Source organism: Chenopodium quinoa, unplaced genomic scaffold (assembly GCF_001683475.1).
Source record: "Chenopodium quinoa cultivar QQ74 unplaced genomic scaffold, ASM168347v1, whole genome shotgun sequence".
NCBI classification, from domain to species: domain Eukaryota; kingdom Viridiplantae; phylum Streptophyta; class Magnoliopsida; order Caryophyllales; family Amaranthaceae; genus Chenopodium; species Chenopodium quinoa.
This window is the reverse complement of record NW_018743510.1, coordinates 4,800,597-4,857,810: the sequence shown is the minus strand read 5'-3', so window position 1 is coordinate 4,857,810 and position 57,214 is coordinate 4,800,597. Positions and strand designations below refer to the sequence as shown.

At 35.7% G+C, this 57,214-nt stretch overlaps 1 protein-coding gene and 1 long non-coding RNA gene across 2 annotated transcripts; both read right to left on the bottom strand.

Moving 5' to 3' along the window:
- Positions 1–17,512: 17,512 nt before the first annotated feature.
- LOC110739777 lies at positions 17,513–19,813 on the bottom strand. Its single transcript, XR_002514913.1, has 2 exons — positions 19,681–19,813; positions 17,513–18,110 (listed from the first exon to the last, which is right to left on the bottom strand). It is a non-coding gene; the product is annotated as an uncharacterized LOC110739777 (long non-coding RNA).
- Positions 19,814–49,514: 29,701 nt separating this feature from the next.
- LOC110739776 (cytochrome P450 CYP72A219-like) lies at positions 49,515–52,408 on the bottom strand. The gene is made up of 5 exons (XM_021920248.1): positions 51,995–52,408; positions 51,397–51,617; positions 50,840–51,084; positions 50,249–50,624; positions 49,515–50,143 (listed from the first exon to the last, which is right to left on the bottom strand). Exons 1-5 carry the CDS (start codon positions 52,266–52,268, stop codon positions 49,715–49,717), a joined length of 1,545 nt encoding a protein of 514 aa, XP_021775940.1. The 5' UTR covers positions 52,269–52,408; the 3' UTR covers positions 49,515–49,714.
- Between the last annotated feature and the right edge of the window lie 4,806 nt (positions 52,409–57,214).

The following is a 57,214-nucleotide window of genomic DNA, read 5'->3' as shown; positions in this document are numbered from 1 at the left end:
TGTTCCACCTATTGAAGCGCTTGTTCAGCTTAATGTCTGAACTCTCAATGATGAGGAAGGTGCTCCGCCAGTCCTTCCACTTGTTTGCTTTACCTCTCGTCATGAGGTAGCCCCTATGGCTTGTCAATTGATACCAGCCGGTACCGCCTGTCTTAGGGGTCCGGCTGAGATAGTTCATATGGGCGAAAGCCTCGAAGCTCGGCTCCACCCCGTGCAGTTCTCACCCGGCCACATAGCCGAGTACGTTGACCCAGGAGTTTGGGGCTAACTGCCATAACCCCAACTCATACCCATCCAAAATCCGCTGAACAGCCGGATGTAATGGGAAGCGCAGCCCTGCCTTGATGGCCGCCTCGTAGCAGCCAAAGCAGGCGCTATCATAACTGGAACCAGCCGGCCAGACGACTGTGTCTTCTGGATTCGGCACAAACACTAGAAAGTCGGGGCCCATGGTGTGGTTTGCATTAAAGCTCTCCACTTTCTCTTGCATGGCTGTGATCCGGCCCCGAGGTACCGTGCAATAATAGGGGGTGTTTAGCTCTCGGTGAGAGGCGGATGGCTCCGCCCAATTGTCCCCCTTCTCAACTGCGTGAGAAAGTCTCGCCTCTTGCAGGCGGCTGTTTTTCTCTTCTGTGTCCAAAGAAGCATGGCCAGAAGAGCTTGACTCGGAATCGTCCTCTGACGAGTCCGAAGAGGACGACTCCTCCCCTCTTTGAAAAGGAGCAGAATTGTTAACTGTTAAATGGGAAGGGGTCACTATGACTCCTCCCTCAGAATTGCCGGCTTTCAGGCCGCCTTGTTTCACTTCCACATCTGGCGCCTGGTCAGATGTTTCACTAAGCGGCACCCTGTGGGAGGAGCCGTCGGAATTTGAGATCCTAGCAGTCTTTTTCGTTCTGGCCATCCTGCTCTGCGTAGACACAAATACAGTCGGACTTTGTATAAAGGGCAAAGATGGGTCCGGAAAAAGGGCAGACGACACTCCTAGTCCTAGATTCAGCCGTCCCCGGTGACCGGCTGATCACTAACCTAGGTCGTGTCGTGTGCTTCCGTGGTGCCATTTCAAAAAAAATAAAAAGAAAATTAAGAGTAAGAGGACCGACAGTTACCTGAACGAGTGATGATTGATGAAGTGCTGAAAATCCTGTGCAGTCGGCTTGTCAGAACAGGCGGTAGGCAGAAAAGGTCCAAAATGTCAGAGCAAGTTCAGGGGTCCGAATGTTCTCAAAAAGTTCTCAAAGTGTGAAAATGACTCAAGACAATCCTCCCTTATATAGGCGAAGTGAGAAGGCGAAGGGTCACTTTCAGAATTCAAAATTTGGGCGGGAAAATCTCTCGTCCTTTCGCCGACTGACACCTGTAGAAGGTCGCCGCCTGTTACAGTGCGACACCTGTCACAGGTAACACGTGACCAATCACGTGCCACCTGTGAGGGGCAAATGATTAGGGGATTTTGCTCCAACCAATCGGAATGCGCCACGTGGGCCAATCAGGTCCTGCCAAGTGTCCCCAGTTGGAACTGTCAGGGCTTGCCACGTGGCACGCGCTTATTCGTCCACCTTGGACCTATTATGTCATGACATGTGGCATACTCCATGCCTAATGGAGAAACCGGCCACCCAAGCCCAACTTCCGAGGGAAGCCCAATCGGCCCTAGGTTAACCTAAACCTAGGATGGGCACGTTTCCCAAGGTTATAAATACCTCCCTTAATCCTCATTAAGGGGAAGAACGGAAAAAACACATTAATTACACACAGTAATAACCGGCTGATCTCGCTAACAAAGCAGATTACCTACATTAAACACTCTCACCTAGAGACACCCAATCACTTTAATTTCCGCATTAATTACTCCTTAATCAAGTACTAACTTGACCGTTGGAGGCGGAGCTCCCACCACCAGGCGGTTCCAGTCTCGGAATTGTAACTCTCCCGCGGGACATCAGAAAACCCCGAAACAATGGTCTTTATATATTAGCCAAAAATAGAAAAAGAAACAACATTTTGGACCTCCAAAATAGGAAAACAAGAAATATAATATGGGACGGAGGGAGTGACTAATTTATCAACAATTTAATGTACTATCGTCCATATCATTACATTTGATTGAGCTGTGATAATACTTTGTTCTAGAATTAGACATGTGATAAAGTTGTTCAAAGACAATATTTATTTTACAATCTATCATATATGATATACAGTAAATTCTTAGTGACAACGTTGCCAAATTTATAATCCTTCCATTTTTTAAGTGCATCGGTTTTACCAACACTAAATTTTAGGATGGTGAATTGAAAAAAGTAAAATTTTGTATAGGTGGAATTCGTTTGGAGATAAAAAAATTTAAATAGAAATTAGTGGGCGATGGTTATTAAAAAATTAATGGACGTGAGAGGAGCATAATAATAATAATAATAATAATAATAAATAAATAAATAAATAAATAAACAAATAAAAAAGGTGAGGGAATATAATTAAAAATATGTATGAAAAAAAAGATGTCCAAAAAAAAAAGGAAGTAATGCATTTACATGAATTGTATGTATAAAATTTGCGCATCATTTTTGTTGATTGTATAAAAAATGATGCACAAATAGGAAAATGATGCACAAACGTTTAATTACTTCCTTTTAATGATGCACAAATATTTACACATAATAGGAAAATGATGCACAAATATTGTACAAACGTTTAATGATGCACAAATATTTACGCATAATAGGAAAATGATGCACAAACGTTTTAGAAAATGATGCACAAATATTTTTGTTGATTGTATGTATAAGAAATAGGATGACCTAATAGGAAATCATAATACAGTATATAAATATTCTTTTAAAAGATTTTGGCCAGAATAGTCACGAAGTATAAAATAATATTAGAATAACATTTTAGTTGACATTGTAAGTATAGAAGAAACAAAAATAGAAAATACATATTATCTAAATATTCTATAAAATGATTTTGGCATGAAAATAGGATGGATTTTTGGAGGGAAAAAAACAGCACCGAAAAGTGACACGTGTCATTTTTGGTGTCTGTTTTAGTATTATGTTATTGATTGATATCAATAATAATTGATTATAAAACATTTAAAAAAACGCAATTTTAATGATTATAGGGTTTTATATAAGAAGAAACTTTATGTTAATTATAACTCGTGCAATGTACTTATATACCCCATATGTCTCTGCTATTTTGTTGGCATGTTTTGATCGGCACATACAATGTTTTATAGCATATTTGATTTGACCGACAAATTTTTATACAAATTTAATTGACTTATTTTTTGAGACGATTAATAATCAAGGTTTTTTATTTTTATTTTATATTTATATTAATTGAATTGTAGTGTTATTATTATAAATAAATCAAAAATATAAATAATAAAGCTAAAGTGTCGATCCTAGTTGGAGCAAAAAAAAAACTTTCAAAGAAAAAAATACGATGTAAAATGGTACGGAATACGGGAGCAGTACATTATTCTAATATATTACCTTATACGTAGTATATGTTTGTTTATTATAGAAAATACCTATTATAAATTATATGAAAGATATGTTAAAATATTTTCGTTGGATGCATGCATATAGAATATACTTCGTATTTAGTTGCCAATTGAAAGTTAAATATTACAGGATATATAAATTAATATTCATGAAGATTTGTAATTAAAAAAAAAAAAGGAAAGTAAAAGTGGCGGGAAAATTTTTAATCAGAACATGATAAATATCATGTTTGATTCGCTTTTGATATTACAAATTTTAAATCCCGTGCAATGCACAGTTGTTAATAAATTTTATAAAGAGTTATTGTATTGAATTTTATGAAAAATTATACTCATAATACTAATTGAAAAATAAATATAACTTTAATTTTATGCTTAGCTATACCAATGTCAAGATATACGTTATTATTGATACGACTTTTATGTGTAGAAAATAAAGTGTATATATGTGTGTTAACAAAATGATTTTATTTTTAATTGAATTAAACATTATTGCAAAAGTAACAAAATTGGAAGAAAAAAAGTTAATAGTATTATCGAAAACTAAGATAATATAGAGCAGTATTATTTAATAATATTTACCTAAAATACATTCATTTTTCTAAAAAAAGAAATACCTAATATAAAATACTACGTATATGTAAAAATATATTAATAGGGTTTATATGGAGAATGATTATTGTTAAGATTTTTAATTGGAAGAAAGATATTTTGGATTATTATAAAATGATTTTGATAGGACGTCGTCAACCTATCAAGAAATAAGACCTAACTCGATCCTACTAAACTAGTAGCAAGGGCAAGAAAGGGTCGAACCCATGAGAGGCGTTGAATCAACCACCAAATGTTATTGTTTAAACAAGCTAGATTAAGTCGGGGGTTTTAAGTTGGTATTACGTCACACTATTCTAGTTCAAATCAGCTAATTCTAAGAGGTGATTAACAATATTAAGAAGGCCTAGGGCATGGGTTACACCACTCAACTTCATCACGGACCACAAATAGCATGCATAGAAATGGTGATTTAGGGGATAAATTAGGGGAAGTTATCAAATGCACCCAACTACTCTCTCAAGCTAGAGGGATTACTTGACATCAAAACCATAACCTACTCTCGTGATTATGGGCAAGAAACAAGTGTTAAAACATCCTCACGATAACATGCAAATTCCCTTGACTAGAAATTCCTATTCTCATGGCAAATCAAGTCAATCAAGCATAAGGGAGCTTCCTCAAGTTCATCTCTCGATCCTTCGTTGAGGAAGCTAGATAAATAATTCAAGCAATGGCCAATTACAAGAATTAACAATGAAACCTCTTAAACTCAACTAATTAACACCCCACAATTAACAAATTAGTACATGCAACAAGTGTTGGTGATTACATTGAGGGTTCACCCAAACCCTAGAAATTAGACTACTCACAATCCATGGAAGTTAAAGCAATTAAAGATTTCAAGGAATTCATGAACAAATTAAAACTAAGAATTAAGTAGAATCTAACAATTAAACATGCAAAGAACAACCAAACAATTAATAAAAAGCAAGAATTAAAGATAGAAGAGAGAAAGAAAGAGTAAGAAAAATTACTAGAAACTTCAATAATTGACTAACAATGGTGGAACTTGTCTTGTACAATGATTGGATTGAAAACCTTCAAAACAAGAACTAAAATCTATGCTAATTTGAGGATTTTTGTGTTTCAAACTAAGAGGAGTATGAAAATCTGGAAAAAAATTGGGAACCCCTCTAAAATGGTCCAAAGGGGCTATTTATACTACCCCCTAAAATAAGAGGACGGAGAAAACAAGAAACGGGTAAACTGTAGGTCTGCACGGACGTGCTGAAGTTGGCACGTCCGTGCAGACCAAGGCAGAAACTCAGTTTAAGACGACCTGCTGCAGCACGGGCGTGCACCTTTGGCACGTCCGTGCTGCCTCATCTGCACGGACGTGCAATATTTGGCACGTCCGTGCTGCCTCATAATCACGGAAGCACGTCCGTGCTGCATCATCTGCACGGACGTGCAATATTTGGCACGTCCGTGCAGGCCTTGGCAGAAAGATGGGTTCAGGTCTGCACTCTTGCACGGACGTGCAACATCTTGCACGGCCGTGCAGGGTCTTCTGGGCCCTTTTCTTCGTGTTTTCTTCTACGATGCTCTTGTACTTGGATTATTTCCATCATTTCCTTGCTTCTAACCTCGGTTTGGTAACCATGGGCTTCATTTGGTCGTCTTTGGACCTAAAATCTCAACAAAAACACTAACAACCCGTGAAGCATAGGATACACAAAAATTGCATAATAATAGGGTAAAAGTGAACCAAAACACAAATTTGTTCAGGTAAACTAGGTTCAAATACGCCCTAAAACCGCATAAAATAGCAAGTTATCAGATTTCCTTAAAGAATCTGCCTAAAAACGGAAAGTAAAATGGGCGTGAAAATTTTTAAGATGAAGATGACATGTATCATTTCTGGTTTCGCTTTTAGGATATAATTATTGATTTATTAAATTATGGAGAATACTAAAGAAACATCATCATTAGAACTACAATTACTTAAACAAAACAAAACAAAAAACAAAAAAAACAAAAAAAAATACTTTTCATGTATTAGATGGGTGAATATGCCTTTTTTGTTTTAATATCTTGCGTACATGTCTACATGATAATCTTTAATAGCTTTATTTATTTAGTTTGGCCTTGTTTGATAAAATAATTTATTTTCACGTTATTATATAGTAATTCTTATGTTTTATAATTTTGAACAAGCACACACGCTAATGCATAAGTTTGACCATTAACATACTCCATATGAAATTTTATGTTAGTAAAAATAATAAAAAAAAAGTTGATATCATAAAAAAATATTTTAATATTAATTTAACATCATTTTGCGTGTTTTTTTTATTATTTTTTTATAACATTAATGTAGGGTTAAAGTTTATAGATGAATAATACAAAATGTCAAACTGTGTCAATTATTTTAAATGAATGTAATATAATTTAACAAATATAAATATATATATTGTGAGAAACACCCACCTGGAGTAGATTGCAAGATTTTATATTCATTTCTTGATAGTCTCAAAACACTTTTTAATATATTAGTAGCTTTTAGGCTTGCCAGTGCCCTCATAGGATCTCCCCCTTGGTGGAAAACCGTTCATAATTTTTATTATCACTTAATAATATTTTAATGTAAAAAGATAACATTAGAAATCGCACAAGATCAAATATTGTTTAAACTTTTTTATATTTTTCTAACTTTACGTGAGTGACATAGGGTAAATATGTAGAAGGAGAGTGTCATGTAGCACCTAAACTTATTTAGAAATGCTTTTTAATGTATTAGTATAAGTTATAATTACATACTTTCTATAAGGCTAATAATAATTTATGATAAGGTTCTATTACATTAAAAATGAGTTGAGCATAAGACAAGGATGTAACGTCTCATATATTTCAACTCTACGAACCTCATAACACTACAAGAAAAAGGGTCATTTACGACGAGATTTCCTGTTGTAAAAGAGCCCAATTTGGTCGCGAAAGGGCTTTTATGTCGAAAAACGCTTATGGTCTCGGTCGTCGCTATAGGTTTGGTCGCGAAAAACTTGACGACGAGTTTGGATGACTCGTTGTAATTAGGTTTTTGCGACAATGTACAAATATTGTCGCCATTGTGTATAAACGACCAGATTTCTTGTCGCAATTCTTATTTTCAACAATTTAATGGTACTTTTCTACGACGAATAAATTTATAAATACAACCAAATTTCACGTAGTTATTTTTTATCAGTCACAAGATCAATATGTGGTTTTTTTTTTGTTTTTTTTGTTATTACAATTTAAATGTCCACTTTTATTTTTTCAATTTAATTTTTCAAAACATATAATTTTTTCATCAAAGATGACAAAAGTATTAATCTATCTAGAGTAGAGGATTCAATGAATGTGTTGAGCATTGTTGGGCCTTCAAAAGTTGTTTTCATTGTGATCTACAACAACTTGCATTTTTCCAAAAACACAAGGAGTATTATTAATCTACACCAAAAATTAGAAAGGGAGCTAAATCAACTCAAAACACCCACTACAATCAAAATTAAATACTACTCCGTATATTACTATGTATTAAAACGAAATCAATTAATCACCACACAAAGAGGAGGCAATGTACAATTGAGTCGTTAATGGAGTATTGGAGTAGCTTGCTCAAATACTGAAATACCACCTTATGTCAGCACATCTTAAAAGTTTGTTTTATTTGCCCATTCTTTTTTCAATTTTAATTGTTAATTATTCACCCAAATTTAATTAAGTTACAAAAAAAAAATCTAAAACACCAAATAAAAAACAATTATAATTTAGATTAGCCATAGTCAGACACACGAATAATAGGTATGTGCTCTTTTATTTATCTTAAACACCAACATATGTACAAGTGTTGTTTGTACCAAACTTCAATCCAAATTCCATACAAATATGAGTATTCAACAATTACACAGTAATATTCAAGCATGAGTATGAACTAAAACTGAAGTAATAGTTTATTAAACTTGTAATTTCATTACCAATTCAATTTACAGTAAATCAATTAAATAAATAGATACCAGAAAAAAATAGACCACCACTCGACCATTGTGAACAAGTTAAAAAGCAAACAAATCGAAAATTAAGCAAATCAGCAAGCTTCTGAAGAAAAAAAATTAATAACTCAAATTTCTCATATATCAAATATAAATATTGGAAAGAAGATTGAGATTTGAGAAGAGAACTTACATTGATACTAACCACAGGCCACGACACCATCAACGTGAACCCAACAACGAACTCGGCGAGGACGGTGGTAAGCGATAGTCGACATATGCGAACACCTTACACCACCACCTCCACTGGTGCGAAGCCGCTGATTAGATCTACAGGAGGACGGAGAAGCCAAGAGGAGGAAGGAAAAACCTCGAAAGGGAAGGACTGGTGTAGCCGTTTGAGAGGAGAGAGATAGCAGATCTAGCTAGCTAGGTTTTTAATTGATAAGCAATAGATGTGGATAGAGGGATTTTATCATTTTCCCTCTTTTAGTTTCAAGTGAAAAATGATTTCAGTAAAAACCTAATAGTAAAAATTGAGTGTAAGTTAGACTAGAATGGATTTAAACAAAACAATTTGATCAAACGAACAAAGTAGTAAACCAAACTATAACGATAGATTGGGTATATATATGAACGTCTCATCTACTCTCATAAGTGTTACCATAAAATTTTGAACTCCAACACAAATAACATCTTAAGCCCCTTAAATGGCAATACTAGATTACAATTGAAGCCAGAAATAATGACATGCTAATAGTTGGAAGCTGATGTTTACTTTGGATCATGACCGAATTACAATTTACAGTTAGTAGCCTCTTTACCTTCCATGAAATCTAATAAATGTTCCTCTTTCTTGATCAACCCTTTTATTTCCTCGATTTGATAGTTAAAATTTGAATAAGATGACCCACCTTCACTGATGCTCTTCTTTGCTAAGATCGATGTTTTACTCATTGACCCTTGTAGCTCATCCTTCTTCCTTTCCATAAGATCATTGATCATATTCTTTACTATAGTTCGATCACATGTATCCTTCATATCTAGGCCAATCCTCGAGACTTCACTTACAAATCAGTTATTCACTTGTTGATCAGCAAAGTAAGGCCAGCGAAGCATTGGTACCCCAGCTACAATGCTCTCTAGTGTCGAGTTCCATCCACTATGTGTCAAGAATCCACCAATGGCTCGATGAGCCAAAACTTCCTCCTGTGGTGCCCAACCTACCATGTATCCCCTTTGTTTGATCCCCTCTAAGATATCATCATGGATTAGACTATCTTGGTCACATTTTGTTATGAGATTGGGACTTACAAACCAAAGGAATTAAAGTACTTCTTACTCTGGACTAGCCCAACCCAAAGTTCTATCAACTGATCCTTTGTGAGCATAGTTAAGCTATCAAAACTTACATAGATAACAGATTTTTCTGGCTTTTGGTTAAACCACGATATGTGTTTAGAGTAATAATATTCCACCATGTGGTCCAATCCTACGGTGACACGTGGCCTAATAAAAAGGTTACACGTGTCCCAATAGGAGGATGACACACGACAACATAGGAGCACATGAATCAAAGAGAAGGCTTCCTTACATCATGAGGCCAATTCCCGAGAAAAGCGCCAAAATGGCGCCCCCTAAGGATACATGTCCTTGCCTAATTGCGTCGCCAATCAGTGCCCACCATTCTAGGTCATCAAACCCTAGAGGGCACTATTTCCCACCCCTATAAATATCCCAATCATTAATGATGGGAGGAGTGGATTGAGACATATCATTCAAGGCATATTAAATTGGTCTAAGTTCTCTCTACTTTCTCTCTCTAAAACTCTTTGTTTTCCGGTTACTAACTTGACCGTTGGAGGCGAATATTCCGTCACCAGAATATTTTTTATTTAGTAGGTGTTTGCGGCCGTCCAAGCATATTCTAGACCTGTATCCCGAGGGATTCCAAAAAACCCTGAAACATTTTGCGGCATTTTGGGGATACACGTCTGAAATGGCTAAAGATGGTCAAACACCCAGTCCTGGTGCGGACGGACACGTAGAGAATATTGAGGTCACTATCAACAACAATGATCCTCTGACCGCTTCATTTCACCCGGTAGAGGAAACCCCAGTAACGGCCGGCTCCTTGCAGGCAACTCTAGCAAAGTTCCGGAAGGAACTTGAGGGCAGGATAGCGTCTTCTTTTAGGCAGCCGCCCAGAAAAGAAGGAGAAGGCACCAAAAAGAAACCCTATGGCAAAGTGGCAAATACTGAGCATGTGGGAGCTAGCTACCCGTTCAGGAGATAGCCGAGGTCACCCAGGGTGCCTTGGACTAACTTGTCGAAGCTCATTGAGAAAACAAAGTCGACTGAGGGGTAAACCAAGCAACCTCTTAGGCAGCCAAATGAGTCGTGCCAACGCTTTGAGGATGCTAGGAATTATCTTAGGCAGAAACGGTAAGAGCAAGTTGTCCAGTCCTACTATTTAGACATGGCTACCACTCCCACCATGCTAGATGACTTGTCATACCATACCCCCTCTAAGCATACTAGCTCAGCCAGGACAAATAAAAGTCAAACCATCACACTCAAACGACAATTCCTCTACCTCACTCAGCTCAGTTTTAAATTCCTCATAACTATGGTGCAGTCCTGCCGCCTACTCCCTCGATGTACGGACAGTACGAATACTATGGCAAGCCGTACGACCAGGTATCACATCTGGTTGGACAAGCCATCCAACCTCAGCATATTGATTGACAATTGCACTTGTTGACTCTAGGTGACAAGTCGCCTCTGTTTTCTCAAGAAATTCTTAACTCTCCCTATCCAGCTAAAGTGAAAAGTGTACTTATGGGTGCCTGCGATGGCATGGGCAAACCTAAAGAGCATATCTCCTCGTACAGGAGCTTGATGTACTTGCAACATGTGGATGATGCCACTTGGTGAAAATGCTTACCGGCCACTCTCAAGGGTGTGGCCCAAGACTGGTTTAACAGTCTGCCGGCCGGGTGTATAAATTGCTTTACTACTCTAAGCTTGCTATTCATTGGAAACTTCTCCTACAATATACCGCCTCGGAAGAGTAGTCTAAACTTGGAAACTATTGTCCAAGGAAAGAAAGGGGTTGTGTTCATATGTCCAAACATTTAACATGGAGAAGGCGCAAATTTAGAATTTTCCTAATGAGTTGTCCTACTCGGAGTTCCTTCGAGGATTAAGGCACAATGGGTTTATGTTTAATTTGATCAGGAAAAAGATTCGGACATATGTAGGCATACTGCGGGAAGCTGAGTCATACATTGAAGTATCTGATTTCTGTTAGCTTGCAAAAGCTGAAGAGCCGGCCAAGGGGGCCAAGAAAAACCTCCTTCTCATCAAGACTTGACTAGCAAAAAGAAAGAAGCAAACAGGAAAAGAAAAGAGATTTGGGTGGCTGACCCTCAGCCATCCAAATCTAAGAAAGCCAAGACACACGAACCACAATATAAATTCAACAAAGATTGCTACTTTATCTTGATTGAAATCAAGGACAAGTTCAAGTTTGAGAAGCCCTAGCCTTTGAGGGGGCTAGCCCAGTACAGAAACAAGAACAAGTATTTCCATTACGACAATGATTTGGGGCATGATACGAATGATTGCAATAATCTAAAACGGTTGTTGGATAAGTTGGCCGAGAAGGGCATGCTCAACTCGTATTCATTGAAGTCTAAGTTCCTCTACTCCCGGACGGACAATAAGTCTGAGAAGAAGAAAAAAAATGAAAAAAGATGATGAGGACGGGAATAGCACATACTCAGGGTTTGTGGCCGTCATATTAAGCGACTTCGCTGCAGGTGGCCCAACCATGAGGGGAATCAAAGAGGATACTGGAAAAGATAGGAAAGTGATGCACACCAATGATGTTTAAGTTGAACCCTTTCCTGAGGTTACGGCCTATGAGGCGGACAAGGGCAAATTCAAAGCCCCCCATGATGATCCTATGGTGTTCATTATTAAGGTAGCCAGCTTGAAGGTTGGACGAGTGCTGATAGAAACGGGCAGCTCGTCCGACATAATTAGCCTAGCTTATCTAAAGAACTTGCAATTTCCAGATGATGCCTTGAAAGATATCTCCCACCCGTTGGTAGGGTTTGGAGGAAGTATTATTCACTTAGTAGGCCAGATAGATCTGCCCGTCCGAGTTAGTACCAAACGAGAAGGAAGAGACATGGTTGTGCGATTCTTGGTTGTTAAAGATCTGACTGATTACAATGTCATCATCGGGCCGACCGGCTCTAAACCCAGCACAGGCTGTAATTGTCCCACATTTAATGCATATGAAGTTTGTGCGGTCGGACGGAAAGGTAGGCTCCATTCATTGAGACCAAGTGATGGCAAAAGACTACAGCCAGTTGGTCGTGAAACCCACGTCACTCGGACATGGATAGGTGTCCGAGAAAAACTTAAAAAATGGGTCACTCCAAACAGCGGGTCGAGAAAAAAATGCTAGTCTATTAAGAAGAAGCTGACTTAGCAACTAATGACCGTCGGCCAGCTAGAAGAGTTGAGGTCGCAGCCGGCTGGCAATCATATGGACATTGTGTTGGACCTGGACCGGCTTGGTCGGACAGTCAAGGTTAGCAATATGGCAGTCGGCCTGCTTGGTGATGAATTTGTAATTTTCTTGAGATAATTCAAAGATGTATTTGCTTTTAAAGTTCATGAGATGCCGAGTATAAACCCAGATTTGGACGTACACAAGCTAGCGATTACCCCTGTAGTTAAGCATATCCGGTAGAAGAAAAGAAATCATGGCGAATAAAGGACTCAGGAGGACGAGGCCGAGACCGAGGTGGAAAAATTGCTAGACGTCGGCTTCTTTCGGAAATGCTATTACCCTAATTGAGTGGCCAATGTAGTTCTAGTCAAGAAGCCGACTGAAACTTGCCGAATGTGTTTTGATTACACTGATCTCAACATGGCATGTCAAAAATAAGTTTTCCTTTTCCTAAAATTGACTGCTTAGTTGATTCAATATCCGGGCATGCCTTAATAAGCTTTGTGGGAAAACGATCAAGGTAAAACAACATTTGTGACCGAACAGGTGTTGTACTGTTATAATGTCATCCCGTTAGGCTTGGAAAATTCCCCAACCACTTTTTTTAGCGACTTGTGCATGCGGTCTTCAGAGATCAGATCAGGTAGAACATGGAGGCTTACATTAATATTATGATTGTTAAGTCAAAGAAGCCGGCCAACCATTTGAGTGATCTCCGAGAAACATTTACCAACCATGCGGCATAAGATGATGTTAAAATCCAAGGAAATATCTCTTTGGTGTTGAGTCCAACAAATTTCTCAGATTTCTAATTGACCAGCGCGTCATTAAAGGTAACCCTAAGAAGATTCAAGCGGTCTTAGACATGAAATTGCCCAGAACTGTAAAAGATTTCCAGAGGCTGACGGACCGTTTAGCTACTCTCGGACGGTTTCTATCAAGATCAGGGGACAAGTGTCGCTATTTTTTCCAAACATTCAAGAAGAAAGCTATGTTCGAGTGTAGTGAGGAAGCCAAAGTAGCCTTTACTCAGCTGAAAAATCATTTGCACACTCTCCCTCGGCTTGTCAGTCCACTCAAAGATGAAAAGCGGTACATGTATCTTGCAATTTCTAATCACTCCTTAAGCGTCATCCTACTTGTTGAAAGGGACAACCACTAGATCCCTTTGTATTTCATTAGCCATGTGTTACACAATGCCGAACTGAGGTATCCACCCATTGAAAAGTTCGTCTTGGCACTATTTTTGGCGTCAAAGAAGCTAAGAACATACTTTCTTGCTCATTAAATTAATAGTCTACATGGACCAACAATTGAAGAACCCGTTCACAACTCTTGAAGCAAGTGGCCGAATGCTCAAATGGGTCTTAGAAATGAGAGGGTTTTATATATCATTTGAAACCAGAAAAGCAATAAAGGGTCAAGACTTTGCAGATTTCTTGGCAGAAATGACACGGTCGGATGAGCACCCGGCAGGGGATCAGGTCTAGAACGTGCTTGTGGATGAAAGTGCAACAACGACCGGCTGTGGTGCTGGTATCATCTGTCTATCTTCAAAGGGGGATAAGTTTGAATATGCATTGAGATTTCAGTTTCAAGCCTCCAACAACAATGTTGAGTATGAAGCTCTCCTAGCCGACCTTAGAATGTGTAAGGCGGTAGGAACAACTAAGGTTGATGTGTGTTCAGACTCCCAGTTGATAGTCAGCCAAGTGAATGGTGACTATGAAGCTAGGGAGCCGAAAATGATGAAATATCTTCATATGGTTAAGGAAGAGGTCAAGGGCTTAGAGTAGTTCACGTTGCAACAAGTCCCCGATCTGAAACAATCAAGCTCTACGTGGATGGACGAAATTATCTCCTACCTCAAAGAGGGAATTCTTCCGGATGACCTAAAGAAAAGTTGGAAGATGAAGAAGAAGACATCATGGTTTGAAATGAAGGGGGAAGACTTTTTCAAAAAATCATTTGTCAAGCCATATATAGTGTATTACGCCCGAGTGGGGGCATGATGTTCTAGATGATCTCCACCACGGACATTGCGGATCGCATATTGGCGGACGAACCGTAGCTGAAAAAGGAGTCCACCTTGGGTATTTTTGTGCGACCATGAATTCGGACGCCATGTAAATGGTGAAAAAATGTGACAAATTCCAGAGATTTGAAACCCTCATACACCGTCCGGTAAACAGCCTATCGGCCATAAGTATTCCTCTTCCCTTTGCCAAATGGGGTGTGGACATCTTAAGGCCTTATACTCCAGCATCAAGGCAACGACGGTTGTGTTGGTGGCAGTTGACTACTTCACCAAGTGGGTAGAAGCAGAGAAAGTCCGAAGCATTAAATGAAAAGATGTGTCCTCCTTCATTTGGAAGAACAAATCACTCACTTTGGTGTTCCATAATCTATGGTGTTCGATAATGGGCCATAGTTTAAAACATACCATCTCAAAGATTGACTCATTGACCAGGAGCATAGCACACTACTTTGCTTCAGTCAGTCGGCCAAAAGCCAACAGTCAGGTGGAGACCTGCAACAAGCAGATCTCCAATGGCATCAAGCAAAAGTTTGAAAAAAGCAGGGGGCCTATGGGCGGACGAGTTGGTTAATGTATTATGGTACATTCGAACAACAGTGAAGCGCTCCACAAGAGAAACCCATTCTTTCTCGTCTTTGGAATGTATAAGCCAACTCTACGAGTTATGCTATATGATGAATCGGCCAATTGGGAGGCCATGAAGACTGCCTTAAACTTCCTTCCAGAAGCTAGGGGCAATGCGGCGCTTAGATATGAATATATTGTCTAAGGATGACAGGAGCGTATTACCGAAAAGTGTCTAAGCGGCCGCTTAAGATGGGGGACCTAGTGTTGAGAAAAATAGAAGCAGTGGTTTGAGCAAAAGAAGACGGCAAGCTAACCCCTAATTGTGAAGGGCCCTTCCGTATCAGCAAAGAAGTACGAGATGGCACTTATCGTCTCAAAGCCTTAGACGACCGTCCAATTCCTTATACGTGGAATAAGGACAACCTCAAAGAATATTATGTATGAAGTTTTTTGTACTTAGCCAAAAAGTTGTAAATACAACTAGGTGTAGTGACTGATCCATGTAATTAAAGCCCTACGGCCAAAACTACGTAATTTTGACAAAGTTAATTAAATGTCATACATTGTTATCGATTTCTTTATATATAATTTATTGCAAATTTATGATTAAATGAACAGTTATGTTTGAGAAACAAAAGCCGAACAAAAATGCAGCCTGAAACAAAAATTATGGTTACTCACAACATAACAACTCAGCTCCAGAATGGGGCAAGGATAAAAGGCCAGGAGAAAAGCCCAACAGGTGTCTCCAAGCTAAGCAACTCGACCTAAAAATAGGGCATGATTATTAGGGTATTTGGCCTCCATGGCCGACTCCTAATTTCTAAAGACCCTAATCCCTAAATTCATCTGGCCACATAATTAGACGGACGAATGAACTACAGGCAATCTAAAATTGCCAAAGGCACTTTAGCCTAAGGGAAGGGCACGCCTAAGCCAGTCCAAGGGTAATCATTATTATGACACTAGTAGAAAAAAGCAATTGCCAAGTGGTTCAAAACCCTTGTAGGGAATTTTTCCTTGCCCTACATGTGGGTCATGTTTTTAGGCAAGTCGGCGATCTGAGGAAAAGAAGATAGAGAAAGATAGGCGCCAAAAAGTTTTAGGAACTTGTAAACTGTTCACGATTGTGAAGGATACACCCCATTCACAGTCTTAGAGATTGCTAACTTTATAGTGGTGTGTAGCCATGACTGGATATTTGGGGATGATGGTACGAACTTGACTTTCAAAGAGGTTAAACCCGCCCTTGAATAGGCCTCTACTTAATCCTTATTATTATTCATGCGTGCTTTTTGATCATACATACATCAAATTAATCATGAACCTATTTAATCTATGTTGGTTGATTAATAATTCACAATCACTAGTAGAAAAATATGAATCAGCACCGGCTCATAACCCCCTTTTCGCACCAGTTTTGAACCGGTCTAGAATTGAGGGGTGCGAAACATGTAAAACAATCACACCGGTTCAAAACCGCTGGCATTGCCTACTTTTTGCAGGTTCACCGTGTTACTTTAGAAGAATACACAAGAGGGGGGTGAATTTTAGTGTGGGAGGAATTAGACAACTTTTTGCGGAAATGTAAAAACTAAGCTAAAGGAACTCAAAGTCACACAAAGAGATTTTAGCGTGGAAAACTTCTTGGACCTAACAAGAAGAAAAACCACGACCACTTGGGATTTTAGGAAAGATTCTTTACTAGAATAGGGCAATTAACCTATTACAAGCTAAAGACTTTATCTCCAAGTTCCTCAACGAACTTAGAGTTCCCAGCAGTATGTCCCTCAACTTACTGCTCTTCTCTTTTCTTTCTCTTCTCACTCTTTCTCTAATGACTTCTCTAGAGTTCACTCAAACTCCCAATCCCCAATTACAACTCTTAGAAAGAAATACTCTAATGAAAGAAAATAAGAAAGTTATCAACTAAAGTAGAATGCGACTCTTGACTTTTTTTAGAAAACTAAGAAGATAGAAAATATGATTGAGCGAGGGTGAAGTTTTCCAGAAAAACAACTTCGATATTTATAGAAAAACATGGCTTGAATACAACGCCATACCTTCCTTCACTTGCGCCACTACTGCTGCATATCAGCGCCACTATTCTCCACCACTTCCAGTGCTTCAATCATATCCTAACACTCAAGGCTTGTTGAACCACTTAGAAGCAGTTTCTTCGTTTAGTGGAGAAGACTTAATCAACATCAATTACGCAGGTTTAGGAAGTTCGTTGCATAATTCTTTTGAAAGATAATTTTCCGAAAATAAGAAGAAATTCATTTAAACAATAAATTAGAAAAAGATATTTTTCATAACAAACTTTCCTATAATTAAGCAATCTTTAAATTCTATCTTTTGGCAAAATATTATGTGTAGTCTACTAAGTATCCAACTTCAAATTATTTTCACTTACATAAAACCTAAAATGAAAATACTTTAGATTGTATCTATTCTCTTAAGAAGCCTCTGCTTTGAGTCTTCATTCTCTTGCTTCTACTCCGAAGCTTCTGTTTCTGTCAAGGAACAGTGCAACCAGTCTTTTGCTTTTTGAGCTCCAGTTCCTTTGTCTCGAATAACTTTGAAACTTGAATCTCCTAACTACACAACTTATAAAGACATTAGTCTAATCATAATTTGTCTTGTGTTATCATAAAACATCAAGGGCAACAATATTCCCTCTTTTTGATGATGACAAACTAGGCACACTGTTAAAAGCAAAATAAAACAAAAGACTGCTGTACTATAAACTACTGTAAGAATAATAAGAAGACAAAGAAAAAGATTTTCATTTTATACCTGACTGAGAACCAGAGAGACACAAAACTTGAGAAGAGATGGATGATTAAGTGTTAAGTAGTTTTCCTTTGTACTTTCCCCCTTTTGTCATTATCAAAAACACAATGTATATATCAAATTATCTCAAACACAACACCATAACATGGTTTAATGATAAGGCAGAGAGCATATAAATAGTCATAGCAAGCAAACGCAAAAGATAACAAAAAAAACATATTCATCCAAAACCAATGTAAAAACATCGACCAAAAGTGTACCAAATCCACATGTTCAAACAAAAGAAAGCAAGTAATCCCTGTTTTAGTTACAGACCCAAAACAAAAGTGTTTTAAACTAAGAAAAATAAATAGAAACATCATCATCATCATAGGGTGGTAGGGTAAGGAACAGGTTCAGGCCTCGTTTCTTCAAGAGCAAGCTCATCCAGCCTCTTCTCAATATGCTCTACCGCCTGTCTGCCAGCTTCGTCTCTAGCCCGAGCAACTTGGAGCAGCAGAGCTCGAGCATCAGAAGCACACCCAGAATCAGACTGCTCTAGAGCATCCAACCTGCTGGTATTTGACTCGAGCTTAGAAACAACCTTTCCCAACTCCTCCTTCAGTTCCTTGAACTTTATCGCCAATGCCTCATTAAGCTTCACTGGTGAACTTAAAGCTGCAAATCCCATACCTTCAAGAACATACTTAGATGGGGACTCTAGTGGTGTAGGAACTGTCACCTTTTCCATTTCAGGATCACCCAAGTCTATATGAACAGGTTCCACTTCCTTTGGGTTCTTTTTGGGAGATAGCCTCAAACTTTTCCTCTTCCTTCCCCCCTGTTTCATGTACCCCAGTTTCCTGCACATCCTTTACCTTTTCTTACTTCTCCCTCTCTCTCTTTTTCTTTTTCTTTTCTTCTTCCTCCTGCCTTTCCTTAACATCAACTTTTTCTTCCCCTGTTCCCCCTCAGTTAAGGGCTTTCCATTTCTTCCTCTTTTACAGGTATCTCCTCCAAACACCCATAAACCACATGCAATCCTCGATTTTCAAAATATACTCTTTGCACAAATTCATTATTTTTGAGAGGCAAGGGTTCATATTTTGAGAGATCCCAAAGTCTTCAAAGACAGTGGTGAGGAGGTTTCCATACCCAATTTTCCAGCCTCTGGGAAGGCAATGGTCAAGGTGTTTGATCATAATGTAAGGAAAATTGATGGGAAATTTGTGTTCAAGGAAATACATAAAGATACTGTCAAGATTGTTGGCTTAATCCCTTTTCTGGGTTGGAGGAACAACATCATTATGCACAATTTCGAAGAGTAATTTTTGGAGAGGGGTGAAGTTGTTGTGATTGACATAGGTAAGCTTAGGATTTCCTTGGTAGTGTTCAACAATGGAGTCAATACTGATTTCAGGAAGGGGTTTTTGAACAGAACCTCTGAAATACAACTCATAACCAATATTCGACACTTCAAATAATTCACCCAAATATGCAGCATCAAATTCAATTTTCTTATTTTGCACTTTACCCATGATTTTTCCTTTTTCATACTTATAATTATTCTTAAATTCCTTCAGAACACCAGCATACAAGGGTTTATTAAAGCTATCACTCAACATATAAGTCCAATTTTAAAAATCAATAAGATCGAGAAATTCGTTGAACTTACAAGCTTTGCACCAGGGGAGATTCAAACTCAGACCAGTAACAAAGTGCTTCGCATGCTCCTCAAGTCTCTTCATAGCAGGAGACTTGTTCTTGTACCAAACCCCCTATTCTTCCACATCTTCTTCTTTGATTTCCTCTTGTTCCTCCGCCATTTTTTCTGAGGGAGTAGAGCGAGGTGAGGCAGGGTGTTCTAGAAGGAGTTGGTTTAGTGTGGATTTTGCGGTTTCTGTAGGGATTTCTTGAATCTGAACGGTGCGTGCTTGATCTTTGGCTAGGGTTTCATCTTTTGGTGAGATAGCCATGGGAGAGTAAGAGCGAGGTTCTTTGTAAGGTAGGTGAATAATTGATCTGAGTGGTGTAAAATTTCTAAGGTAGGTAAATGTGAGGTGTCAGTTCAGGGTGATGGGTAGGAGAGGTGAATAATGATGATGAGACACTATATTTAAAGCTTTAAGAAACTAAAAAGATAATTCTCGAAAGTTAATTGTATTTTACATGCAAAGGGATCACTTCAACAAAATTAGATGAATGTTTTATGTATTCACCAGATAAAACGTGTTTGATGAGATAAATACAAAATATTGGAATTTAAATCAAACGATAATTTTTGTTGAAAATGATATACTTGTGAATATGCAAATCGATACACGAAACAAGTCAACATAGCTCATGTTAGGGGTGTACAAAAATTGGCCCGGACCTGAAACCGGACCTGAACCGATCTGAACCGGACCGGACCTGACCCGGACCTGTTGATTCAGGTCCGGTCCCGGTTCTTAAAAATCCAGGTTCCCGGTCCCGGTCCGGACCCGGTCCAAACCCGGGGTTTTCAGGTCCGGACCTGAAACCCGGGAAAATCGTAATTAAAAAAAAAAAAAAAAAAAAAAAAAAAAAAAAAAAAGAAAATATCTGATTCTCTCAGCCTCCCTCAATTCTCACCCTAACTCCCTAAGCCCAAACTGATTCTCTCAGCCTCCCTCAATCTCAACTTCTCAACGCGGCTGTCCGGCTGTCCCAACTCGCTCCGGCCACCGCCCACTGCCGACACCTCCCTCATTCTCTCAGGCGATGCACACCGATAATATCTGGTAAGTATTTGCTTATAATTTTGGTATTTTTAATTCGAAATAATAAATTAAGTGTGAGAATTTATATGTTTATTCTTGTTTCAAATTTTCAATTGCTTTTAATGATTGTTTGATGTTTGCATGTTGAATTTCTTATTTTTAGTTCATCTCTTTCGAATTTCTGTTTTTTTTTTTTTTGGTTTTTTTGAGTTTAGGGTTCATAAGAATTAAGAAGTTTAGGGTTTAGGGTTCAAGTGTGAAATTTAGTTTGAAATTTTGTGTTTATCATGATTATTAAGATTAATTTAGTGCGAAAATTTGTGTGGTAGGGTGGGTTGGGGTGGGGTTATGGTGGGGTTACGGTGGTACGGTTCTGGTGTGTGGGGGTTAAGGGTTAAGGGGTGGCAGTGGGGTGGGGTGGGGTGGGTTGGGGTGGTGAGCTGGGGTTTTTGGGATGGCTGGATGGAAAATTGTGAATGTTGATGGGGTTGTCGGGCGTGGAGATGGGGTGCTTGGTTTTGCCTATTGTTGGTCCTGTTGCAGCAAAAAACCCGACAGATTAAGATCTTGAAGGAAGGCCAAATACAGAGGAGTATGATAGAAGGGTAAAAGTAGTGAAATATAGGAGCTGGACAGATGAAAGAGAATACGAGGGTGGTAATGAGGGGGAAGTGTTGCCTTTGCCCATACTGCACTACCAATTCGATCCATAGAATAATGAGGTAGCAATTATCAAGCTTATATAAGTACGTCTTGAAGGATAATACAAGGAAAAGGATCAATGCTGCAGTAAGCAAGGTAAGTTTGAAGAGGCTTTGTAAGGAGGGATAAGAGGAAAAGAAGAGGAAAACTTCTGGCCTAGACATATTGATGATAATTAAGAGGATCCATTTTAGTTCAAAATAATTAACTTCTTGATTTTTGACTGTTTTCAGGCATATTTTAGTGGGTTTTTTTAGAAGAATGATGATTTTTATTTTTTAGAATGCGAGGTTGTTGAGTTTACGGTTTCCCTGCTATCCGCCTTTTAAATGCAAGTGCTGGAACATGTTATTACCTATGACCTTCAGCTGGTGTCATCCCTTTTAAAAGTTAAAACATTATCAATTGGCATCGAAGAAATTCCTATGTGGATCCTATATGACGTAATATGCCACTAAGTGCACATTTTCAACCGAACTCAACTTTAGTTTTCTACCTAACTTTATTTTTCCAGTTTGTAGTAGTTTAGTTTAAACCTACAAGTTTTTTGTTTGTAGTTGTTTGTTCTTTAGTTTTGGTTTGAGATAAAATGTTTTCCTGGAAAATAATTTTCTCATCTTTTCCATTTTTCTTTGTTTGGTTTGTGAATGGTGGAAAACAATTTTTCCCAATGTTAAAATTTTGCATCATTAATTTATAAGGTATGAATTCAAGGAGAATTGGACAAGAAACTCTATTTACATTTGAAAAACTTGTATGAAATACTTAAACCCTCTTCACTGTAGTTTTTTTTTTTTTATTTTTTTATTTTTTTTGAAACCTTTTAAATGGAAGTTAAAGGTTTATAATGTTCTCTCATTTTTTTCTTAACATAAATTTCAGAAAGTTGAAAGTATTTCTAATGTGTATTGATATTTCTAATGTGTATATATGGACACTTTTTAAGCTAACTTATACTTTAAAATTTGTGTTTATTCCTGCTAGGCTGCTAAAAGTATGGACTCAGATTATTAAGATTAAATAAGTTGGCTAACCTGTGTGTAGTTCAGGGGTTCTTATTTTTGTTTTTATTCTTGCAAGGAGTGAAGGAAGTCAAGGAACCACGGATTCTTATTCTTGCAATGTAAGTTGCTCTTAAATTTTTTTATAAAATGGTATGTGTATATAATTGTTACTTTAAAATTACTTATATTGTATATAATTATATTGTAGATGGAGAGCTCTCAATCCAAACGGTCTGCTTCTTTTTCTGAACAAACGTCACATCCACTTTCTGAAAAGGATATGGAAGAATTTCAATCTACTTTGCCTCCTGATAAGAAGCTAAAAGCGGGGCGGGAATATATATGGAACAGAAAAAGTAAGAGGAAAGCTGAGTATTGGAAATATTACTTAGAGTACGTCGAGAATGGAAAACTACGAGCTGAATGTAAGTTCTGTCCTAAAACTTTTGCTGCTGATGGTAATCTTAATGGTTCAAAAAAATGTTTAAAACCATGTAGAATCATGTCTCGGTAATCCTATTAATATAGAAAAAGAAAAGGGCAAAGAAAAGCAAACTAAATTGTATTTTGATCAAGAACATGAGAGTAGTGAATTAAAGTGTGGGAGTAGGATTATTAACTTGAATGATGTTAGAGAGGCATTGATTCACATGATTATTGTTGATGAGTTACCATTTAAGCATGTGGAAAAACCCGGTTTTAGGCACTTTGTGCAAGTTGCATGTCCACAATTTCACATTCCATCTCGTGTTACCATTGCTCGTGATTGTTTAAAGTTGTATTATAGTGAAAAAGAGAAATTGAGAGAAATGTTTAAGACATGTCAAAGAATTTCTGTGACCACTGATACTTGGACTTCAATACAAAGAATTAATTATATGTGTCTTACAGCTCATTTCATTGATAATGACTGGAAATTGAATAAAAAGATCATAAATTTTTGTCCAATTTCTAGTCATAAAGAAGAGGCTATTGGAAAAGCAGTTGAGGCATGTTTAGAGTATTGGGGTATTGATGATAAACTTTTTACTGTCACTGTTGATAATGCTTCTTCAAATGATGTTGCTTGTGCACACTTGAGTAGAATGGTTAGAAGAACAGGATGTATAAATGATGGAAAAAATCTTCATGTTAGATGCATTGCTCATATCATTAATTTAATTGTGTGGGATGGTATTAGAGAACATGGTGTGTGCATTGATAGAGTTAGAAATGCTGTGAAATATGTTAAGAATTCCCCTGCAAGAATACTTAGATTCAAAGATCTTGTGCAAAAAGCAAACATAGATTCAAAATCTTCTTTATCCTTTGATGTCCCCACTCGTTGGAACTCCACATACATAATGTTGGAAACGGCTTTGAAGTTTCGACGTGTTTTTAGTGGGTTATCTCTTCCTGATGGAGAGGATTTGAATGACAATGAAAGGCCTCCCGAACCCGAAGATTGGGAAAAAGTGGAGAGGTTGGTTTTGTTTCTAGAGGGGTTTTATCTGTTAACTAAACGAATTTCTGGTTCCCATTATGTGACAGCTAATAAAGGTTTAGGAGAAATTGCTTCTATGTATGATATGTTGAATAATTGGGAACAAAGTGAGGACTTGAATTTTCAAGCCATGGCCATTGCAATGAAAAAAAAGTTTGATAAGTATTGGGGGGATGTGGATAAGATGAATAAGTTCATTTATGTTGCTCTTCTTCTCGACCCTCACTCTACGATGGTCATTGTTGAATTGACACTAACGGATATGCATGGACCGGAAAAGGGTACAAAACTTGCTAATGATGTGAAGGAGTTCGCTTACTCTTTATTTGAGGAATATAGAAAAATGTATGCTACTTCTAATATTCCAGATTGTGGAGATAATATGTTAATGGATATTGATAATAGTAAAGGAGTGGGTTCCGATTATGTGAGGAAACTAAAAGAAAGAGCAAAACGATTGAAGGGGACAAGTGGGTATGCGATAAGTGAGTTGGATAGGTACTTAAATGATCAATTAGGGCCAGAGGAGGAAGAACAAGATGCATTGACATGGTGGGGTAAGAATGGTCAGCGTTATGTGATTCTTAATCGCATGGCACGTGACATACTAGCCATCCCATTGTCGACCGTTGCATCGGAATCTGCTTTTAGTACGGGAGGTCGTACTCTAGATCCATTTCGGAGTTCTTTAACTCCTAAGGTAATGCATCGTTATCTTTTTATTTTATAAAATCAAGTTTGTTTATATCTTAATATGACTTTGTTTATACATATTTGTGTAATATTTTTGTATTGAAGATGGTTCAAGTGTTACTTTGCACACAAGATTGGCTTAGAGCTAAGGAAGTGCCAATTGTTGATGTGGAAGAAAATTTGAAAGAGTTAGAGGAAATAGAGAAAGGTAGTAATAATTTTATGTATTTGAAATTTTGTTACACCAAATTTATTATTTCATTGTTATCAATCATTAATATATTCTATATTGTATTTTATTTAGAGGTGCAACGTGGTGAATCTAACGATGTAGACGATGAAGTTGTTTTCGTGGACTCATTAGTGTGAATCACGCGATCAAAGGGAAAACAACTCGTTGGAGAATTTATGTATTCCTAGTACTTGAGAGTTGAGACTTAAGAGAATTTATGTAATTTTATGAGTTTTCGTGGACTTATTTGTATTTTCGGTGGACTCATTTGTATTTTTGGTGTTTGAGAATCGGGACTTTATAGACTTTATGTAGTTTTGTAATTGATAATTTTGGTTTGTATGTAATTATTAAATTATGCAACAGGTCTAAAAATCACAAAACAGGTCCATATGCAGGTCCATATGCAGGTCCAACAGGTTTTGTATTAAAAAAAAAACGAAAAAGACACAAAACAGGTCCATTCAGGTCCAAACCCGGACCGGACCTGATTTTTCAGGTCTGGCCCGGAACCGGACCTGTTAATTCAGGTCCGGTCCCCGGTCCTCATAATTACCCAATTCAGGTCCCCGGTCCAAACACGTCCGGTCCAGGTCCGGTCCGGTTTTGGACCGGTGTACACCCCTAGCTCATACCATCAGTCAAGGACTTCATGAATTATCATTTTACTTGTGTACAACTTTGAGACTATATATGCTTGATTCTCATGCCTTATCTATGTAATTAAACATATCATTTTGTGTGAGATAAAATGTACATTAGTTTAGGGATTTTACCTGAGGAAACAACAAGGCTTTTCCTCAACATAACTTAATCATTTCAAGCTCCATTCTCATCATCTCATGTCTTTCTCTGTTTAAGGGCTTAGTCTAAATATCAGCAATTTGATTAGTAGTTTCACTAAATTCTAATGTTATTAAGCCCTTCTCAGCGTTATCCTTTAAGAAGTGATGTCTAATATGAATACGCTTAACACGAGAGTGATGAACTGGATCTTTAGAGATACTGATAGCACTTGTGTTATCACAGAAAATAGGAAAGGAATCAAATTTCATACCAAAGTCTCTAAGTTGTTGTTTGATCCAAAGCACTTGTGAGCAACATGCGACTGCAACAACATATTTGCTTCAGCCGTAGATAGAGCTACAGTGTTTTGTTTCTTAGACCCCCAAGAGACTAGGCATGGCCTAAGGAACTGGACCATACCTGATGTACTTTTTCAATTAACTAAGTCTCTAGCATAATCTGCATCTGCAAAACCTTTTAGTTCAAAAGAATCACTTCTAGGATGAAAGATACATAAATCATCAATTCCTTTCAAGTATCTCAGAATCCTCTTTACAACAGTTAGGTGAGATTCCTTAGGGTTTGATTGAAACCTGGCACACAATCCAACACTGAAAGCAATGTCAGGTCTACTAGCAGTTAAGTATAGTAAGGAACCTATCATACCTCTGTACATCTTTTGATCCACACTTGTTCCTGTCGGATTATCATCCAGTCTTGTGCCTATTCTCATAGGTGTATGGTTTGCTTTAGCCTGATCAAGGTTATACTTTTTCAGCAGTTCCTTGACATACTTCTGTTGATGAATTGAGATTCCTTTCTCGGTCTGCTTGATTTGTAGTCCAAGGAAGAAATTCAATTCTCCCATCATACTCATCTCAAACTCGCCACTCATGAGTTCATCAAAGTACTTGCACAAGACATCGTTAGTTGCACCAAAAATAATATCATCCATATAAATCTGTACAACTAAAAGATCAGTTCCTTGAGATTTTAAAAACAAAGTTTTGTCCACTTTTCCTCTTTTAAAATCATTTTGCAAAAGGAACTTAGAGAGCCTTTCGTACCAGGATCTTGGTGCTTGCTTAAGTCCATAAAGGGCTTTATCTAGCTTGAAAACATACTTTCCTGTTTATTATAGCCTTTCACAACCAAACGAGCTTTGTTCCTCACTATTGTTCCTGAACACCCACTTAAGTCCAATAACCTTCTTGTTCTTTGGTTTGGGTTCAAGATGCCAGACTTTGTTTCTTTCAAACTCGTTCAGTTCCTCTTGCATGGCTATGATCCAGTTAGAATCTTCCAAGGCTTCCTGATGATTCCGAGGTTCCATAATGGAGGGAAATGCATGAAATGCGCAGAAGTTACTCATCTGAGATCTTGTCTGAGTTCCTTTGCCAATATCACTGATGATGAGATCAGTGGGATGGGATCCTTGGTATTTGAAGGGCTTAGGCTGAAATTCCCTTGCTGGAACTCCTATTTGAGGAGCTTCTTGCTCTGTTCTTTCACCTTCTTCTTCATTTGTTGGTTCCTCATTGATCTGTTCTTCTGGAATTTCCTATTGAGGAACTTCAGCATTCTCTTGTTGATTTTGGTCTGGAACATTTTGATCTTCTCTGGTTTTCTTTTGGATTTTATCTTCTTCTTCCCTGTTCTTTATCAATCCTATTTCAAAATCATTATCCTCTTGTTCCTGTACATTCATAAATGAGTTAGATTCATCAAAGATAATATTAATGCTTTCTTAAACACACAATGAGTTCTTATTATAAACTCTATAAGCTTTGCTATTTGAGGCATAGCCAAGGAATATAACCCCTTCACTTCTCTCATCGAATTTTCTAAGGTTTTTCTTGTCATTGTTGTGAACAAAGCATTTACACCCAAAGGATCTGAGGTGAGAGATATTTGGTTTCCTTCCCTAGAGCAGTTCATAGGGAGTTTTGTTTGTTATTGCCCTGATGGTTACCTTGTTGATAATGTAGCATGTTGTGTTAACTGCTTCTGCCCAGAATTTCCTTGGCAGAGAGCTTGCAATAAACATTGTTCTTGCCATGTCTTCGAGCGTTCGATTCTTTCTTTCAACTACCCCATTCTATTGAGGAGTCCTAGGAGCAGAGAAATTGTGATTCATGCCTTGTTCCTTGCAAAATTCATCAAACTTTGAATTTTCAAACTCTGTACCATGGTCAGATCTTAAATGGATTATAGAGAATCCATTTGTTTTTTGCACATGTTTGTCAAATGCTACAAATTCATCAAATGTCTCATCTTTACTTGTTAGAAAAATCACCCAAGTATATCTAGAGTAATCATCAACAATAACCAACACATATTTCTTGCCACTCCTACTCTGAACTCTCATAGGACCACAGAAATCCATATGAATTAATTCTAATGGGTTTGAAGTGCTCACCATCTTTTTAGATTTAAAAGAGCTATGGACATGCTTTCCTTTTACACAGGCATCACAAATTTTATCATTCAGGAACTTGATAGAGGGAAGTCCTACTACTAAGTCCTTAGACTTGAGTTTATCAATTAAAGAGTAGCTAGCATGTCCAAAACGTTTGTGCCAGAGTAGAGAGTCATCTTTAATAACACTCAAGCATGTAAGGCTACTCTTTGGGATTGAGTCAAGATCTACTATGTAAGTTTTCCTTTTCTCGTTCCTTGTGGAATAACCTTTTCTGATTTGTTATTGAAGATATGGCATTCATCTAAAGTAAAGCTTACCAAGTTTCCTTTATCACAAAATTGTGATATACTGAGCAAATTATGCATTAAGCCCTCGACTAGGAACACATTCTCTATTGCATGGGAGGCGGACTTTCCAATTTTGCCTTTAGCAATGATTTCTCCTTTCATGTTATCTCCAAAAGTCACAGTTCCCCCCTGGATAGGCCTCTAGTGAAAGGAATTTTGATTTATCTCCTGTCATATGCTTTGAACAACCACTGTCAAGGTACCATAGGTTGTCCCCCCTCACTAGGACCTGCAAGAAAACTCAAACGTTAGTTCCGGGATCCTTAGGTGCTTTTAAAGTTAAAGCAATAACAGTTTTCGTTACCCACACTTGCTTAACATATCTTGTATTATGTTCTATTTTCTTTCTACATTCAGCATGGAAATGTCCAGTTTTCCCACAAAAAGTACAAACTTTGCTACTTGGCAACTCCACATATTTTTTCTGTTTTCCCTTCTTCTTGGATTCATACCCAAGTCCTTCATTTCTTTTGACTTGGGCATCTTTAATCAATTTTGGAGTACCAGTAGGATTAATACTTCTATTTTTTCTACCCTGCAGTTCCTTTTCAAGACGGTCCTTATGAGTTTTTAAATTATCAAGATCTATCTTGAGTTTTTCAAAATCAGCATTAAATTTCTGCATAGGATCGTTAGAGGAACTTCTAGAGCTAATATCAGCATTGATAAGTTTATACTGGGAAAGCTCCACATTTAATATGACATTTTCCTTTTAAACTCTTTCAAGCATTTCAGTCATTAGAAGATGTTTGACATATAGCTCTCCAAATCTAGTTTGGAAATCATTACGAGCTCTTTCTAGCCAAGCACTGTAATCTTTCCAGATTTTTAGAACATTTTGACATTCATCTTTCTGCATGCATTCATTATTCAAATTTTCTTCTATTTCGATCAATAAATCAATCAACACTTCCTTAGACAAAGTTTTAAGATGAGTAGGATTTAATTTAACATCACAAACCTCATTTTCTAGTTCCTTAAGATAGGCTCTTCTGTCATCTGAGTTAACCATCACGCATAACTTTGCGATTTCCTCTTCCGGCTGATCCTCATCTTCTTCACTTTCAGAGTCACCCCAGGCAGCGATCAGCGCTTTCTTGACATCAGTCTTTGAGAAGGGAATCTTGTACTTTTCCTTCCCTTGTTCCTTACCCTTGCCATTTCCCTTCTCGATATCCCACTGGAGACAGTCTCTGATGAAGTGATCTGTTGATCCACACTTGTGACAACCATAGTCAGGCTTGGTGGTAGAAGTCTTCTTCTAGAAATTCCTTGAGTTCCGGCTGTTCCTAATGAACATCCTCTTGAATCTTTTGACAAGCATTGCAGCCTCTTCTTCGTCCACTTCAGAATCTTCTTGGTCAGCCCTTAGTGCCAGCCCCTTGTTCTTGACACCTTCACTGTTGCTAGTTCCCAAATGTAATTCATGAGTCATAAGAGAACCAGCAAGCTGTTCACTATTAAATTTCGTGAAGTCCTTTGTCGCTTAGAGGGAAGTCACCTTGGCTCTCTAATGCTCATCTTGAGGCAAACTGCTAAACACCTTTCTCACCTGTTCATCTGTAGGGATTTTTCTACCAAGAGATACTAGCTCATTTATAATGTTTGTAAATCTAGTAAGCATTCATGTATGGATTCTTTGGGTTGCATCTCAAAGCGTTCATACTTTGACATTAGCAAGTCAATCTTTGAACGCTTGACTTCACTGGTTCCCTCATGGGCAACCTGAAGTAAATCCCAGATTTCTTTAGCATTCTTGCACCTCATAACACGGTTGTGTTCATGTGGTCCAAGTCCGCAATGAAGTAACTTAACAGCTAAGGCATTCATTTCCATTTTGTCAAAATCTTCCTTTTCATATTAGGACTTTGGTTTAGGAACTACCTCATTTGCAGCATTGGTTTAGGTTACTTCGAAATCTCCCTCTTCGATGACCCTCCAAACTTGATAGTTGTCAGCTTTGATGAAGATCTCCATTCTGTTCTTCCAGTATGTGTAGAATTTTCCATTAAACATAGGAGGTCGTTGAGTAGAATATCCCTCTTCGAGTTTTTCGTGAGTATTCATTCTGTGCCAAGATTCTCCTCTTCAGGGTGTCCTGATTTCGAGAGGATTAGGCTTTGATACCAATTGTTACTTTTGAAGAATACTACAAAAGGGGGGGTGAATTGTACTACGGGAGGAATTAGACAACTTTTTGCGGAAATGTAAAAACTAAGCTAAAGGAACTCAAAGCCATACCTTCCTTCACTTGCGCCACTACTGCTGCATATCAACACCACCATTCTCCACCACTTCCAGTGCTTCAACCATGTCCTAAAACTCAGGGCACGTTGAACCACTTAGAAGCAGTTTCTTCGTTTAGTGGAGAAGACTTAATCAACATCAATTACGCAGGTTTAGGAAGTGAGTTGCGTAATTCTTTTGAAAGATAATTTTCCGAAAATAAGAAGAAATTCATTTAAACAATAAATTAGAAAAAGATATTTTTCATAACAAACTTTCCTATAATTAAGCAATCTTTAAATTCTATTTTTTGGCAAAATATTATGTGCATTCTACTACGTATCCAACTTCAAATTACTTTCACTTTACATAAAACCTAAAATAAAAATACTTTAGATTCTATCAATTCTCTTAAGAAGCCTCTGCTCCGAGTCTTCATTCTCTTGCTTCTACTCCGAAGCTTCTATTCTTGTCAAGGAACACTGCAACCAGTCTTTTGCTTTTTAAGCTCCAATTCCTTTGTCTCAAATAACTCTGCAACTTGAATCTCCAAACTACACAGCTTATAAAGACATTAGTCCAATCATAAGTTTGTCTTGTGTTATCATAAAAACATCAGGGGCAACACACCAGTGCTAATTGTTATTTTTCGCACTGGTTAACCGGTTCTAATACCTATTCGCGATTTTTTAATTTATTTATAAGATATAGATCCGGTTAACCGGTGCTATTACTGTATATTTTATTTATTTATTTATTAATAATAATAATATTATTAATAATAATAATAATCAATCAGTACATCCTGCATTAATTCTCCTATTATTATTATAATATAATTATAATAACAACATTAATTATAATAATAATAATAATAATAATAATAATAATAATAATAATATAATAATAATAATAATAATAATAATAATACTAATAATAATAAAAATTATTATTATTATTATAATAATAATTATTAAAATAACAATAATAATAACAATATAATAATAATAATTTCTAAATTTAAATAATAACAACAATACATAGATATTAATAATTACCAAATGCAATATAATAAAGTATCACATTTACAAACAATACTAATTAATGTAATTTAAAAGTTAACAAAAAAAAAATCACATAGAAGTAACATTTACAAATTAAAGGTGATGAAAGACGCCAACATGTCTCGAAATTCATTAAGTTCTTTTCTTGTCAACGGACCTTCCTTTTGTACCTTGCAAAACTTGGAATATAAAAAAATTATGTTAGAATTAATTACTTAGGTTATACATTTATAAATACAAGTTTAACAAATTAAATACCAAACTTGATTTATTATAAGAGGCTCACATATGTAGAATGTTTCTACTATTTGTAAGTATAAAAAGCAAACAGAGCCAAATTCATGCATTTTCAAGTTCACTTGGGCAAAAAGGCCTAAAATGGCATGTAATAGCTACTAACGTTCCCAAACTTGTTCTTTTCACTCTAAATTTCAATCCAATGACCAAACTAAGCTTATATACCATGTTTCTATTGTTGATAACTATAAACAAGCATCTAGGGGTAAAATTCATACATTTACAAGTTCACTTGGGCAAAAAGGCATAAAATGGCATGTAATAGCTACTAACGTTCCCAAAGTTGTTATTTTCTTTCTAAATTTCAATCACATGACTTATACTAAGATTATATACCAATTTTATATTGTTGATAACTATAAAAAAGCAATTAAGACTCAAATTCATGCATTTACAAGCTCACTTGGGAAAAAATGGCCCAAATAAGGCATATATGACTTCTATTTTGCCTATTTTCTACATTTCTTATCAAAAGAACTCATTATTTCTCACAATATGTCAATATTACATAGTTTTAGGGGTCTAAGGCTTGAAAACACATGAAAAGAGAAATTTACAGTTTTAGGATGCATTTTCAACCAATTTCAACCAAATAAGACCTATATGACTTCTACTTTGCCTATTTTCTACATTTCTTATCAAATGAACTAGTTCTTTCCCATAATATGTCAATTTTACTTAGTTTTAGGTGGATAAGTTTTGAAATCACATGAAAAGAGTATTTTACTAAGTTTTATGACGCGTTTTCATCCAAAATGGCCAAAAATAAGGCCAATATCACTTCTACTTTTCACATTTTCTACATTTCTTATCAAATGAACTGATTTTTTTTATCATAAAATGAAAATATTATTTATTTTTAGGTGACTAAGGATTAAAATCACATAAAAGGAGCAATTTACTAAGTTTTAAGACGCATTTTATTCCAAATTCTACCAAATAAGGCCTATATGACTTCTACTTTTCCCATTTTCTACATTTCTTATAAAATGAAGTAGTTATTTCTCATAGCATGTCAATATTAATTATTTTTAGGTTAATAAAGTGTGAAATTACATGAAAAGAGCAATTTACTAAGTTTTAGGATGCATTTTCATCCAAAATGGCCCAAATAAGGCTTATATGACTTTTACGTTGCCCATTTTTTTACATTTCTTGTCAAATGAACTAGTTCTTTTTCATAACATGTCAATTTTACTTATTATTAGGTGGATAAGGTTTAAAATCACATAAAAGGAGCAATTTACTAAGTTTTATTACTCATTTTCATCCAAATTCAACCAAATAAGGCATATATGACTTCTACATTTCCCATTTTTTACATTTCTTATCAAATTAACAAGTTCTTTCTCATAAGATGTCAATATCACTTTGTTTTAGGTGTCTAAGGTTTGAAATCACATGAAAAGTGCAATTTAATATGTTTTAGGACGCATTTTAATGTAAAATGGCCCAAATAAGGCCTGTATGACTTCTACTTTGTCCATTTCATATATTTCTTATCAAATCAACTAGTTCCTTCTTATAACATGTCAATATTACAGGGTTTTAGGATTTTAAGGTTTGAAATCACATAAAACGAGTAATTTACTAAGTTTTAGGACACTTTTTAATCTAAAATTAACTAATAAGGCCTATATGACTTCTACTTTTTCCATTTTCTATATCTTATCAAATGAACTAGTTCTTTATCATCACATGTCAATATTAATTAGGTTTAGATGGCTAAGGTTTGAAATCACACAAACAGAGCAATTAACAAAGTTTTAGTACACTTTTTACTCCAAATTCAACCAAATGTGGTCTATATGACTTCTACTTTTTCCATTTTCAACATTTATTATCAAATGAACTAGTTCTTTCTCATAAATTGTCAATAATACTTAGTATTAGGTTTTAAAGGTTTAAAATCACATGACGAGCAATTTACTAAGTTTTAGGTTGCATTTTCAACCAAAATGACCCAAATAAGGCCTATCTGACTTTTACTTTTCCCATTTTCTACATTTTGTATCAAAAAAAACTAGTTATTTCTCATAACATGTCAATATTACATAATTTTAGGTGGATAAGGTTTGAAATCACTTAAAAGCAGCATATTACTAAGTTTAAGGACGCATTTTCATCTATATTCAACCAAATAAGGCATATATGACTTCTACCTTTCCCATTTTCTACATTTCTAATCAAATAAACTAGTTCATTCTTATAACATGTCAATATCACTTAGTTTTAGTTGTCTTTGGTTTGAAATCACATGAAAAGAGCAATTTACTAAGTTTTAGGACGCATTTTCAACTAAAATGGCCCAAATAAGGCCTGTATGACTTCTACTTTGTCCATTTTCTATATTTCCTATCAAATGAACTAGTTCTTTCTCATAAAATGTCAATATTACTTAGTTTTAAGTATCTAAGGTTTGAAATCACATATAAGGATCAATTTTATAAGTTTTAGGACACATTTTCATCCAAATTTAACAAAATAAGACCTTTATGACTTGTACTTTTCCTATTTTATGAATTTCTTGTCAAATGAACTGATTATTTCTCATAACAGGTCAATACTATGTATTTTGTGGTGGATAAGTCTTGAAATCACATGAAAAGTGCAATTGATTAAGTTTTAGGATGCATTTTCATCCAAATTCAACCAAATAAGGTCAATATGACCTTTACTTTTCCCATTATCTACATTTCTTATTAAATAAACAGGTTATTTATCTTAATATGTCAATATTACTATGTCTTATGTGGAAAATCTTTGAAATCACATGAAAAGATCAATTTACTAAGTTTTAGGATGCATTTTCATCCAAAATGGCCCAAATAAGGCCCATATGACTTCTACTTTGCCCGGTTTCTTCATTTTTTATAAAATTAAATAGTTCTTTCTCATAACATGTCAATATTACTTAGTTTTAGGTGTCTAAGGTTTGAAATCACATAAAAGGAGCAATTAACTAAGTTTTAGTAGGCATTTTAATCCAAATTCAACCAAATATGGCCTATATGACTTGTACTTTGCCTATTTTATACATTGTTTTATCAAATGAACTCATTCTTTCTCATAACATTTCAATATTATATAGCTTTAGGTGGATAAGGCTTGAAATCACATTAAAAGTGCAATTTACTAAGTTTTAGGACGCATTTTCATCCAAATTCAAACATATAAGGTCTATACGATTTCTACTTTTCCCAATTTTTTACATTTCTTATCAAATGTTCTAGTACTTTCTCATAACATGTGATTATTACTTACTTTTAGGTAGCCAAGTTTAGAAATCACATGAAAGAGCATTTTACTAAGTTTTAGGATGCATTTTCATCCAAAATCAACCAAATAAGGCCTATATGACTTCTACTTTGCCTATTTTCTACATTTTTTTATTAAATGAACTCATTCTTTCTCAAAACATGTACATATTACTTATTTATAGGTATATAAGGTTTGAAATCACATAAAAAGGGCAATTAACTAAGTTTTAGGATGCATTTTAATCAAAATTTAACCAATAAGGCCTATATGACTTCTACTTTGCCCATATTATATATTTCTTATCACATGAATTCATTATTTATCATAAAATGTCAATATTAAATATTTTTAGGTGTATAACTTTTTAAATTACAAGAAAAGATCAATTTACTATGATTGAAGATGTATTTTCATCCAAAATGGGCCAAATAAGGCCTGTATGACTTTTACTTTGTCCATTTTATATATTTCTTATTAAATAAACTATTTTTTTCTCATAACATGACAATATTATAGAGTTTTAGGTGGCTAAGGTTTGAAATCACATAAAAGGAGCATATTACTAAGTTTTAGGATGCATTTTCATCCAAATTCAACCAAATAAGGTCGATATGACTTCTACTTTTCCCGTTTTCTACATTTCTTATCAAATGAACAGGTTATTTATCATAAAATGTCAATATTACTATGTCTTATATGACAAAGGTTTGAAATCACATGAAAAGATCAATTTGCTAAGTTTTAGGACGCATTTTCATCCAAAATTGCGCAAATAAGGCCTATATGACTTCTACTTTGCCCGGTTTCCACATTTCTTATCAAATTAAGTAGTTCTTTCTCATAACATGTCAATATTACTTATTTTAGGTGTCTAAGGTTTGAAATCACATAAAAGGAGCAATAAACTAAGTTTTAGTAGGCATTTAATCCAAATTCAACCAAATATGGCCTATATGACTTGTAGTTTGCCTATTTTATACATTTTTTAACAAATGAACTCATTCTTTCTCATAACATGTCAATATTATATAGTTTTAGGTGGATAAGGCTTGAAATAATATTAAAAGTGCAGTTTACTAAGTTTTAGGATGCATTTTCATCCAAATTCGACCAAATAAGGTCTATATGATTTCTACTTTTCCCATTTTCTACATTTCTTATCAAATGTTCTATCCTTTCTCATAACATGTGATTATTACTTAATTTTAGGTAGCTAAGTTTAGAAATCACATGAAAGAGCATTTTACTAAGTTTTAAAACGCATTTTCATCCAAAATCAACCAAATAAGGCCTATATGACTTCTACTTGCCTATTTCCTACATTTTTTTATTTAAATGAACTCATTCTTTCTCAAAACATGTACATATTACCTACTTTTAGGTGTCTTAGGTTTGAAATCACATAAAAAGGGCAATTAACTAAGTTTTAGGATGCATTTTTATCAAAATTTAACCAAATAAGGCCTATATGACTTCTACTTTGCCCATTTTATACATTTCTTATCAAATGAATTCATTATTTCTCATAACATGTCAATATTACATAGTTTTAGGTTTCTAATTCTTGAAATCACATGATACTATGTTTTAAGATGTATTTTCATCCAAAATAGCCCAAATAAGGCCTATATGACTTCTACTTTGCCCATTTTCTACATTTGTTATCAAATGAAAAAGTTCTTTCTCATAACATGTCAATATTACATATTTTTAGGTGGATAAGGTTTGAAATCACATAAAAGGATCAACTAACTATGTTTTAGTACGCATTTTCATCCAAATTCAACCAAATAAGGCCTATATGATTTGTACTTTGCTTACTTTCTACTTTTCTTATCAAATGAACTCATTCTTTCTCATAAAATTTCAATATTACATAGTTTTAGGTGGCTAAGTTTTGAAATCACATGAAAAGAGCATTTTACTAAGTTTTATGCCGCATTTTCAACCAAAATGGTCCTAATAAAGCCTATATGACTTCTACTTTTCCCATTTTCTTCATTTGTTATCAACTTAAGTTCTTTCTCATAACATGTCAGTATTACTTAGTTATAGGTGGCTAAGGTTTGAAATTATGTAAAAGGAGATATTTACCAATTTGTAGGACGCATTTTCTTCCAAATTCAACTAATTCGAATAAGGCCTTTATGACTTCCACTTTTCCCATTTTCTACATTTCTTATCAAATGAACTAGTTATATCTCATAACATGTAAATATTACTTAGTTTTAGGTGGATAAGGTTTGAAATCACATGAAACGAGCAATTTACTAAGTTTAAGGATGCATTTTCATCTAAAATGGCTCAAATAAGGCCTATATGACTTCTACTTTTCCCATTTTCTACATTTCTTATCAAATAAACTAGTTATTTTTCATAAAATTTCAATATTACTTATTTTTAGGTGAATAAGGTTTGAAATCAAATGAAAAGAGCATTTTACTTAGTTTTAGGACAGATGTTCATCCATAATCAACCAAATAAGGCCTATATAACTTCTACTATGCCTATTTTCTACATTTCTTATTAAATGAACTCATTCATTCTCATAACATATCAATATTATTAGTTTTCGGTGGCTTAGGTTTGAAATTACATAAAAGGAGCAATTATTTAAGTTTTAGTACGCATTTTCATCCAAATTCAAATAAATAAGGCCAATATAACTTGTACTTTGCCTATTTTCCACATTTATAATCAAATGACCTCATTTTTTCTCATAACATGTCAATTTTACATATTTTTAGGTGGATATGGTTTGAAATCACATGAAAGAGCATTTTACTTAGTTTTAGGACGCATTGTCATCCAAATGGCCTTGATAAGGCCTATATGATTTCAACTTTTCCCATTTTCTACATTTGTTATCAAATTAACTAGTTCTTTCTCATAAAATGTCAATATTACTTAGTTTTATGAGGCTAAGGTTTGAAATCGCATAAAAGGAGTAATTTACTAAGTTTTAGGACGCATTTTCATCCAAATTTAACAAAATAAGACCTATATGACTTCTACTTTTTCTATTTTCTACATTTCTTAGCAAATAAAATAGTTCTTTCTCATTAAACGACAACATTAGTGTTAGGTGGCTAACGTTTGAAATCACATGAAAAGAGCAATTTACTAAGTTTTTGGACGCATTTTCATCCAAAACGGCCTAAATAAGGTCTATATGACTTCTACTTTGCCCATTTTCTTCATTTCTCATCAAATGAACTAATTCTTTCCCATAACATGTCAATATTACTTAGTTTTAGGTGTCTATGGTTTGAAATCACATAAAAAGAGCAATTAACTAAGTTTTAGTACACATTTTCATCCAAATTCAACCAAATAAGGCCTATATGACTTATAATTTGCCTATTCAATACATTTCTTATCAAATGTACTCACTCTCTTACATAAAATGGAAATATTATATATTTTTAGGTGGCTAAGGCTTGAAATCACATGAAAGTGCATTTTACTAAGTTTTAGGACGCATTTTCATCCGAAATCAACCAAATAAGGCCAATATGACTTCCACTTTGCCTATTTTCTACATTTCTTATAAAATGAACTCATTCTTTTGTCATAAAATATCAATATTACTTATTATTAGGTGGCTAAGGTTTGAAATCACATAAAAGGAGCAATTAACTATGTTTTTTTAATGCATTTTCATCCAAATTCAACTAAATAAGGCCAATATGACTTGTACTTTTCCTATTTCCACATTTCTTATCAAATGAACTCATTCTTTCTCATAACATGTCAATTTTACATAGTTTTAGGTGGATAAGGTTTGAAATTACATGAAAAGAGCATTTAACTAAGTTTTAGGACGCATTTTCATCCAAAATGGCCCAAATAAAGCCTATATGACTTATACTTTTCCCATTTTCTACCTTTGTTATCAAATTAACTAGTTCTTTCTCATAAAATGTCAATATTACTTAGTTTAGGTGGCTAAGGTTTGAAATCACATAAAAGGAGCAATTTACTAAGTTTTAGGACGCATTTTCATCCAAATTCAACCAAATAAGACCTATTTGACTCTTACTTATCCTATTCTCTACATTTCTTATCAAATGAACTCTTTCTTTCTCATAACATGTTAACATTACATATATTTAGGTGTCTAAGGCTTGAAATCAAATGAAAAGAGAAATTTACTACTTTTAGGACTCATTTTCACACTACAAAAAAATGTCTATAGAAACGGAATCCTAGCGACGGAATTCAATCAATTTCTATATTAGAGACGGAATTAAAAAATCCGTCTCTAAATTAATTTAGAAACGGAATTAAAAAATTCATTTCTAAATTAGAGACGGATTTAAAAAATCCTTCTCTAAATTAGAAATGGAATTAAAAATCTTTCTTTAAATTAGAAACGGATTTTTTTCCGTTGCTAAATTAGTAACGGATTTTTTTTCGTTGCTAAGTTTAGAGACGGATTTTTTTTTTTCCGTTGCTAAATTAGAGAAAGATTTTTTTTTTCCGTTGCTGATATGAGCGACGAATTTTTCATTCCATCTCTAAATTATTTTCGAAACGAATTATGTAAAATATTACTTTAGAGACGAATTATGTAAACTAAAATCCATCTCCGAACTAGAGACGGATTTGAAAATCCGTTTCTTAACTAGAGACAGATTTTAAATTCCGTCTCTAATATTTCTTTTACTTATTATCAATAATGATCGTAAAAGTAAACAAATAATATTTGGTATAGTTGGTAAGAGTTTCACTATGTGACTTTAAGGTCACGGGTTCGACTCCTACCTATTGCGATTCTTGAGATTAGGGATTCAAGGAGCCTTACATGCAAACCCGAGTGAGGTCGAACCGAATAGCATCTACTTTTAGACACAAAATAATTTTTTCCATTTATAAATTTAGAGACAATTTTATTTTTCTGTTGCTAAATTTAGAGACGGATTGTTTTTTTTAGTTGCTAATACCAGCGACAGCTAAAATAATCCATTGCTAAAACCAACGACGGAAAAAAAATCCGTTGCTAAAACCAGCGACGAAAATAAAAATATGTTGCTAAAACCAGCGAAGAAAATAAAAATCCGTTGCTAAAACCAGCGACAAAAATAAAAATTCGTTGCTAAGTTCAGCAACGGAAAACAAATACAACGTCGCTAGTCTCATTTAGCGACAACTGCTTTGCCAACGGAGTACTTCCGTTTCAAAATCTGTTGCTACTTATATTTAGTGACAGAAAAGTACAATCTAGCAACGGATTTGATTTGTTGCTAAATGTCTATTTTTTTTGTACTGTCATCCAAATTAAATTAAATAAGGCCTATATGACTTCTACTTTTCCCATTTTCTACATTTCTTATCAAATGAACTAGTTCTTTTTCATAACATGTCAATATTAATTAGTTTTAGTTGGCTAAGGTTTGAAATCACATGAAAAGAGCATTTTACTAAGTTTTAGGACACATTTTAATCCAAACTTAACCAAATAAGACCTATATGGCTTCTACTTTGCCTATTTTCTACATTTCTTATCAAATGAACTCATTCTTTCTCATAACATGTCAATATTGTTTATTTTAGGTGGCTAAGGTTTGAAATCACATAAAAGGAGCAATTAACTAAGTTTAAGACGCATTTTCATCCAAATTCAACCAAATAAAGGCTATATGACTTCTATGTTGCCCATTTTCTACATTTCTTATCAAATGAATTCATTATTTCTCATAACATGTCAATATTATATACTTTTAGGTGGCTAAGGCTTGAAATCACCTGAAAAGAGCAATTTATTTAGTTTTAGGAGCCATTTTTATCCAAAATGGCCGAAATAAGGCCTATATGACTTCAACTTTGCCCATTTTCATCATTTCTTATCAAATGAACGAGGTCTTTCTCATAACATGTCAATATTACGTAGTTTTATGTGGCTACGGTTTGAAATCACATAAAATGAGCAATTAACTAAGTTTTAGTGCCTATTTTCATCCAAATTCAACCAAATAAGGCCTATATGACTTGTACTTTGCCTATTTTCTACATTTCTTATTAAATGACTAGTTTTTCCTCATAACATGTCAATGATGTACCTCATCCAGCTGTAGAGTGTCCGTACAACGACTCATTATGTCAAACATGAATCTCATCACATATAGGCCACAATCAACTATGTTATCTTGTTGTGCGCACAAGCATAGGAACAAAGGAAATGAATCAAACATGCATAGAAACATCTTATGCAATTTTTTTTAAGAAACTCTCAATATCGTGTGGCATTACCATCGGTGATTCCCATGTAGGACCCTTAGGAGCACGACAATTTAGCTTCTTCATAACACTATACAAAAGTAAGTTCAAATTTGATTAGTATGACTACTAAATGAGTTAGGTAATGATAATCAACACTAGGTAGCTATATTTACCTTTGCCGTATGGCCTTCCGAGCAACTTTTGTGCTTGAGGCAATCGAGCTGAATCAAATTGGAATATTGTGTTATTGGAAACATAAATCACTATAAGGGACCAATGCAAACTACATAAATTCACAATAGATAAACAAATCAATAATTAGGATTCAACATATAATCAGGAGAAATGATTGAATTTGGCCATGATTAGACATAATCCTCATAACATGGGGCGAATATGAACTTAAGTTCACATACTGATTCCTAGATACTCTGTTCAAGATGTCGTAGCAATGGAGATAAAACGTCAAGAATGCATTAGATGCGACGTTTTATCGAACCAAGAATAGCTTAGAGCTATTAGCAATTGGATTGCTTACCTTAAAATATTAAGTGTTAAGACAAGCCAAAGCATGCTTAATCACTTTTTGGATTTTTGGGATCTTGGAATCGTTTTATTCTCGCATAAAAGGGACAAATTAATGCGTGGATAAAACGCACAATAAGACTGAAAATTTGCATGTGTGCTTTAAAATTCAAACTTATTGGTTTTATGAATGGTTTTTCATTTCAAATTCTTTCAATTGTAGAACCATGTCTGGAAATAACTCACACAACCAATTTTTATTACGCTCAATTCTCGACAAGGAGAAGTTGAGTGGGCCAAATTTTCTTGATTGGCAAAGGAACTTGCGTATAGTTCTCATGCAAGAGAAAAAAAGAATACGTACTTAATGAGGAAATGCCCGACGCTCCAAATGAGGAGGTCACTCAGGCTGCCGTAAACCGATGGAAAACTGCCAATCGGGATGTCAAATGCATCATGTTGGCCACAATGTCTCCGGACCTCCAAAAGACTTTCTTTGAAAAGGAGACGGCTTTGAGATCATTTCTGAACTTCAGAACATGTTCCAAGAGCAGGCCCAAACTGAAAGGTTCGAAACCCACAGGCAGATCCTTGAGAGAAATCTCAAGAAAGGAGAGCCAGTCATCCCACATGTACTTAAAATGATCGGATTATTTGAGAACATGGAAAGGCTTGAGGGTGGGTATTCAACCGAGATGGAAATTGACATCATTCTCCATTCGCTGCACAAAGGCTATGATCAGTTCAAGATGAACTATAATATGCACAGCATAGAGAAAACCCTCACCGAGCTTCATGGGATGTTGAAACAGGTCGAGAAAACGCTCAAGGATGAGGGGAATCATGACATGCTCATGATCCAAAAGGGCAAACCATTCAAGCGCTCGGGCAAGAAGAGAAGCTTTAAGGGGAAGAGTAATAAGACTTTTCCGCCTAAGTCAAGTGCTACCAAGGGCAACAAGGCCAAGAAGGTCAAGTGCTACCTAAGTCAAGTGCTACTAAGTCAAGGATTCCGAATGTTTCTATTACAAGAAGAAAGGACATTGGAAGCGGGATTTCCTCTAATTCAAGGAAGATAAGAAGAACGGCATTGTTGCTTCTGTATCAGGTATTTTTGTTATAGACTTAAACTTCGCTAGCAAAACATCATGGGTAATAGATACCGGATGTTGCTCACACTTTTGTTCCAATGCTTAAGGACTAAGGATAAATACGAGGCTAGAGAAGGGAGAGGTCGAGCTACGGGTTGGCAATGGAGCCAAGATGTCAGCCGTATCCGTTGGAACTCTCAGTTTGTCTTTGCCCTCTAGGCTTGTTTTAGAACTTGACAATTTTTATCATGTTCCAAGAGTTACCAAAAACATTATTTCAATTTCGGCGTTCGACACCAAGGGATTTGAATTTCGGATAAAAGACAATAGTTGTTCGTTTTATTTCGATAATGTTTTATATGGTAAGGAATATTTAGAAAATGGTCTTTATGTGCTTTCTCTAGACAAACAAGTTTATAATGTTAATGATACCACCAAAAGAGCTAAGACCATTGAGTCGAATCAAACCTACTTGTGGCATTGTCGTCTTGGCCACATTAACATCAAACGCATCAAGAAACTTCTTCATGAAGGTATTCTTGACTAACTTAGAGTCGTTTGAAAATTGCGAAGGATGTTTATTAGGCAAGATGATAAAGCAACCATTCTCAAAGTTAGGAGAAAAGGCTAGTGAGTTGTTGGGTCTTATACATACGAATGTATGTGGACCAATGAGTACTCCCGCAAGGCAAGGTTATCAATATTTCATCACCTTCACCGACAACTATAGTAGATATGGTTATGTCTACCTTATGTTGAACAAATATGAATCTTTTGAGAAAGTCAAACAGTTTCAGAGTGAAGTGGAAAACCAACTTGGTAAGAAAATCAAAGCACTTCGATCGGATCGAGGTGGTGAGTATATGAGCCACGAATTAGACGATCATCTAAAAGAAAATGGCATTCTCTAATAATTAATACCTCCCGGAACTCTACAATGGAAAGGAGTATCCGAGAGGAGGAATTGAACCTTGTTAGACATGGTTCGATCAATGATGGGTCTTAGTGATCTTCCTATTTCTTTCTGGGAACACACACTTCTAACCGCGACACTAACCGAGCTCCGTCAAAAGCTGTCGAAAAGACTTCATATGAATTATGGACGAAGAAACCTCCACGGTTGTCTTTTCTTAAGATTTGGGGTTGTGAAGCATATGTCAAGAGGTTAATCTCTGACAAACTTCACCACAAATCAGACAAGTGTTTCTTTGTGGGATACCCAAAAGAAACTAAAGGGTATTACCTCTACAATAAATCCGAGAACAAAGTGTTTGTTGCTCGTGATGGTGTCTTTTTGGAGAAGGAACGCCTTTCCAAAATGACAAATGGGAGGAAAATCAAACTCGATGAACTTCGAGAGGACGAGCAACAAAGTCAACCTGACAAAACTGACAATCAAAGTGCTTTAGAAGCAGTTGTTGACATATTGGTCAGAGTCAAACCGACAATGAGCAAAGTCAAACCGACAATGCAAATGCTCAACTTATTACCTTGCGTAGGTTACAACGACCAAGATCTCAACCAGACAGATACCTCGGTGTTGTCTTAATCGAAGATCAAGACATCCTAATAATGGATGGAGATGAGCCAGCGACTTACAAACAAGCTATGACGAGCCCCGACTCTGCAAAATGGCAAGAGGCCATGAAATCCAAGATGGACTCCATGTTTGAAAATCAAGTCTAGGACTTGGTTAATTTACCCGAAGGTTACACACCTATCGGTTGCAAATGGATTTTCAAGTTGAAAATCGACAAAGATGGAACTGTATCAACGTACAAAGCTAGATTGGTGGCAAAAGATTACAGAAAATTCACGGCATTGATTATGATGAAACCTTTTCGCCAGTCGCCATGCTTAAGTCCGTCCGGATTATCCTTGCAATTGCCGCATATTATGATTATGAAATATGGCAAATGAATGTCAAAACCACCTTCCTTAATGGGATTTTGGAAGAAACTGTGTACATGACACATCCAGAAAGTTTTGTTGATTCAAGCAATGCTGGGAAGGTATGGAAGCTTAAGAAATCCATTTATGGACTAAAGCAGGAAAGCAGAAGTTGGAATCTGCAATTCGATGAAGTCATTAGCAAGTTTGGTTTTATAAAGAATCCAAATGAGTCTTGTGTTTACAAGAAGGTCAGTAGGAGTGACATCGCATTCCTCGTCTTATATGTCGATGACATATTGTGCATTGGAAAAAACATTCCAATATTGGAGTCTGTAAAGAATTGGCTTGGAAAGTGTTTTTCAATGAAGGACTAAGGAGAGGTACAATACATATTAGCCATCAAGATCTATCGGGATAGATCTAAAAGGATGATTGGATTAAGCCAAAGTACTTATATTGATAAGGTACTGGCACGATTCAACATAGAAGGGGCCAAAAGAGGGCACCTACCCATGTCACATGGCATAACTCTCAAAAAGAAGCAGTGTCCATAGACACAAGATGAGCGAGAGAGGATGAATCAGATTCCATATGCTTCGCTTATTGGATCAATCATGTATGCCATGATATGTACTAGGCTGGATGTATTGTATGCCTTGAGTGCTACAAGCCGATACTAATCAGACCCAGGAGAGGCGCATTGAACTGCGGCTTAAAATATCCTAAAGTACCTGAAAAGGAATAAGGATAAATTTCTGGTCTACGGTGGTAGTAATGATTTGGTTGTTGAAGGTTATACCGAAGCGAGCTTCTAGACTGAAAGAGACGACTTCAAGTCGCAGTCAGGGTACATATTCTGCCTAAATGGAGGAGCGTTTAGTTGGAAGAGTGCTAAGCAAAGTACCACTGAAGATTCTACAATTGAAACCGAATACTTGGCAGCTTCAAAAGCAGCTAAGGAGGCAGTTTGGATTCGTAAGTTTATTGGTGAACTTGATGTTGTACCCTCAATCAAGGGTCCGATAGACCTCTATTGTGATAACAATGAAGCTATTGCTGAGGCCAAGGAGCCAAGGGAATATTAGAAGGTCAAACATGTCAAGAGGCGATTTCACATGATAAGGGAATGGAAGTCCAAGGGTGAAATCAGAATTTGTAAGATTGGAACAGACGACAATGTAGCCGATCCACTCATTAAACCTTTGCCTCAAGTGAAGCACAACAAGCACGTTAAGGCAATGGGAATCAGGCACGTTGGAGATTGGCTTTGATTTCCCTTTTATGTGATTTAATTAAATTTGAGGTTTTAATGTAAAACACTATGTTGAACCATTCAGTTTTGGAGTAATTAAAATTCTACAAATTTATTATCTATCCATTTCTATTTAATTGTGGTTAAGTGAACATTGAATATTTCGATCGAAAATTATCCCTGATCAAGGTCATTTAAATGATGGACGATTATTAACCATTTGAGATTAGTGTGTAGTATAATTTATAGCACCGTTTCTTGTGCTACGAGGACATGATTGTCATAAATCATTTGCATAGGTATTGGTTTGGAAATATACCGGATCAACCTATGAGAATACTTTAAGAGATTTAAAATCGTCATAAGTATATTTCTCATTATAGCTATCGAAACCTTTTTTCCTCGACCATGAGTACTGTAAATTCTCTTGTTTGAGTACTAGTCCGTTTTGATGTTGTCAAACGTCTGCCGTAAATGGAGATTATAACAACAACACTCGGGCGGCTAGGTCCTCTTAGTAAGGGAAGATAACAATACAAGACTGGGAATGTCCCCCTATTAACAATAAGGAACATGTCTTTGTTGTTTACAAGGCCTCTCGAAGAGCGAGACTGTGAAAATGCATGGTCGTGCTCAGATGGATTTTAGAAATCATCTGCTTATTGACATTCGAACTCGGAAATCGAGAAATACTTCTGGACGTAATAAGGATGACGAAGAATCTTACCTTATAGTTCATGAAGAGACATTAAGTGACATAGGAAATGGGCTATACAGTAACTTCACACTGTCTGGAAGGACAAGTGGGAGATTGAAAGGAATGGTGTCCTTCCAACAAGTGTATTATTCTGATAGAGGGTTTGGAATTATTAGAAAGCTAATTCTTTAGTGAGATCAAGTGATCGGAATGCCTAGGTGGAGGTCGCTTCCGATCAGTAATATTAATGTATAATTAATATTACAGCTTAATCTTGACCGAACCCTTCGGGTCGCATCCCAATCGAGTAACTGATCCAAGACGACAAATCAATCCAAAAGATTAGATGAGTCATTAGAGTATTACGAACAAAAACGTCGGATATCGAGCTTGGAGCGTCGAAACCAAGCGTCATAAGTCAAGTCGAATTTAAAATTCGACGAGACGAGAAATAAAGCAAACGACAAGTACGAGCTAGGTCGTAGCCTTGCATTGGTCTAGCCATGCGAGTGGTAGGCTAGCCTAAGCTACCAACCGCATCGCAAGGCATGCCGCAAGCCAAGCATGCATATGCGTGCTAGGCTTGCTGGCCGAGCATGCTTGCGGGGCTGGTGCTCATGGTCGCTAGCAAGCTAGCAGCTGACGCACCATGCGTGCTAGCATGCTGGGCCATGCACCCAGCCACTCGCAACATCGCAGCAGCTGGGCATCGCCCAGCAGACGCACATTGCACAGCACAAGCAACGCAGCAGCAGCAACCCGCATTGCGTGCATGGCCTGCTTACTGCGCGCATGCGTGTGCGAGCTGGCTAGCCAACCCAGCCTTGGTGCGTAGGCTAACATCCAGTCAATGTAGGGACCGGTCTTGGTGGCTTGCTCGGGGAGCAAGTGGTGTTTGGTCCCCCTCCCCCCTTAGTGGTCTTCACCTAACCTTGCTCACCATTTGCCACTTGGCTCTTGTTGGTTCATTTGCATTTTAATTTGTTTTTGAATTAAAATAAATTGAGCAAAATGCATTTTCACCAATTCTCCCACATTGATGGGAGATGGGAAATCAAGGATCCCTTCCCTATAAATACCCATCTTTTGGGATTGGGAAGGAGCACTTGAGTTGAGAATTTTCAAGAATCTCCTTGAAGAGAATACCTTAATTCTAATACTCTAGTTCTTGGTCTAGCCCCGACTAACCTTCGGGGTAGGGACCGTTCGGGTCGGGTCTTGAGGGTGCGAGCCGTCAGAGGCTTGCGCACTTGCGAAGCTAGAGCTTTCAAGTAAGAGCTTGTAAGCAAGCGAAGCACGCGTCGAGGGTAAGATCATCTTTTCTCTTTCTCTCTCTTGTTGTTTAATTATGTGATTGCATGTTTAGTTACATTAGTTAGTGTGCGGGTTTCATTCCGCGTAGTGTCGGACACTAAGAAACCCAACACCGAACCGTTCATGAACCGAAATCGCTTATAAATCGAGCCATTTACAAACCGCTTACTATAAAAGGAAGATTAATACACATTAAAAGGAATTTTAAATGAAATCTAATTATGCACACATGATTATTACGGAGTACATTATTATTTTCCTTAAATTTTCTACGTAATTATGGATTAAGCAAAACAATCTTCAACTTCTCTTAAACGACATCATCAAAAAGCTTCATATTTTGCTCATAATTATATTGGACCAAAGTTGGACAAGTCGAATTCTTATGATGTATTATTGTAATTCTCGAAATTTTCAGAATGAGATGATTGCATCCTTTGATCTTTTAAAAACAAATTAAAGTCAGTACAAAAATTATAATAAAGAATATTATTAATCAATAAAGAAACTCGAAAAATTCTAGCTTGAAAAATTATAATAAAAAATATTTTTTGAAACTGAAAACCGACTCGAACCGTATTCTAGTAAACCCGAAATCAAACCGATCCTAATGATGTTAAATTGTATAAGAAGCGAACTCGTTCTAAACCGAACTGAAATAAAACTGAACCGCAAAAGAACCGAACCGTTTCTACCCCGAAACCGTTTGAATCGGGATAAAAACCGTTTACACCGAATCGTTAACGAACCGCAACCCGTTTGCACCGAACCATTAACTTCCCGAACTGTTTACAACCCGAACCGAATTAAAACCGCTTAAGAATAAACCAAAACTGAACCGAACTGATATTAATTTGAACCGAACCGAAATCAACTCATAAGACACTTGAACCGATTTCTAACCGACCTGTTTTCAAAACGAACCGGTTCCAAACCGAACCGAAATCGAATTATCAAACCGTTTTGACAATGCTACGTATAATACAACGGATTTAGGGTTTGCAATAGATCAAAAATGTAGTTATGTATAGGAAAAATATGAAGCATATGGATTTGCATGAGAATGAGGTATTTGATCGATAGGGATGGAGGAGGAAGATTTTTGTGGATGCCTATTCGGAATAATCACTTTTGGTTCATGAAACCGACTCTACTTATGGGATGAAGGCTTTGATTGATTGATTGATTATATACAAACTAAATGTATCATTATATTAAATATTTCGTAAAATCTATGAGTGTTCAAGATATAAAGAGTATTACCAAATTTTAAAGGATCAGATTGAAATATTGTCCCGGAAACATAAGTTTTATTTAATAATATTTGAGTTGCAAAACTCATTGCTCTTATCTTTGCCGGGAAAACCAACACAGTACAACACTACAAACTAAAGAACAACAACAATAACCCAAAACATCAGCAATGGACGGAACGAGATCGAAATAATTAAGCTTGATTAGAGCCTACGAATAATGACTGGGGCCCCGTGAAAGGGTTCGAGGGTCAACATAAAGGACGGCGCATGAGTATAAGAAGGCGAAAGCTCGAAGGTATAGCGTTGGAGCAACATAGACAAAGCCATCTTAGCTTCTAACATGGATAAGTTTTGGCCAATGCAAACCCTTGGACCCCATCCAAATGGGAAATACGGGGCTGAATCTTTATCGGATGCCTTCGAAACGCCCTCAGAGAACCTACTAGGGTTGAACTCAAGCACGTCTTTCCCCCACACTTCTTGATCTCGATGAACACATGGTGTTGGGATGAAAACATGGGCACCACCAGGAAGTTGTTTATCTCCTAGTTTTGCTCCTTTTTGACCCGTGGTCCGAATTATGCTAGAAGGTGGATATAGCCTTAATGTTTCTTGCAAAACCATGGTCACCTACAATACACAACAATTAAGACAAGGACACAACGAATTGCTATTTTTATTTATTTTTTTATTTTTTTTCTTGCAAAGTCAAATACTCAAGCACTAATAACTTACAGTTTTGAGACGGCCTAGGTCGTCGAAGGTAGGTGTATGTTCACGGCCTACTTGTTTAAACACTTCATCTCTTGCCTTTTCTTGCCAGTCTTGGTGCATGCTCAGAGCTACAATAGCCCAAGTGAGCGAATTCGCAGTTGTCTCATGCCCTGCAAAGTAGAATAGCTTGCATTCATCGATAAGCTCTTGTAATGTCATTCCTTTACCCACTAACTGGCTGTTGAGATTTGATTGTAGCATCAATCCCAACAAATCATCCTTGACAATACCATCCTTTTTCATGATTCTCTGGCGCTTTTGAATTATATCTTTCAATGCACTTGTGACTTCTTTTTGGATGTATTTCATCCTTGCATTTGTTTTCGTTGGCAAATGCCTACGTTGAGGTTCATTTGTATGTAAGTAAAACAATCTCTTACCCACCACATGTACAAGTATACATTTAAATATAGATGTACTCTATATAATGTTTGCACAAGATTAGTTAGGTTTAATTGAATCCATTGATTAAGGTACGTGTGGCTTCATCTTTTTTTGAAGACTACTATTGAACGATCCTATTCAAAATAATGTCTTACAAAAAGTGGTTACCTTAAGAATGGAAATGCGGCCATATAGTATACTTTATTAAGTAACTTAGATTGCTCATTCATGAGCTGAAATACTTTACTTCCTTCTTCGTAATTGCTGCCAAAGGCCACATTTGATATAATATCTGCTGTTAATTTTTGAAACTCGGCGAAAACATCAATTTCACATGAATCCTTTGCTCTTAGAATTCCCTCCCATGCCGAAATCATTCCTTGTGTGCACTTTAGTATGGATGGCACCATTCCCTGGCAGAAATCGCAACAGTTTATTATTACATACTTGAACGTAATTGATATATATTGCTACATAGAGTAGTTTAAATGCCGGAAATGGAGATTTAGTTACGAACACCACTAATTTTAATTGAAAGTGCAGTGGGATAAGTAATATAATCATGTCGATCCTCGTATAATTTTACACAACCAGGGGTAATAAACACGTTCAGATAGAGTAGAATTTTGCACATGTTATATATTGACAGTTTGTACAATTACTGTTATCCAAATATCCTAGTAAAAAAGAACAAAAAAAAGAGAGAGAATAGCATAAAACTAAACCTGTAACTTGGCCATATGGAAGGCTGGATTCAGCAACTTTCTGTGCATTGCCCATTTATCTCCATTCAAAGATGAGACACCAGCAACAAAGAGTCTGGTGAAACCATTGATAGCTGGTTTTTGAAATTCTCCGGATTTATTCGTTAACATTTCTCTAATCAACTTTGGTTCCATCAACACTATTCTAGGCACGGTCCCCGTCCAATAGAAGAACATTTTACCTATTTCACATAGATATTGCACTTTATTTCAGTCTACAAAATTATGAATTATTTTTTTTCAAAGTAAAATTAGTTCATAAGTTAAACACATTAATACATAACTATGGACTACGTAAAAATAAAAATTTTAAGTTCTAATTACATTTGAAGTTCATCATACACATTTGATTTCGTTCCATAATTTATTATTTATTTTTTGACTCGATCTTCTTCTGCTTATCTTGTTGCTTCACTTAAGATCTGGAAATTATACAACAATTATATCTTACAAATCAATTACAAGGGCGGTAACAAGAGATAATCAATCAATAGCAACTAAATATGCTGCTTCGTAGAATATATAAACTTGCTCAAGTAACAAAAGTTGACAAACGTACCATATTTCTCCATTAAATGGGACTCAATAGGATGGGAGCATGATAAAATATCGTGGGATAAAGTTTTGGGCATGGAAGAAATGCCATTAACCTTTAATTGACTGAGCCTAGCTCGTTCACCACCCCATAACTGGAAAGTAGTGCCATTAATTCCTTGCTTCCTTAACACACTTTCTTGCCATTTAGGCTTCAGTACAATAGCATTTACCATTTTCACTATAAAAGCTACCACAAACAGTCCTAAAACTGCTAAAATGGCCGCTACAACACTCATTGTAAAATTATTGCAAGTGTTCTCTTCACTTCTCTTTATTAATACCTTTAGTGTTATTAAACCAGAGTTGCCATCGATCTATTTACATACTTGTCCAAGTCTAGCTAATTATTAATTAATACACCATCCGTTTCAGTCTCATTTATAATATTTTGACTATTTAAGAGAATGTTATAAATTTCTCTATGTGTAAAAACAAACATAGTCGTATAAGATCTAGTTTTATTCATCTCAATAATTAATTTATTATATCTAATATTTATAATTTTTGCTAGCGTGAGATTAAATATATTTACGATCAGAGATTTGCATTGATATATGATATATGTAAATGAGACTAACATTAAGAAATCGAAGGAGTACAATTTTTTTCTACAATGTATAAAGTTTATTTTAGCCGTAAGGCATTTTTAACTTATAAATTTAGTTGGTGAGATTTGAAATCACATGTCAAATCTTGCTTTGTCTACATATACAACGGAATAAATAAATAATTAATATTCTTTTTAAAAGCATCGCGTGCAGTGTTAGATTAGAAATTAATTGAAATATTATATCCTTAATTCACTTTAAAAGGCAATTAGAGCATTGGCCATTCCAAGAATTTTAATTTTTTTTTTGGCAATACTAGCATTTGCCAATGGTAACGAGCACCCCGAGGAGGATAAAAAAATACTTTTGTTAACAATGGCAATGACATAATTTTAAGGAGTAAATTGTTTACTTGTCATATTTCTTTCAAATTAATATATTTCTTTCAAATTTTTTATGGCCCACAATAAAAATTACCTTCTCAGCACCCAAAAATATATATATATCTAACTTTTAGGGTTATATATAAGCATTAAAATACTTTTAAAAATTGTATAAAATTAGGAATTTATGACAAAAACACGCGTAAATCAGTGTAATTAGTGTGTTTTTGTCATGATTTTCTAAATTTAAACAATTTTTAAGAGTGTTTTTATGTTTATATGTAATCCTAAGGGCTATGTATAACATTAAAAAAAAAATTAAATAAAAAAAAAAACCTTTTTCAAAAATTTCCTTCTCGTACAGTAAATTTGTTTAAATAAAAAAAATTCTACGTACCCCTTTTCACTCCCCACCGTTGTTAAAGACCATACTACATTTCCAGTACCTCCAACCTTTTTCCATGCATATTGGTTCCTCAAAACAACAAAACCCAAAAAGTAATTATTGTAGCTTTTCCAACATGAAAATTCTAAAGCATTATATTACTTTATTTTTAGAGTAAAATATTATAATCAACATTTTTTTAATTTATTAATATTTTTATTTTATTTATATAATTTTTATTCTTATTTTTAGTTTTTCAAAGGGTTGACTTTTCCCCTATTTTCAAACCTTTCATTTAGGGTTTTCAATTTCGACGATCGTTGTCATGATCAACGGATTGCCGGTAAATTTATCTTTCGTTCCAATATGGCGGTACTACCATGCTAAGAGGGAATCAGTCCGTTAATGGTTGTGCCATTGTGACTATGACTATAAGGTGTCGTGGCAAGGGTTGTGGAGGGAATGGGTGGTGGTGTACTGGTGGGTGTTACTGTTAGGAGATGGCTGAACAGGTAGGCGTCGATCGAGTGCTTCTTAGAATTAGGATGAGCACGATTAAAGCAGTAGTTGTTATATTGAAGCTTGAATACAATTACTTTCTTTTGTTTTTTTGCGAAAGTAAATTGTTAATCAGAGTTTGATGGAAGAGAGAAAAGTAAAATACTTTCTCCGTTTTTTTTTTATTGTAACTTTTACATTATTTACATAACTAATTTTGACCATCTTTTATAATATATTCGTAAAAAAAAAATATAATTATATAATATCAACTTAGAATTATCTCAAAATTTACTTTTAAATATTATTTTTTTATAATTTTACAACAGTATAATAAATATATTAATAACAAAATTAATGTATTGACAAACGTAAAAGCAATCATAGAGCAATATAAATAAGGTTATTCAACGAGATTTATTATCTGAATTTTAGGTTTTAATTTGTCTCTGACGCCTATCTTTTTGGCAATACCTAGATGCTCACGATATTTTCACGTGTGACGAGTAAAGTATAAGATTAGGTGGCATGTAGATGAAGATGCACTCAGTCTAAATTACTGTATTGTTTAAGAAACAGATATCATTAGAATACTCAAATAAGCTACAGACTGAAATAATTGAAGTACAGTGCCTAATAAAATCGCTCTGGTTCACTGGGAATACCAAGCACATGTAGTGATTTCTTTGCCTTCATCTTGGGCCATCGTGGATCATGCACGTCGAGCGTATCAATATATTATACTATAAGATAAAGCGAATCAATGTGAAGATGACAAATGTTACTCTCTCATTCGCTTGTCTTATATTATGATATTATCTCTATTTTTATTTAATTGACATCTTTCTTTTATCACGCATATTAGCAACACACTATTTTAACGATTAATATCTCTAATTCTCGACATTGAAAAATTATAAAAAATGGATATTAATATAAAATATATATTAAGACCATTAAACAAGATCTCATTTGACTATGTTTTATCGTAGATGTAAATAACAAAATCTAGTCAAAGCATAGTTTGTACATAGTGTAAAAGTCAAATGGTGTCAACTAAAAAACGGAGAAAGAATATTTCTTTTTGCACAAACTTTTATATGTGTCTGGTCATACCGTGTGGCCAACCACTATGGGAGTTACTTTGTTAGTGCTATAAGGGTACTCACTCGGTCAGGGATTATTAAATTAGTCAGGGGTTACTTGATCAGTTAGGGGTTACTCGGTCACGGGTTACTCATTCGGTCAGGGATTACTAATCGTAAGTTGGTCAGGGGTTACTCGATCAGAGGTTATTCACTCGATTAGGGGTTACTAAGTCGGCCAAGATTTACTCGGACAAAGGTTACTCGATCGATCAGGGTTACTCGTCGTTTAGGGATTACTTGGTGTATGTCAGCTGGCCACACGATGTGGCCACCCTCACACAAAAGTTGTTTTTTTTTTTTTTAGGATGTCTTATATTGTGATACTTATTATTTTATATTTATTTTACATGCATCCTAAGGTAGGTTTAAGGATAAAAATTTATGTAATATACTCTTGAAATAGAGGAAGGAGAAAATATATATCATATTCAAATTACATCCATCTAAAAAATTTATGGAAAAATTGATTTTAATAATCCCAACTTTAACTCATTCACTTTTAATAATTCCAACTTTAGGGGATATTCGTTTTTATTGGTCCCAACCGGTCACAAAACCTGTTATAACAAGTTGATGGACACTTGTCATCATCTTATTGTTCCAAAAAAAATCAAATAATTAATAAAAGAAATTTAATAAAAAAAAAAACCCAACCCCCAGCCTCTGCCATTGCCGGCAGGTAGCAGCCCCCACTTTCTCCGACACCCCCTAACCCCAGCCTTCTCTGGCAACCCCTAACCCCTCTGAAACCATTTGCCCTGCGACCCTGCAAGTCTAACCACCAGAAACACCCCTCCTCCCTTAGCCCACCACCGAAAAACCCACCATCTCCCATTCCCTAGCCCTAAAAGCCAACCCCCACCCCTTCCCCAGTCCCGAAACCCCATCTCATCCCCTTCCCCTTCCCCAGCCCCGAAACCCTCCAAAAAAGCCAATTTATGGCTGCGAATGGTGGTTTCGTGGTGGGGAAAAGGGAGAAGGGGTGACTTTCAGTGGGTGGGGTGGGAATTAGGTCGATTTGCGTGGTGGGTTGGGGAAGAGGGGCGGTTTCGGGAGGGTGCAGGTGGGGAGACGGTGGTTCTGGTAGGCTGCCATAGGTTGGTAGGTGGGGAGGGGAGGATATGGTGGTTGGTTCTTTTTTATTTAATTTTTCTTTTTTAATTTTTATTTTTTAAATTTATTTTTGGACCATATATGTGCTTACACGTGTCGATGAAAAAAAAAACCTATTTAATAGATTACCGGTTACTTAAGATCAGTAAAAACGAAAATCTCCTAAAATTGGAATTATTCAATAATAATTTAAAATTGGGATTATTAAAAACAAATGTCAAATAAGTTGAAGTTAAAATTATTAAAACCAATTTTTCAAAAGTTATTCCAAGCATCCATTTAGATTTAGTCAACATACTGGATAGAGAGCTCTCCTCGTGCACCGCGGGTACGGTGAACATGGTTGGCTTTCCAAATGTCATGGATCTACCACGTGGAAATGTGCAATGTCCTCCCGCCTCTATATGAAATTATTAAGCTAATATAGTAAATTATTAGTGTAAGTAAATTGAGATCAACTCGGTTCAATAATGATTCACTGAACCACTTTTATTTTTTAATCTGCTCAGTGCTCACCTCGTGTACCTCGTGTACCTCGTGTACCTCGTAAGGTTTTATTAATCGCTACATGCTAACTACTCCTTGTATGATGCATTAGAATTTAAATAGACTTAATAAACAATCTTGTACGTGTTATTCATTTGTTGCAGTGTTTAGATATGGTAACTATACCAATTAATGCATATTTATTGAAGACAAGTACCACAATGCATGTTTATTGAACACAAGTACCACAAATTACGAACTGTAAATAAGGCTTGTTTAATTTACTTAATTTTTCTTATCTGATTTGATTTGGTCTAATCTGATTTGATTTTATCTGATCTTATCTGATTGTTTGATTTGATCAAATTTTGACCTTAAATTTACAATATTCGATAAGGAAAAAATATATCAACTGAGGTCTGTTAGATTCATAATAATGTGTATTTTATTAATATATAATTTTTATAATTTTTTTCATTACGAAATTAAAGATATTTAACGATAAAAAACTGCACATAAAACATTGATCGGATTTGAACTTATTTTTTCTAATCTGAACTTATTTTTTCTGATCTGATTTGAACTTATTTTTCCTGAAATTAGTAAAAATAAGTTGAATTA

What these genes read in the sequence shown, in the direction of transcription:
- LOC110739776 (XM_021920248.1), bottom strand. Translation starts at nt 52,268, where the DNA reads ATGAGTGTTGTAGCGGCCATTTTAGCAGTTTTAGGACTGTTTGTGGTA. An exon ending in TCCATATGGCCAAGTTACAG is followed by an intron (nt 51,085 to 51,396) that starts GTTTAGTTTTAT and finishes GATTTCTGCCAG; the next exon opens with GGAATGGTGCCATCCATACT. An exon ending in ACCTAGGCCGTCTCAAAACT is followed by an intron (nt 50,144 to 50,248) that starts GTAAGTTATTAG and finishes TGTGTATTGTAG; the next exon opens with GTGACCATGGTTTTGCAAGA.